At 37.5% G+C, this 72,089-nt stretch overlaps 1 pseudogene; it reads left to right on the top strand.

Annotated features, from left to right (window-relative positions):
* Positions 1–57,745: 57,745 nt before the first annotated feature.
* On the top strand, positions 57,746–67,368 carry LOC132187951 (cuscuta receptor 1-like; annotated as a pseudogene).
* Positions 67,369–72,089: the final 4,721 nt, after the last annotated feature.

Below are 72,089 nucleotides of genomic sequence, written 5' to 3'. Positions count from 1 at the left end.
CTTCACAGTTATGAATTGTACAATCCCTAATGGAAAAATTCACTGCCCCTGTAAGTCGTGTTGAAATAAGCAGCGCCACTCGCCGGGTTTTGTATTTGGCTACTTGACAGGGGGTAAAGAAATAATGACTGCATATGAGAAGCCTCTATAGTCTCCTGTTGCAGTCTCTAATTCGACTACCACGATCACAGGTGTAGGTATAGGCACAGAACAAGGTGGAAACATGCACGCAATGTTGCGTGATCTATTCGGCATGCACTGTGTCAGGAAGACAATTGTGAGCCTCAAGTGGTGGTGTAGGGGAATGTAGAAACTGTGAATGAAGAAGCCGCTGAAGGTGACGTACTAAAGTACTACAAGTTTCTTAAAAAGGTAGAGAAGTCACTTCATTATGGGACCAAACATAGCAAGCTTAGTGCTACTATACATCTGTACAACTTGAAGTGCGTTGACGAACTTAGTAACGCGATATTCTCGTCTTTCCTTGAGTTCATCAATTAGTTGCTGCCTGCGAGTGATGATGCTTTGCCAGTTAATACATATGAGGCAAAAAAGTTTCTAAGGGACATGGGACTTGGGTATGAGAAGATCCCGGCATTTCATAATGATTGTATGTTATTTTGGAAGGGCAATACGGATTTAGATTCATGTACCATTTGTGGAGTATCTAAGTGGAAGGATGAAATTCATTTAGATGAGGATGGTCAACCCATATCGTTGAGTAAGAAACGCTCGGTCAAGGTATTGCGGTGGTTTCCACTCATACTACGACTAGAGAGGCTATTTATGTCAGAGCATACTGCTCCTTATATGAGGTGGCATGTAGAAGACCGAACTAAGGATGGTGTATTGAGGCAACCGGCCGATGGTGAGGCATGGAGGGCATTCAACAATTTACATCCAGAATTTTTAGTGGACAATAGGAACGTAAGGCTTGGGCTAACCTCGGATGGATTTAATCCATTTGGGAACATGAGCACATCCCACAGCACTTGGCCTGTAATGCTTGTACCGTACAACTTGCCTACTTGGACGTGCATGAAACAAATGTCTTTTATACTATCCCTGATTATCCCAGGCCCAAAGTCACCTACAATGGATATAGATATCTACCTTCAACCCTTAATTGAGGAGTTACAGGAACTATAGAATGTAGGGGTATGCACAATTGACGTGTCCAAGAAAAATAACTTTGTGTTGCGAGCGTAGTTGATGTGGACAATTAATGACTTCCCGGCATATGCAGATTTGTCCGGGTGGCCTAACAGAGGTGAGAAGACATGTCCTTGCTGTATGCACTTGACAAGGTCCAGAAGGTTAAAACACGACAAAAAATCTTGTTATATGGGGCACAGGCGAAACTTGCTCATGGATCATTGTTGGAGGAGGAACAAAAGAACATTTGACGGCAAGCAAGAACTAGAATGTGCCCCCGATGTGCCAAGTGGAGATGAAATCCTGAGACAATTAGAAGAGATGGTATTTGGGGATGAGAATGCCGGTAGGGCAAAGACAGATACTAAGAAAAAAGACAAGAAGAGGAAGAAGAGTGAGCCTACAGAATGAGGAGAAGAGACTGATAATGTATTGTGGAAGGAGAAAAGTGTTTTCTTTAGGTTGCCGTATTGGAAATATGATTTATTGCGGCACAACCTTGATGTCATGCACATTGAGGAAAATGTGATGGACAGTGTACTTGGCACAATACTAGACATTCCAGAAAAAATGAAGGGCAACCTCCAAGCCCTCACAGACTTTCAAGAAATGGGTTTGAGACATACACTTCATCCGTACATGGGCGAAGATGGTCAAACCTATATGCCCCCAGCTTGCCACACGATGTCTAAGGACGAGAAAACACATTTTTTGAAAGTGCTTCAAAATGTAAGGGTGCCAGACGAATATGCCTCAAATATTTCCCGATGTGTACGACTTAAGGATCGTACGATATCGGGTTTGAAGAGTCATGATAGTCACGTGATTATGCAACAACTTCTCTCTATTGCATTGCGTGGATCACTGCCAGGTAACGTGGTTAGACCACTTGTTGGGATGTCTGCATTCTTTAGGGGCCTATGTTTTAATGTCATTGACACAAGAGGATATGGACCGACTAGAGGGTGACGTTTGTATCACTTTGTGCAAGATGGAACAGGTCTTCCCCCTAGTTTTTTTACCATCATGGTTCACTTGGTCGTGCATCTTGTCTGTGAATGTTGACTTGGTGGACCAGTACAGTATAGGTGGATGTATCCGGTAGAGAGGTAAAAGAACTTTACGCTTATTCATCAATTTATTTTCCCTCCATTATAAAACCGTCACTAACTATAATGAATGAATTATGTTCATATGTAGTAGCCTTTGGGGGTTCAAATCTAATGTGCGCAATAAAGTGGCTCCTAAGGGCTGCATTGCGGTGGGCTACATAGCAACTAAGTTGGTGGCGTTTGCTCGAGGTATTTAGATAACGCACCAACATTTCACAATAGGCCTCAAAGAAACCCAGATGGTTCAAAGGGGGCGAGAATACGAGTCATCCTCGACTGTATCACATTGACACAGATTCACCGATACATTATGTTTAACTTAGACAAGTTCCTTCAACTGCGGACGTAAGTCGTGTTAGTCTATGCAAGTTCAATATCACCTTACTCCCTTAGCTGTGAATTATAATGGAACTAATTTTGAATTGTAGGATGCACATGGATACACTTAGGCGATCATGCGATACGGGAGAACGATGGAGGATCAGTTGGAAACCCAACATCATGAGCTGTTCTGTAGTTGGTACCGTGACTACGTAAGACTACCATGATGTTTAACTATTACAGTCCGATTATATTTACTTCTGGTTCATAACAACTAACTTCTTTATGATCAATTGTACATAATATACTCGCAGGTCGATTGATTGGATGATCGACATAGGAAGGAAATAGGTGACAAACTGGTAATGCATTGTAGAGGGCCGAAGGGGACAGCTATCATATATAACAAATATGTGGTTAACGGGAAGCTGTTTTGCACTCTTGCATTCGATGCCGGAAAGAGGACGCAGAACAGCGGCGTGTATGTGTCGACTGTTGATGGCGAAACATACTACGTGAAGTTAGTGGAAGTAATTGAGGTGGAGTACTTAGACAGGACCAAGTACGTTCTGTTCAAGTGTGATTGGGTGGACAACACGAGGGACAGGGGGTACAAGGTAGACGAGTATGGCATGATGCTTTTCAGCTTCAAAAACCTTGTCCACCAAGCGCGGCAAATTACTGATGAGTCGTATGTGCTAACGTCACAAGTTGACCAAGTCTTTTACGTCGAAGATGAAAGGGATCCTAATTGGGCTTGCATTGTAAGGACTAAACCTAGAAATGTATACGACGTTGGTTAAGGTGAAGGTTTTGATGATGAATGTGCCAACTACCACGAGTGGGAGCCGCTTCTATTGACCAACAATAATGAAGTGGATCTGTGGGATGACATTGAATACGTCCGTCCAGACTTAAATCCAATATAATTGTATGTGGTTCAAAAAAATAAAATTATATGTGTAGTTCACATTAAGTGACTTGTTTTCTATTATTTCTTTCTACATTGATTGGTAATTGTGGTGCATATTTTATCTATTATATACATAATTAATTGGGTGCATGATGTGTTTCATAGGTTGATATGAGTACCAGGGGGAAGACTAGACGACGGAGGTCCCCACTTGCAGATCCGATGTCTACGGCGTATGGGTCGACATCGTTCGACCAGGGGTATAGATCAGTACTTCCAGAGCATGTGGAAGGGTAGACCCAACTGGGGTATCAGTCTCAACCGTCTCCATACGACACGAATGGAGAGTATCATACGCCTAGTCCGCTGCCTACGATGAGCGAGTTAGGGATATGTTCACATGGCCATGTACAGCGGGTATTTCCCCCCGAGGAGAACACGGGTTTGTACTACAGTGAGCCACAGCAACAGGAGGACAGCGAGACACAGGCACCGGAGGACATGGATGATAGGACAGGTGCCACGCATGACTTGCAGCCTGATGACCCTGCTCCACAAGTGTTGCGCAGTGACCAGGTTCGAACAATAAGTAAGTATATATGCTTCAAATACCAATATTGAATACGTACATAAGTTATGTAGTTAGTATTGAATTCCAAATAATTAACATCGGTAATTATTAATGTGTTAGGCATCGGTTGAGATGGACGCAACCATATTCAAGTGGTGACCATTAAAGCATCGAACAAGACGTGGGATGTCCCTAGCGGGCAAAGGGTCATGTGCGAGTACAATAGAGCGTGGAAACCCGTAGGATTTAGTGGGTTGAAATTTTGAAGGAGGATCGGTAACATTATAAGGAGCGAGAATTATGTTAGATTATGGGATGACTGGATGGGGGTACCGCCCCGTACGAAGGAGGATATATGGGATGCCTTGATGGTATGGTTAAACTATATGTTATATTTTAGCATGTGTATTTCATTATGTCAAACACCCTTAATGCATAAATTATACGCCTTACTTTTTTAACTTGTGCAGGCGAACTTCTATATCCGTCTGAGTACGATCTAGATGTGATAAAAATGGACGCGTTCTGAGATATGGGCGTGAAGCTGAAGAGTTGGAGACACTTAGTGAAAGATGCAATTAAAATTCAGCCGGACGATACTCTTGACACTGTGAAGGCGAGAATGGGTCAAAATTTCGTTTAGAAATACAACCCCTACGACTTGGATGTGTTGTTGGATAAATGGTGCAACCCGAAGAATCAGGTAGGTCACGAGTGTAGTTTCATTAATTGTAATTGTGCAGTTTCATTAATTCTAATTGTGTTAGGGTTGACATATTAAGAATGGTATTTGTGTAGGAGTATGTTGCCTATATGAAGGGATTGCGAGCATGAAACAACACAGCTCACCGCACCGGGTGACACATGAAGAGGTATGTGTCTCATTTACCATATCTAACCGTATGTTTATGTTTTTTTTTTTTTTTTTTCTTTATGCAGACCTTATCTTTGGGCTCTTCTACTCGAGCGCAATCTTACATCTCGACACACAAGAAGAAGGATGGTGACTATCCAAATGATGTGGTCAGGGAGAGATGTGTAAGTACTCACCTATATATCTTGTGATAAATTATTTATGATTAACCTTTTTTATACGAGACACTAACTTTTTATTTATCATACAGGAGAGAATGAAAGGATTGATACCCACTGGCCCTACATTGACGTCGAGCGTGACTAAAGGGACAGTACGGTGGCCACCGAATGACGCGTATGCTCAGGCGCACGGAAATAAGCCTGAGTACACTAGCAAGGTTCGACAGGTGGGTCCGAATGTTCTACCTGTGCGGGGCAGCATACACTTGCACTATACACCGTCCCAGGCACAGTCACAGAACCCTGGGAACCCCTCGTTCTCATAGATGACTGATAGAATCAGAGAACTTGAAGTGGAAAGGGCACAACAAAGAGCAGCGATGGATGAGATGTCCAAACAAATTGAAGAACAAAAAGCTCAGATGGCAAAAAAAAGATGCGATGATTGAGGCCCCTTTTCGCCAGCTTAATGCCATGCTCCCATTGACCTCTTGATCCACGCCCGACAGAGGTAATGCTATATTTGTGTTGATTTTCCTATTCTTCTGTTAACACGACTATAGCCGTATCGATCACTGTAACGGTTAGAATTATGTCTCCTCAAAAGTCTCAGTTAGCAACGCATTATTCTCGTGGTTCATTTTAGAACTAATGTATATTTGCATGACTATATATATACCTGTGTTTTGGATTTTTTTATTGATTATCATTGGTTCATAACTCATTTGCAGGTAATGCAGATAAGGCGTTGGGGGATGACTATGTTGACTTGGACTGAGCAAGTAGTTTTCCATTGCAATTTGTTAAGTTGTATATATATTTTGTTACTATTTGTTGATGTATATAGTTTAATCAAACTATATGTTTGTTGAGATTAGTTGGAACTTATTTGTGTTGTATATTTGTGTTTTATTGTTTATTTGTAGTAGATGGCACAGAGATAGTTTGATTGTATATTTGTTTTGTGTTGTGTTGGAACGTATTTTCGGTGTAGATATTTGTAGTAGATATACAATTATCTATATTTGTATTGGATCAAAACTATTTCGATGTAGATATTTGTATGCAATTGTATGTAGTAGATGTGTTGGAATTTCAATGTGTTTGTTTGTGTTGGAATTTCATATGTGTATATGTATTGGATTGAATATATATGTATTGGCCGGATGTATATATGTATTGGATTGGATGTTTTGGATTAACTGGATGTATTAGATATTGTATGTATTGGATTAATTGGATGTATTGGATATTGGATGTATTGGATGTTGGATGTATTGGATGTTGGATGTATTGGATATTGGATATTGGATGTATTGGATATTGGATGTACTAGATGTAAATGTAGATATTGGATTGAATTGAATGTATTGGATTGAATTGGATTAGATGGATTGGATATTGGATATAAATGTAGATATTGGATTGAATTGAATTTATTGGATTTGATGTATTGGATATTGGATTGAATTGAATTTCATATGTATTGGATCAATCAGGTTAACACATAACTCCGGGTATAAACCTAAATAATTCAGAAAATATATAAATAAAAAAAAAATTAAAAATTATTGACGTGGCAGGTTTCTGGCACATCAATAATTACTGACATGTCAAACCTTGTGACATGACAAAAATGATTTTGATGTGGTGAAACTCACCACGTCAAAAAAATTTTGATGTGGTAAAAATCACAATGTCAATAAATTTATTGACGTGGTGAAAATCACCACGTCAAAAAAATTTATTAACGTGGCATTTTCACCACGTCAATAAATTTTGCCATGATAAAACTGCAACGTCAAATTTTTTTTTTTTGACGTTCCAGTTTTTGACATGTCAGAAATTTCTGATGTTTTAAAATTGACACGCCTAAAACTTGGATTTTTTGACACTCGCATTTTTAACCATTGATACACGTCAAAAATCAATGGTAAAAAGAAAAATACTGATTTTTGTAGTGTGTCTTCATCGCTCCGCCGTCCTTAGCCCTAACATGTCAATCTCCTATAGGAGGACCGGTCACCATCTCTGACTTGTTGAATACGTGTCCCAAATCCTATAGCTCTCGGAGTGTTTCCTTTAAGGGTTATTCAACGGACGTATTTGGGGGTGATTCATCATTGTACCCATTTAAGGCATTGTCTCATGTTCCGACGTGCCACCTTTATAAGTACTCCCCTACTCTTTTGAGCCTTCTTGTTCTCTATCTTCTTGCTCTCTTGAATCCCTTCATCTTCTTGAATCCCCTTTTTGTCGCCATTGTTGATTCTATGTCATTCTCTTTTTCCTTAAAAATGTCTTCTGTTTCCCACTCGACTACTTCGGTAAACAGGGCCGACAAACCGGCCATGGCTCTGACGAGCGTGCTCACCAATCCTCTCCTCCTCCTGGTGCTAAACCTTCTCACCATGAGAGTACTTCTTCTGGAGGGGACTCTCAATATACCTTGGATTTCTCCATGAGTCTTAGGTCGAGATTGGCGTCGAATGAAGAGAGGGTGCTCTAGCATAACTATGAAATCCTGCCGTCAGTTTGCCTCCATTTCGCCGGTCTTGATTCCGGTGCTATTCCTAGCCCTAATGCCGGGGACATCTGTGTTTACGAAAGGATGTTCCTTGCGGGGCTCCGATTGCCTTTCCCGGCAGTGGTGAGGACGCTACTCTACCATCTGGGTTTGGCCCCCTTTCAAATCATGCCGGGTGGGTGGTGGTTCTTCTTTGTTTCTTACCTGTTGTGGCCCATTGTCTTCTTCGGTCATTGAATGACGGTCCCAAAATTTTTGGCCATCTACCATTCGATTCATTCTAGGGATGGTTTGGTAAATTTCATGGCCCAGACTAGGAATCATTTTATCACTTTGACTTCTACCTTTTTGAATAACAAGTAATGGAATGAACAATTCTTTTTTGTCTTATGTCAATGGGAGGTGTCATCCTCGGAAATCCTTCTTGATGACCAAAGGGTTCCCCTGGAGTGGGGCCCATGAAAAAGGAATGTAAGTAAATCCTGTCTTCTTTGTCTCTAAAAAGTTGCCATTGTTGTTTTACATATGTTGTAATTGTATATTTTCTTGGAAAAATAGGGGAAACCAGCCTCATTTTGCTTCCCTGTCAATGAAAGTGGATGGACAAGATCTTGGCCTTTTCGTAGCTCCATGAGAATGCTCCACGGATGGATTTCGCGGCCATTGTCACCGATGAGGCCCTTCGCACCTACCAAGTATCCAATTTTTCAAGGGAAAGGTGCTTCTGAATAAAAGAGGGAAACCGAAGAAACCCTCTTAGGAAGGAACCGCTCTAAGTGCCAGTGCCACTACTTCTGGTCCCTCTACTGAACCCACCATGAAGAAAACTGTGGTGAAGAAAACGAGGGCTAAAAAGATTACTTCAACTTCTGCCATCAGGGCCCCTACTGCTGGGGCTTCTGCAACCACCGCTCCTGTTTCTGTAGTTCTGATTCCAACACCAGAGATGCTCACCACTACCGAGTGTCCCCTTATGGACGTCGTTGGGGGCCGCACGAGAAAAATTTCTGTAGTCCTTCCTTCGTCAGGAAAAACCGTTCAAGTGACTTTTGGGACTTCTTCCGATTACCTATCGGATACTACTGCCCCAATTGATATCTCTGAGGTTTTTGGCTCCAAACGTGTTGTACAAATAGCTACCTAAATTAATAGACAAATAATTGTACATTTTACCTGCAAGTGTACAAAGTCAACATAGTAGTATATGATGCAAGTACAGGGTCATTTCCACGAGGACTGCTAAATTTTGCTTAAAATAAATTCCAAAAGTAAAATAAAACAAAGATTGAATAATAAAAACTAGGGCTTTGATATCTACCACTAATTATATTTAGATAATATAACAATATGCCAATGCTTTGATCATGTTATGTGTATCTAATGTTTGTCAACTTAAGGGCGTGGGTGTATGCTCCTTAAGCTATAGATTTTCCTAAGCAACGAGTTAGGTATGGGTGTATACTTTAACTCTTTTATTTCTTAAAGGATTTAGAATAGGTGTATACTAAGTTGTTCGTTAAGAAAGCATAATTCTGTGGAAATCGACAAACACATGAAGCCTAGGGCATAGGTGTATACTCCAGTTCCTCATGTTGATTAACCCAAGAACCCGGTGTGAATTTCTTTTGTTACTTTTATTAAACCCACGACTCGGTCATCCAAATTGATTTAACTAACTAGTCCATACCACATGCATATGTTGATCAGGCAAATACTTATAAGGAATTCATGAAAGTAGGTATTAATAAAGTTAAATATCACAACATGATCATCACAAAGGCGCCAATACTGAATATTAACTAAACATAACTAGGGCTTCAATCTAGCCCTACTAAATAAATTAGTTACACATGAGTTTGATGTTAAACATCTTCATAAAAAGAAAAGAAAAGAATAAACCCGAAACTTGAACTTGAAGAGCGCCAATTCTTCTCCTTGGAAATTGTGTCTCTATTCTAGAGGTTTAAGGATCTATTTATAAGCCTTAAGAATACTCTAGAAACCCTAAAAATCGTAGCGTTTGAGCCATAGTTCGCACAAAATTACAAAACCCTAGAAATTACACTATCCATATCAAGGCTGGCGGCTGACTTGCTCATCACGCATGGGTGTGCTCGATCGCAGGACTACGATCGATCCTCTTGTGCTAGGCACTCGATTGCAGGTGCCTTGCGCTTTGTGGTCTTCGCCTGTAGCACGCTCGATCGTAGGTCCCGTACGATCGATCGCACTACTAGAACCTCCAATATTCTTCAAAATCGTTCTTTACGTCCGAAACTTTTGAAATTACTTCCTTTTCTTCCAAGGACCTACAAAAACCAAGAAAACACATATTATAAAGGAAACATTTCCTTTGCCACATCATAATGGGACACTTTATCGTTATGACAAGAAGAAAAGATTTCGCAGATCTGAAATTCCCATGTCTTAACGAGACTGCAATCCCATTCTGACGGGAAGGCAAAATGCCTCTGCTTCATCACATGTTCCATCTTGATGAACCAGTTGACGAGAAACCAGGAATCGAACTTTGCTCCCGTTACATGTCCCATCCTGATGGGGTTCCTAACGAGAAACTAAGGGAGACCAATTTTGCTCTCGTCACATTTGCGTCTTGACACAGTTTCTGTTGGGAAACCAGGGAAACCAGTTGCTACTTCTGTCACATCCTTGTCCTGACGAGAAAATAGGGAGACCAATTTTTGCTCCGTTACATGTTTCATTATGACAGGAAAACAAAGAGCTCTTTCTTCATTCCCGTTATGAGCCTCGTTCTGACGGCACTACTGACGGGAAACTAAGGAACTTCTTAGAAGACCCTAAAAGCACTAGGAACACCCCCAAACAAACTCTTAAAGTCTTAAACTCATAAACATTACATGAACGGTCATTGAATTAGGCCAATCTAGAACCTAACATACATTTTGTTATGCCAACCAAAATGCTTCGGCCAAAGACTCTAAGAATAATATCCATAAAAGCTATCTCAAGAGGAAATTTCTTATCTTTTTGTTTATTAACAAAAGATTTGTATTCCCTCTTGAAGTTGGTGGTCCCACAATGTTAGATGTGATTACCCAACATATTGAGTTTTTGTTGACCGACGATAGGTCTCACTTTATGATAAGTCAAAGTAATCATCACTTTACATCTGAGTTCACAAACTTCTCAGGATTTAGAATCAAAGTCTAAATAGCCACTAAGGAGTATTGTCTTTTCTCAATATACAATATCTTTATGAAAAGACAACTCCTTGGTCTGTTTAGTGCCTTAGGTTCTCAGCACATTACACATCAATTCCAAAGTCACGGCTTCGCTTGATCAAGGTAAATCACCAAGATTCGATGTGTAACAGTCTTACTCAGAATGGAATGCCAGTTCCATTTACTAACTGTGAACTTTGTACTTTAAGAATACAAGGATTATGGACTATGACCTTGTGTGATAACTATGTTACTCACACCCCTATCCATATTCAATGTAATCCTAGGACCTTTCACATGCATAACAAATATGATAAACTTGGTAATAATTATGTAAAAGACAATTTATATACTATATGCTCAATTCATTTTAATCATGTAATATAACATCTATATTCATTACAAACATTTGAATGTCAAAATAGATATAAAATCATTGGGATTTAGGGCATAATCCCAACAGCAAGATGCAGTACAACTCCCGTGGGCTACCCCTTTTGTTGTACTTTGTCTGAGAAGAAAAGAGAGGTGAAATGGCAGCACACCTCTTACAATAAGAAAAGAGAACGGCTTTTGCAGGCCAGTTGTGTGATGGGATGCAAAGCATGGAAAATGGTTCTCTCATCGATAGAGTTGAAGTCAGAGAATGAGTTGATGGAAGAGTGGTGTGCCACGTATTGGATGATGCTGACTTCGAATGTGGACGACCACAGTGGGACCGCTACGAGGCTGATCACTGCTGGGTAGGGAAGTTGATCAAGGGGATAGTGGATTGCTTGATGGTGAGTGGAGAGTTGTTGGGCTGCTCGGTTTTGATAGGGATGTGGAGTTGGTGTTTTTGGGGTTGACAATAGACATAGAAAAAGATGAGGTCATGTTTGTAGTTGTGATGTTTGAAGAAATGCCTCCAAGAGTAAGAAAATGTTTTAGGGTAAGCTGTTTTGGTTGGGAGAGAGTTTATTATAAGGAGAAGATGGGTTAAGTGTGTTGGGTGCAAAGGAAGAAGCGGTAGTTGAGGTGTTGAACATTTTGTGTGGTTGGAGAAACGAAAGGTGAAGATGAGTTGTTTGAAAAAAGCTCTGAAAGAGCAGGAAAGGGTAAGAACAACTCTTGTAAAGCTTCCTGAAGGTATTGCCAGTGTGGGCTGTGGGCTAAGCCCACACTGGCAGTGCTGCCACCAGAAGGAGAGAAAACCAAGTTTAGGAACAAAGGCGTTAACCAATTTGCTCTAATACCATGATACAATTTGAGAAGCACTAGTTTGGTTAAGTTACCAACATCAAAGTAGTTCATTCATATATATAGCCAAGCTTAGCACAAGATAAATTACAAAAGGAAGTGGAAATGGCAAATTACAAAAGGAAAGCCACATGTAGGCTAATATACTTAAGGCAAAAGTAAAACCAATTATGGAAATTGAGAAGACTCCTATCTCCGGTTGTCATGGAAGAATACAGTTGTTGCTTGCTTAAATCTTGGAGAGAAGCAAAATATGGCTGAGCGGTTCCTTGTCATAGGAAGCATGGAGAGCTATTTGGGCGTGAATCCTAGTTGTGAGTTGGGCTATCAGTCAGCTTGAATCATAGCCTGTTAATCACCCTGAATCATGGGATTTTATCGTTATCACATGTCACAATTTTAAGGCACTTTTGAGAGAGGTTTTGAAATGCCCCAAGTTCTAGAGGTAGAGCGATTGGGAGCAATTGTAACATATTAAAAATTTATTTCTCCTACCATATGCTCACCACAGAAACATAAGATCACCATAGCACTAAAAACTCCCATTAATAAGAAGTCACAAACTCATAATGTGCTAGTATTCAATAACCTCATAAGCAAAAGTCCAAGTATCAAGTCATTGGGCCAGAGGATCAGGTCTTTATCAACAAGGAGGCCAACTGGTACCCCTCTCCTCAGTACTATGACATATAGAGCCGTTTGAAAAATTTATAGGGAGAATGGGTGAGTTCAACAACTCAGTAAGTAGCCACAACACCAAGATACTATAAAATATGCTATGCAGATTTTTATGCCATAATCTTGGTCATGCACAACAATAATTATTAAAATGATTAACAATTAAAGCAAGTTAGTTATAAAATGTGTAAGTACTTCCTTTTACTTTTCTTTCAAAATAATTGTTTTACCCTTTGATCCATAACCACAATTTTACCATGAGCGACACACGTTGGCCTGTTTGTCCCATAGAGCCTATAGGCACATCCTGTTGTCACAGGGAAGACCTACTGGGTTGAGAACTTCACTAGGTGAAGACCACCTGGCCGCTAGCACACACCTTCTCGTAACCGTCCTTAGGAGTGCTTGCCATGCTACCCTGTTCGTGACTATAGCAGTGCTTCAGGTTTAAACATTTATAAACATGAATGCACATGTAGCAGTTCATATGATTTTGTAAGCTCATCTATAATTGTATAATATACCATGAAACCTTGTGAGCTTCTTTCATTCATAATCGCATGAATGCATAACTCATAAAAATGACATAATTGTAATATGTAAAATTCTTAAACCATGATATATGATTGAATAAAAATTGGCATTAAAATATGGAAGGAAGTTCAATTTTAAATCATGTAAGTGAATGATTTATAAAATCCCCAACATTTTTTCAAAGGTTTATAATAAAATCTGTTGGGGTTTTTAGTGTTGTGTCCCTTTACCTGGCATCGCATGCCCTTATTTTGAATCCGTATCCAACATATAATTCCCTAGAATAGAGATAAAAATTCCTTAGTCATTAATTCACGTACAAGTTTCAGTCACGCATCACTTAGTTGTTAAGGATCTTAGCTCTAATCTCTATCCCACCATCGTCTATCCTTAGCGAAAACATAAATAAATCCATCATCAAATCATCATTTTTCTCCAGCCAAGCCCTTCATTAACTTACAATCAGTAAAATCCAAAACATCAAGATAGTATTAATCGTACCTAGGCATAATCACATTTTATCATAGATCAACCAACACCAATTTCCATTCTTATAACATTGTATTGATAATTTGAAATCTAACATCAAGGTCTTAGATACGTTACCTAATATGTGTTAATTATCATCTATTTACATAAATTCTTAACCGAAACATCATCAATACATTAATTCCTCAAAATCAAAAAGTCGTCTAGTAGGCATCAATCCAACTTTCGATCGTTAGAGCAAACTCAAGGCTTGTCCCAATTTTCGGCTAACAAAACAAGAACCTAAAAATTATCCTCCAATTACTGATATAGCGTGACTTAGTGGGCTACAGCGAAGAACATCAATAAGCAGTGGATAAATACTTCTAGATCTTGATTCTATAAACGATCTAAGAAATCTTCTTAACAAAAGCTAGATACTCTCTAGGTTTTGAAGGAAAAGAAAGAAGAACGCTCAACTCTAAGGTTTTTTTTTTTCAACAAAATCAATAATCAACATAAACTGATTTTCTATAGAGGCTATAAGCATATATTTATGGCCCAAAACCCTAAACCTAATAAAATATGACATAAATACCCCCCAAACCTTAAACCTAATAAAATAACGAAATAAAGACTCCCAAAATCCTAACCCTAATAAAAAAACAACATAAAGTCGGCTAGAAATTAATAAAATGCGGAAAAATAACATAAGCCTCCTGTGTGTGCTCAAGCACAGTTACAGTTGCAATCGAGCGCAGGTGGGCGCTCGATCGTGCGCTTGATCACAACATCAAGTGCAGTACCGGGGGTGTACGAATGGGATCTAATTTGCATCATCCTCCTTAGGTTGGAGAGAATTTGTCCTTGAATTTAGCTGGTTCTTTTCATAGTCCTTCGGATGCCTAGTCAACTCATTCCACTCGCCCTTCCTCAAGATCAAGACAAGGCAACACCCCAAAATAAACGTGATGCTTCTCATCATCGAAATACCTTGATGGTTGTCATGAAAGCCCCATACACCATTTGGCATACTTCAAATATGCCATTCTTCATTCGTTCCTTCTCCCTTCCACATGCCATGAAGATACTCAAGAATGGATTAGTCGTAGTTGCCCTTGTGAATAAATAATTCTCCTCAACCGCATAGAACTCACCCCAATCATTATTAGAAGAATTTAAAATACTTTCAACCCCAAGGAAATCAAAAGAATCAACCCCTTCATCATAATAATTAGGCACTTCACCAGAAAAGTCTTCATCAACCTCTGCATAATTGGCGATGTCACCCGTGGGCTCTTCCTCTTCCAATTGATCATCTTCGGGGTAGAGGCCTCCAAACATGGGAAAAAACCCATCCTCTTCGTACTCATCCTCTAGGTCGGATGCCAAAGGTCCTTCAATCGGCTCTTCCTCATTGACATCGTCATCATAGGTTGGTGGGGAATCCCAATCCACAAATCCTTGCGAAGGATCTACAACATCTTCATGTCTGAACTCTTCATCAATGAATTTGAATTCCTGAAACTCTTCATCCATAGCTTCTTTTTCCTCCTGCACAGAATATGGATTCGGTTTATGGATTTGTGGTTGGCAAGTAGGGGTCTAATTGGCCTGTTGTGGACTCTTTGCCTCACTCCATGTTTCCCTAAATACCTTTTTTTTGTAGTAATTTTCTATTTTCTTTGTCATAGCCATAGACCCTTGTCTCCAATTTTGTTACTTATGGCCCATGGTATGGGGGAAGAAAGCGACTCGTATATATTTCAATAGTTTCTCCCAACTATTGAACTTCAATTTGCCTTGCCGCATCCTAGTTTTCTTCAGTTGTTGCCACCACGCACCACTCTTCCCCGGAATGTGTGTACCACCAAAGAGAGTCGTTGTTCATCAGGCACCCCGTTGAATACAAAAACCTCTTCAATAGCCAACACCTAATCCAGAAATTCACTGGGTTCTAGATCCCCGTCGAATTCTGGAATATTGAGTTTGAATCTACTCACCCGCCGATTGGCATGAGCATGCGCAAGGTGCTGATGTCCTTGCGTTCGGCGCTCCGCAAACGGGTTTCTAGATCCGTTCCCATGTTAACCACACAAGTTGGATAATTGGGTAGTGAGGTCATCAATTTGATCTCTCATAGCCCCGAATCGATTCTCCGTGTGTTGCCAATGTTCAGTGATAGATTTGCTTCCTGCCTCCGCGAATCGCAGTCTTGGTTGGTGACAACATCCATTCGACCCACCACTCATGTGCCGCAAGCGAATTGCAGATTGCTCCTTATGTGCGGTCTCTGTGCGTACGTGCACCTCATTCATGTCTGCAAAGCGGTTGCTCCTCCCCATAAATGGAAAGTAATTGAGCTCTGATACCAACTGATGTAGCGTGACTTAGTGGACTGCAACGAAGAACATCAATAAGCAGTGGATAAAAACTTCTAGATCTTGATTCTATCAATGATCTAAGAAATCTTCTTGACAAAATCTAGATACTCTCTAGGTTTTGAATTAAAAGAAAGAAGAACGCTCAACTTTGAGGTTTCTTATTCAACAAAATCAATAATCAACATAAACTGATTTTCTATGGAGGCTATAAGCATATATTTATAGCCTAAAATACTGAACCTAATAAAATATGTCATATATACCCCCAAAACCCTAAACCTAATAAAATAACGAAATAAAGACTTCCAAAACTCTAACCCTAATAAAACAACAACATAAAGTTGGCTAGAAAATAATAAAATGTGGAAAAATAACATAAGCCTCCTATGTGCGTTGAAGCGTAGTTACAGTTGCGATTGAGCGCAGGTTGCGATCGAGCGCAGTACCAGGGGGTGTACGAACGGGATCTGATCTGCATCAATTACCCAATCACTTAACAACCCAAAAATCATTATTACCAAAGACTACAAATCAAAACTCATTCGCAATTTCGTCCAACAAACCCATGAATTAATAATATCCATCAATAGAGACACCCATGAATCAATATATTTTACCTATAAATCAACACAATCAACTAAGCTCTTCCAAAATTTCTTCAAAATTAATCACAAGGTTTGAGATTAAGAAATTACCTTGCAAAACCTTATGGGTTTCTCTATCCTTTCTCTTTCTCTTCTTCCTCTTCTTTTTTTCCTCTTCTTCCTCTTCTTTTTTTTCCTCTCTTTTCTTTCTCTTCTATGTTATGTTTCCTGCTTTCAGAAGAAGGGCAAGCCCCCTCCTTAAATAAGTCATTGTTGGGGACTAGCTTGGTCCCCAAGTAGCTATGTCCCCAAGTAGTTTATAATGCAAGGCCATGTGTCATCTTGAGCTTGATGATTGTCTAGCTTAAAAACGTGGTCATGCATTTACATTAGAACGTGGTCATAAAAATCTAAAAATAATTCTCAATGAACCTAAACCTTTTGACTACCACCTACCCAAAAATCTTGGCCTATGAACATCATTAACCCATCCAAATAATTTCCTAAATCGTAGGTACTTTAACTACTTGATAGCTTAACCTATTAATCTTGGAAAAATTATAACTCTTTCAATTTAACTTCAAATGACACGAAAGTTCGCTTAAAATTTTCCTCATTGAGAGACTCACCACATATCCAAATATCATAGCAACCCATAACTTTTTGGAACCTTAAAAGTTCCTCGAAATTCTGTGACTCTGTTTGACTGAAATTTCTATTTTGACACTTGTATCTTCTAAAAATCATAACTCCTTCTACAAGTGTCCAAAAATCATGAAACCACTTTTAAAATATTCATTTCTCATCATTATACAAGGACTTAAATAAGTTTTATTTAAGGTCACTCATTGAATTTTCGGCGTCCAAAATATTACAAGGTCTTGTAACTTTTCTTTCAATAACCCACTAAATTTCTAACTAGCAATTTCCATCATCTTTCACATTAAGTCTATTTACCTAAATCCATATAAATCTTAATAAAATTGCAAATCCTCCTTATCCTTGATATTAATATCACCTTTACTCTAAGGTATAAATTTTGGGGTATTACATCCTTCCCCCCTTATAAAAATTCCGTCTTCGAAATTTGCTACTAGCAAAACTTACTAGGAATTTTCTTCCTTAAAGTATAAAGTTATCAGAATTGTCGCCTTTAGCTATTTTGATTTTCCTAGTATTCCTTTGGCACATTCACCCATCTATATATATCATTTAACTAAGGTCAAGTGTTGTAGGTACAGAAATTGTAAAGCACAACTCCTATATAAAAAGAATGTTCATACTGATACACGTTTCAAAATCAAATAATACTATACGTAAACAAACATGCACATATCGCCTTAATTCTATATCATCAATTCCATCGATTTTACTTTTACAACAGCCTGCCTTAACAACTTTTTAGCATGTACTTCAACCCAACTAATTGTTCTCCTCAAGATCTTTCCATTGCAAGGTAATTATCACTTAAAATCCAACCAGCCACGGGTCATTCAAAATTGTTAACCTCATACTTATCTTAACATAAGGTTTGTTATAGTCAAGAAAGCAACTCACTCACCTTCAAGAGTATTAGCTACCGTATGACAAGCAGCAAACTCTAACTGACCATTTAGCTGCGGTTTACAGTACGGAACCATATAACAAAACCAAAATCAATGACCTAAATGAAGCAACCTTTCCACAAAAATTCAATGTGGCTAAATACCATGTGACCATACTTTCTTCCAAAATTCATTGTTGATTTTGGAAGTAAACAAAGTCTCTCACTTAAAAACCAAACAACAATTCTGATTACAATTGTTAATCCAGGCCACAGGTACACACACTAAAATCAACAAGGCTTTCAACATCCAGTCAATAAATCATTGACATACCTTATCTCCTTAGTCTCGCAAGGGATGATTCTAAAAAAAAAAAATTCAATCATTCCATAGTATATCCAGAAATACAGAACTGGAATAAAATAACCGATCTCGTCAATTATTCTAAGAATATACCAATCACTATTCCAAACTTAGCGCATGAGTGTTCCTCTAAGTGCCCTAAATATCTTGGTGGTGCCAACGCATAAATGTCTTATAATACTTATACCCCCAACAATGGTATTTTAATCTTGTATTCAACCGAAACTCTTGCTCTCATTAATATACTTATTCATCATCAATGAGCTAGATCCCAAAATTTGAGTATTCTGGAACTTGTCATTCTCAAATGCCATCGACTATGTTGCTATACCTCAATGAAGCACATTAGTCAAAAACTTCAACACTTTTTACGTCATTAATCATAATCCCTTAATTTTTCTTGATCCAAAAACTCTAGGTGTTTAATGTTTATTTCTCATCACAAGAATTTAGAAAGCTTTTTGACACCAATAATAACTCCGACCATATTTCCAAGGTACTATCATCATACTTCAAAACCTTCAATGCTCATTTACTATTATTAGTCTTCCAATCACAATCTTTTGACCAAGCATAAATATTCTCTAATTAATCACTATCTAGAATTTGAACTGGTCATAAAAGAAAGTTGGTGGAACCTCATGTATTTAGCCGTACCCAATTTCATTAAACACTCGAGCTAAAATTTTATTGTATATGCCATCCATTAATCTCTTTTATTAACTATCTGAAACAATAGTATTGCCATGCATATATAACTTCAACCTCAAAGTTTTTCCACATATATTACCTAAAGTTTAAGATGTCATCATGTATCTATACTTTCATCTGAGGCTCAACAAGGATCAGTAACCCATCTAATCCCATCAAATCTTATTACTCTTATACCTAAGTACAGTCGTTAACAATTCCTCATCCTCATAAATCTGAAATTGAATTCAATAGGATGCCTCTAACATTTATACCTTGCAATTGCCGTGCATATATCAATATTCCCATACAAGAAAATCAAAAACCCAACCTTCAACCATTCGGCCCCCATAAATTCCTCAACCATAAATCAAAAGAATCATCCATAACAAAAATGTCAAAAGTCGGATAACCACTTGATTACCTCTTTCAATTTCAATTATCACAGAACTACCCAAGAGGTTTGATTCCCAGATACGATAATGAGCTTCCTACCATATTGCCAGGGTGTTAATCAAATCCTTAAATTATGATCATACCTCGACCCACACTAACCAAATCGTCCGTGTAACTTTAAGAAAGACAATCTCCATATAATAATTTATGAATTTAATCTTGGGCCATCCTCTTCTCTAAAACCTAATTTGACCTTTGATAAATGATTGATCAAACCAATACTAGTTAGTCACAGCTAGTTCCATTAAACACTTAAACTAAAATTTCCATTGCTGGCCAATAGTAATTGTTGTGAAATTTTATTGTACTTGCAAGTGCACGAATTGTTTGTAGAAAAAGGGTTTGCAAGTGTGAGGTCAATCCCACAGGGAATTGTGTTTTTGAAATCTAATTTAAATCTAAAGTAATTAAACCCTAACCTAGTTCCAAATTTTGAGAGATTGTTGTTGAAATCAAATAACACTTGTATTCAATAATCAAAATTGTACAAACAAATAACAAGAGTACAATTGTTTGTCATTGACAAAGCTTCATCTTCAACCTTAGTTGAAGGTTTTAGCCTCTCATGACTAAAAACAACATTATTAATTCAATTGAAAACATAAAAAATGAATAACTTACAAAAGAAATGACCTCAAAGCTCAAGAATGACAAAAGAGTCGAAATTCTACTCTAAACGGCGCCTCCAATGTATTTTTACAAAAAGAAAAGAATGCAATATATCATAAAACCCTAGGGCTTCGGCGCTGCCAGGTTAGCCTGAGTGTGCTCGATTGCACACTAGGTGCGCTCAAGTGTACTCGGGTCTTTAGGGCTTCTGCGGTGCAACACTTAGGTTCTGTGTGTTAGGGCTGATGTGGATGTGCGCTTGAGCGTGCCTTGCATGGGCTCAAGTGCAGATGTGATCGATCGTGGCAGTATGCGCTCGATCGCTCTTCTAGAGAACTTCAACTTTTTTGCAATTTCTACCTTCAAGCTGCAATTTTCTCTCAATGACCTGCAAAACATTAAAACACCAAAACTAACCAAAAACATCAAAAAATAACAAAGCTAAGGGCCTAACAAATACAAGTTAAGGGGCCAAATACCCACCTAAATTAATAGGCAAATACTTGGTATGTTTTACTCGCAAGTGCACAAGATCAAACGATAATATAGGAGGAAAATACAAGATCATTCCCACGAGGATTGGTAAATTATGTTTAGAAGTAATTTCCTATTTAATTAATAGATAAAATTCAATTGTCATGATTGAATTTAAAATAAAGAAATAAAATAAAAGATAAACTAAAACTAAAAAGGATTAGGGTTTTGATAACCACCACTAATAAGACTAATTAAGATAATAATATGCCAATGAGCCAATGTTGTGCCAAATATTACCTAAATTAATAGAAAATATTTAGTACGTTTTACTCACAAGTGCATAGGATCAAACGATAGTATAGTGCAAAAAGTACGAGATCGATCCCACGAGGATTGTTGATTTTATTTAGAATTGATTAAAAATATCAACTTGTCACTAAATTGATATTATGAAAAAGAAATAAAAAGATATAAAGATAAGGTAAAGGTAGGGCTTTGATATCCACTACTAATTATACTTAGATAATATAACAATATGCCAATGATCCAATCATATTATGAATACCTAATGTTTACCAACCTAAGGGCATGGGTGTATACTCTAACTCTTTTCTTTCTCAAAGGATTTAGCATGGGTGTATACTAAGTTGTTCTTTAAGAAAGCAGAAATCTATGGAAATCGACAAACACACGGAACCTAGGGCATGGGTGTATATTCCCGGTTTTCCATGTTGATTAACCCAAGAATCCAGTGTGGATATCTATTGTTACTCTTATTAAACCCAGGACTTGGTCATCCAAATTGATTTAATTAACTAATCCATACCACATGCATATAATGGCCAATCACATACATATGAGGAATTCAAGAAAATAGAAATTAATCAAGTTAAGCAACACAATATGATTATCATAAAGGCGCCAATATTGAAATATTAAATAAACAAAATTAGGGCTTCGATTTAACCCTCCTTAAGAGTTAGTTATACATAATTAAAATAGAACTAAAAAGAAAAGGAAAAGAAAGAACTGAAAACCGCTCCTAGAAGTAGCCTCCAATTCCTCTCCCCAAAGTTGTGTCTACTCCAGGATGATTATTCTTAGGGTTTAGAGGTCTATTTATTGGCTTTTAGAAGTCCTTGACACACTAGTAAACCTAGAAAATTCGTAGGGTTTACTCCTATTACAAGAGGGACTTGAAAACCCTAATATGGAAGGAAAGGGAGTCTGGCCAGAGCTCATTGTTCTCCAGTGCACAAGTGTGATCGATCACAGTCTATTTGCGCTCGATTGTAGTGCGCTCGATTACAGGTCTTGTGACCTGCGATCGATTGCACTACGAGAAACTCCAACTTTTCCTAAATTCTCTCTTTGAGCCCAAATCTTCCAGATTTACTTCCTTCTCTTCCAAAAGCCTACAAAAGCATGGAAAACACATAAAAGAACTAAAATATGTAAATTAACAACACTTAAGGAATTAACACATATAAGTTTAAGGGCTAAAATATGAATATTTTGGTACTTAACAGCCAATCTTATCGGTATATTTAATGTTTGCCAACCTAAGGGCATGGGTGTATACTCCTTAAGCTATAGATTTTCCTAAGCAACGAATTAGGCATGAGTATATACTCCAATTCTTTTCTTTCTTAAAGGATTTAGCATGGGTGTATACTAAGTTGTTTTTTAAGAAAGCATGAATCTATGAAAATCGACAAACATATGGAACCTAGGGCATGGGTGTATACTCCCGATTTTTCATGTTGATTAACCCAAGAACCCGGTGTGAATTTCTTTTGTTACTCTTATTAAACCCAGGACTCGGTCATCCAAATTGATTTAATTAACTAATCCATACCACATGCATATGTTGATCAGACAAATACATATGAGGAATTCAAGAAAACAGGAATTAATCAAGTTAAATACATCAAAATATAATTGTTGCAAGTGCGCCAATATTGAAATCATAAAAAGACAAGATTAGGGCTTCAATCTAGCCCCAATTAAAATATAAACTACATAACAAAAATAAAAAGGTGGAAGAGAAGAAAAACCCAAACTCCTCTTGATCTAGCCTTCAGTTTCTTCCCAAAGTTTGTGCCTCTTTCTCCACACTTTTTCCTAGAAGCTAAGAGGTCTAATTATAGGCCTTAGGAGAGTCCTAGAAGCCCTAGTAATCCTAGGCAATTCGGAGTCCAGCCTCCTAGTCCAATTAGGATAAAGACAACCTAAGTCCAAATCGGAATAGGATTCGTCCAGATTTGCAATCTTATATTGCGGGATGCTTTTGGCATAGCGTGCATCTAAATTAGGAAAATACTATTTCACAATGATTTGTAGAATTTTGAGTTAGCTTTTCAATGCCGCTGGAATCAACTCAATAAAATATTTGAGTTGAAAGTTATGGTCAAAATACCAAGAAGTGTTAAGAATCCAAATTTGAATCCAATCCGATTTTGACTCCAATTTGAGAAATTCCGATTTAATCCTTTCATTTATTTGATTAAATTTAACCACAACATATAGGTCATCTATTATGATTGGTTAAGCTTAACCATATCTTCTAGATCTTCCCAATTTGCCCTTTAAGCTTGGAACTTTTCTGGAAACGTTTTTTTTTTTCTTCCATGACCTAAAAAACAAAGAAAATACAAAAAGGAAATAAAATTGCACAAACTAACAAAATTAAGGAATTAATAAATATAAATTAAGGGGCTAAAATATATATATTTTAGCACTTATCAGCGCAACTGCATGAAAATCGAGCGCAGGCGCGCGGGCTCGAGTCTCGAGTGCGCTCGAGCGTACTGAACGTATTAGCAGGGATTGGGTTCCTCCGAATATGCTGAAAACAACAACCAAATTTTCTCTCTTTTTTTTTTTTTTTTAGTTAGATTTGTAGGAAAAAAATAAAAAAAAATAAAATTGCAAACAAAAAAAATAAAACAAAAATCTACCTAAACTAGTAGAAAAATAAAATTAATTTAAACAAAAATCAATTTCACAAATGAAACAACTCCCCGGCAATGGCGCCAAAAACTTGTGAGTTTTAAATTGATACTCGCAAGCGCACGAGTGCATCTCCCGAGCCAGCTTCAGCAGACCAGCAACAGCTAAGTGGGAAAGTTTTCCTCTTTAATTTTTCTTAATTTATTTTGTGAATAGTTGTTTTCTATTTTTATTTTTCTTGTTTGTTTTTGTGTTTCTTATTTTTCTGAATATTTTGTTTCTTGTTAGTTAGTTTATTTTAGCATTCTTTTTGTGTTTTTGTTTGGTGTATGCTTGATCGGAGATCCTTGAACTTAGAGTTGATACTCTTAGATCCCGACATATAGGAGAAATCGGAGAGCACCTGTTGAGATGGGAGACAACATACCCCATAAGGTGGAGCAAGCTAGGGTTGAGAATGAGTAAGCAAGGGCTGAGAATGCAGAGAGAGCTAGATCCATTAGGAAATTGTTTGCACCTATTGCGACAAACTCCCCTTCGTGTATAGTTTTACCTCCCACCAATGCCATACATTTTGACTTAAAGCCTCATGTAATCCAACTCTTACTATCATCCATGGTTTAGAGATGGAGAACCCGTATAGTCATGTGAAGAAAGTCAAGGACATCTGTGCCACATTCAGATTCTAGAATTTTTCTGAGGAGCTGTCCATCTGAGCTTGTTACCTTTTTCCTTACATGACAGAGCCAAGGCATGGTTGGACTCCAATATGCTTAGGTCTATTACATCTTGGGATGCACTCTATAGAAAATTCTTGAACAAGTTTTTCCCCATGTCCAAAGTGAATGAGTATAGAAGGGAAATAAGTGCTTTCACTCAAGAGGAGGATGAGAAGTTTTATGAGAGTTGGGAGCAATTCAAGGAGTTGTTGATTAAATGCCCTCCACACGGATATGAGACATGGAGATTCATTTAGTTTTTCTACCACGGATTGACTCAATCCAACCATAGCATGATTGAGTCCATGAATGGGGGGGCATTTCTAAGTTTGACAGGGGATGAAGCGTATCGATCCTTGGATAAATTGGCCAACAACTTGTAGTAGTGGGTTTTTTTTGAGTTGTCGGGACAAATCTGCCCATATCCCCAAGAAAGGAGGCATCTATGAAGTTAAGGAACATACTGAGTTGACGATGAAGGTAGATGCTCTCACAAGGATGGTCGACGCTCTCGCAGTAGGTCAGTCCATCAATGCTGCCAACACTTTCAATGTTGATAGTTGTTCCATCTGTGCTAGTCCTATGCACTTAGCATATAACTGTGCATCTATGCCGACTTTTGCCGAGTATCCTATGGAACAAGTGAACGCTTTCAATGACTATTGGAATCAGTCAAATAGACCATACTCTAAGACCTACAATCTAGGGTGGCAGAACCCCCATAATTTTTCATGGAAGTAGAACCAACCAATGAGTCAGGGAGGAGCCCCTCATCATGCTCACAATCAATAGACTCCCGAATTTCTTCCTCCGATTCTGAATCATGGTCGCTCGGCCCATCCAGCACCGTCACCTACTTAAGAAGCTCCCACTCAAGCGCCATCATTGGTTTCACAGGCATTGGAAGACACTCTTAAGTATTTCATGAAGATAACCGGCCAATCTATCAGTGAAGTGAGGAATGCAACAAGTGGTTTTGCCGGAAGAGAACCCTGCTATGCCACAAGGGCAAGAGAGTGGCAACAAGGATAAGAGAGATGCTGGGCCATCTAAAGCCACATCTGTTGTTGAGGATACTCCTAGGTCATTTGTGCCTAAAGCAACTTACCCTGAAAGGTTGCGAGCACCTAAGAAAGGAGGGAAGTTTGAGGACATTCAGGAGGTGCTCAAGCAAGTCCAAATCAATATCCCATTTTTGGATGCCATCTAGCAAGTGCCGTCATATGCCAAGTTCTTGGACTTGATAACTGTTAAAAGGAGGACGAATGTCCCAAAGAAGTCGTTCCTGACTGAGCAAGTTAGCTCAATCTTGCAATGCAAGTTGCCCATCAAGTACAAGGACCTTGGGTGTCATACTATTTCTTGTATGATAGGAGTCTGTCGTATTAAGAGGGCACTATTGGATATTGGAGTGTGTAAATTTTTTGCCCTACTTAGTCTACTTACAATTGGGGTTACGGAAATTGAAGCCCACATTGATGACACTCCAATTGGCTAACAGGTTAGTAAAGGTTCCACGGAGAATAATTGAGGATGTCTTGATTAAGGTGGATAAATTTTATTTCCCCACGGATTTCATTGTGCCAGACACAGAGTCAGTTCAGAATGTTGGGATTCAAATACTGATGATTCTAGGGCGACCATTCTTAGCTACGGCTAACGCCCTGATAAATTGTAGGACTGGGGTGATGAAGATTTCCTTCGGAAATATGACAGTGGAGCTGAATATTTTTAATATTAGCAAGCAACAACTGGAATATGATGAAGTGAGACATGTATGCTTGATGGAGGAGATCATGGAGGAGACTGTTGAAGAATCAAGCATAGAGGACCCCCAGGAGGCATGCCTTGCTCAATTTGGAGATGATTTGGATTTAGACAAGTTACTAGAGTAGGCAAATGCGATTTTGGAGAATGCTCCTCTGGTAAGCAATGAGAAAGAGGAGGCAGCGGTACCAGAGCCCCCCAAGAAGGAACTTAAGCCTTTACCGAATACCCTGAAGTATAAGTTCCTCAGTCCAGCAGAATCTTTGCCTGTGACATAGCTTCTGACTTAGTTGTTGCTCAAGAAGAGAAGTTCTTGGATGTTTTGAGAGAGCACAAGGAAGCTATTGGCTGGACCATTGATGATATTAAGGAGATCAGCCCCTCAGTGGTAATGCTCAAGATACATTTGGAGGAGAATGCCAACCATTGAGGGAGCCACAGAGAATGCTCAACCCAGCTATGCAAGAGGTTGTAAGGGCTGAAGTGATAAAGTTATTGGATGAATTGACAGTAGTGAAGAACAAGGATGACGAGTTGGTCCCAACTTGTATTCAGTCAGGATGAAGAGTATGTAAAGACTACTGCAAGTTCAATGCCGCCACCAGGAATGATCATTTTTCACTCCCATTTATTGATCAGATGGTGGAGCGCTTGGCTGGGCATGAGTACTATTGCTTCTTGGATGGTTATTCTAGATATAACTAGGTCCCTATGGACCCCGAAGATTAGGAGAAGACGACATTTGCCTGTCCTTTTAGGATGTTCGCCTACCATCGCGTGCCCTTTGGGTTATGCAATGCACCTACTACTTTTTAGTGGTGCATGATCAGTATTTTTTCTAATATGGTAGAGCATTTCTTGGAGATTTTCATGGATTACTTCTCCGTCTTCGGTTCATCTTTTAAGGAGTGTCTGCACCGCCTCACTTTAGTCTTAGTGCGGTGCAAGGAGAAGAACTTTGTGCTTAATTAGGAGAAATGCCATTTTATGGTGAAGCAAGGCATTTTACTGAGGCACGTCATCTCTCATCATGGGATTGTGGTTGACAAAGCAAAGGTGGATCTGATCTCCAACCTTCCACCCCTACGTACGGTGAAGAAGGTTCATTCTTTTCTTGGCCTTGCAGGATTCTACAGGTGATTTATCCAGGACTTCAGCAAGATCACCAAGCCCTTTTGCAAGTTGTTGGATGCCTCATTTGTATTTAATGAGGACTGCAAGAAAGCATTTGGGGATCTAAAGAGAATTCTGACATGCACACCTATTATTTAGACACCCAATTGGGGTGTGCCATTTGAGATCATGTGTGATGCATCAGATGATATAGTCAGAGCTGTTTTGGGGTAGCGTGTTGATAGACTCCCCCATGTCATCAACTATGTGAGCAAGACTCTAAATGATTGACAACTCAATTGCTCTACCATTGAGAAGGAGTTGTTGGCAATCATTTTGCACTGAACAAATTCAGATCCTATTTGTTAGGATCTAAACTCATCATCTACTCGGATCACGCAGCATTGAAGTATCTTTTTTTCCAAAAAAGATGCTAAATCTCATCTTATCCAATGGATTTTGTTACTTCAGGAGTTCGACATAGAAATTCTGGACAAGAAGGGTTCCGAAAATGTGGTGGTGGATCATTTGTCTAGGTTGACTGTGGATTACACCGAGGACACCAGCCCCATTTCTGAGACCTTCCCTAATGAGCAATTGATGCACATTGCACCATGGCTTGCTGACATAGTGAACTATCTCGTTACTGGCCAACTACCTTCGTAGTGGTGGCGATAAGATAGGTGTAAATTTTTGTCCATGGTGAAGCATTTTTTCTGGGACGATCCTTACCTGTTCAAGTGTTTTCCCGATGAAATCATTAGGGGGTGTATACCTGAGTATGACCAATCCAATATCATCTCCTTTTGTCATGATCATGCCTGTGGAGGCCATTTCAGTGCTAAAAAGACTGCTGCAAAGATTCTGTAGTGTGGATTTTATTGGCCTACCCTTTTCCGAGGCTTACATGCATACTGTACATCTTGTGAGCGTTGCCAGAAGTTAGGGAGTATTTCAAGACAAAATATGATGCCCCCCAACCCCATTTTTGTTGTTGAGATTTTTGATGTATGGGGCATTGACTTTATGGGACCTTTCCCAAACTCCTTTGGCTACCTCTACATTCTTGTTGTTGTGGACTATGTGTCCAAATGGGTGGAGGCGGTTGCATGCAAGACCAATGACCACAAAGTTGTGGTCAAGTTTTGGAAGGACACTAACTTTGCTCGTTTTGGTAATCCTCGAGCAATCATAAGTGATATCGGTAAGCATTTATGCAACCGGGTTTTTGAACAGTTGATGAAGAAGTATTTCATCACACACAAGGTTGCCACTCCATATCACCCACAGACAAGTGGTCAGGTTGAAATTTCCAATCAAGAGATCAAGCACATTTTGGAGCGGACTGTGAACCCCAATAGAAAAGATTGGTCTCTATGATTGAATGATGCACTGTGCGCGTATCGGACAACATTCAAGACTCCGATTGAGATGTCACCCTATCAGCTTGTGTACGGAAAGGCATGTCATCTTTCAGTGGAGTTGGAGCATCAAGCATACTGGGCAATCAAGCAGCTAAACTTCAATCTTTCGAAGGCTGGCTCACAAAGCAAGCTTTAACTCAATGAATTAGAGGAGCTGAGGAATGATGCTTATGATTGTGCATGGTTATACAAGGCACAGATAAAAAAGGCTCATGACCAAAGCATTTTGAGACAATCTTTTGAGCCTGGTTAGAAAGTCCTTCTTTACAATTCATGCTTGCATCTTTTCCTAGGCAAGCTCAAATCTCGATGAACAGGCCCATTTATTAATCGGTTAGTTTTTCCTCGTGGGGCCATCAAGATTAAGGATCCAAAGAATGGTAACACCTTCAAGGTGAATGGACAGAGGCTAAAACCATTCTTGAAGTTGAGGAGTCTGGAGATTGAGATGACATTGTTGGAGGATCCTTGTTATTCGGAGTGATTGTCGTCTATTGTGGAGAGTCTGGCTGAAGACTTAAAACTTAGCGCTTGTGGGAGGCAACCCTCATTCTTTTCCTTGTCACTTGATCTTGTTTGTTTCATTTTTGTTTAGTTTTTTAGGACGAGTGTCTGCCATTCAAGTTTGGGGTAGCGTTCTCTTACGTTACACCTGACTTACGCCGCCCATCTAGTATTGTATTTCTGGACACATTGGGGTCAATGTGTCATTTTAGTTTGGGGGTGGGGTAGACAATTTTGTCTTTTTCCTTGATTATTTTTGTTGTTTCTTTTGTGTTAAAAAATAATAAAAAATAAAAATATTGTGCTATGTTGTTGAGTGAGCATAAGTTACACATTAACTGTGGTTTGCATGTCATTGGTGTGACTTTTTGAACACTACATGTCATTAGGAATCTGAGTCTTTTGACTCATTTCGTAGATTAGAGAGACTTCACATGTTTGAGTTGTTCATCACAAGCACACTAGCATAGAATCTGTGAAGTATGCGATTTGAATCAACTAGGGTGTGCCCTGCGATTTGTAGGATGAAGTGTTGATGAAACCTTGGCTTAAAAAAAAAAAAATTCATCATCAGTTTGAACTTCTCATTGAGTAACAGGACCTCATGCATCACTAAGCATTGAGTGTTCACGTAAAAAGATGAGAAATTCAATTTGGTTGATTGTATGGCTAGTTTGGCTTCATAGCCTTTTTTACTTGAGTAATTAAGCACTTAAGGATGTTTCTACATCTAGTGCCCTAAACTATCTGATTTGGGAGTCACTAGCCCAACACTCATTACATAGGTCAATTAGAAAGCATAAGGAGCCGAGCATTGCATAGCCTACACAAAAAATGAATGTTTGATTTAAGCCTTAGTTGTTTTCATCTGAGTGATTTCCTATGACTTTTGAGGTTCACCGAACTATAAGAAAAAAAAAATTGAAGCCTCATGATTGTATGTTAGTCTCACCTTGCACTTATTGGAGCTTGTGTTGTCTCAAATTTCCATCTTTGAATTGAAAGATTTGTGGTTGACTTGATGATGTGATTGTGGTGTTCATTCGGTTAAACCTGCTCATGATGTAAGAACCATGTGTTTGTGTGGATATTTATGTTTAAGAATGACATAGTGCTAAAAATGTTGGTGGGTATCATTGCTGTTAAACCCTTACGAGACTTCACTCGTCCTCTAGGGAGGCCTAGGGGTTTAAAAGGCTTGTTGCAATCGTTTCTCCCATGACAGCCGACTTATGTTTCTTGTTTTGATGTTGTTTTTCATTTTGTTTTGCTAAGGGACTAGCAAAATGTAAGTTTGGGGGTACTTGATGAGTGCCATTTGGGCCCCTTAACTTGTATTTGTTAAGTCCTTAGTTTTGTTATTTTTTGATGTTTTAGGTTAGTTTTGGTGTTTTAGTGTTTTGCAGGTCATTGAGAGAAAACTGCAGTTTAAAGGTGGAAATTGCAAAGAAGTTGAAGTCCTTTGGAATAGCGATTGAGTGCATAGTGCCATGATCGAGCGCATATGCGCTCGAGCCCATACAAGGCACACTCATGGGCACATCCACATCAGCCCCAACAAGCAGCACCTAAGTGCTGAACCGCAGAAGCCCTGAAGACCCGAGTATGCTCGAGTGCACCTAATGTGCGATAAAGTGCACTTAGGCTAACTTGGCAATGCCGAAACCCTAGGGTTTTATTATATATAGCATTCTTTTCTTTTTGTAAAAATACATTGGAGGTGACGTTTAGAATAGAATTTCGACTCTTTTGTCGTTCTTGAACTCTGAGGTCGTTTCTTTTGTAACTTATTCAATTTCTATGTTTTCAATTGAATTAATCATGTTGTTTTTAGTCATGAGAGGCTAAAACCTTCAACTAGGGTTGAAGATGAAGCTTCGTCAATGACAAACAATTGTACTCTCGTTATTTGTTCGTACAATTTTGATTATTGAATAAAAGTGTTGTTTGATTTCAATTCAATTAGTTGATTATTATCTTTTAATTGAATGTTTGGTTATTATTTGTAAAAATATTAGATATTTGATGTGTTTCATCGACGGATACATCGAATCATTCGATTGACGTTGGATATCCATTGTGATTCGTTTATTTACGGATACATTGGATGAATTGATCTCAATGGGGTATTCGTTGTGATTTGTTAAAAGATGGATTCATTGAATGTTTTAATTTATATATTTTTCTTATCAACCATTGAACAACATATAGAGCTTTACAGTTTGTCGGTTGTATGAACAAATACAGGGATATGTTGTTTGGATTTGACGAAGTGAATTCTAAAACCTTTGGATTTTTATTCATTTGATTCACAATTGTTTTTCATTTAGTTTATGTTTTTGAAGAACAAAATCACATAACTTTGGAACTAGGTTAAAATAGGATCAGTTTTAATAGAAATTAATCTCACAACACAATTCCCTGTGGATTGACCACGCACTTGAACAATCTATATTGCACACGACTCGCTTTTCTTTTTCTTTTTCCTTTTTATTTTTTTATTTCTTTTTATTTTATTTTTTGAATTGAAATCAAACAACCCTTTTATTCAATAATCAAAATTGTACGAACAAATAATGAGAGTACAATTGTTTGTCAATGACAAAGCTACATCCTCAACCTTAGTTGAAGGTTTTAGCCTCTCATGAGTAAAAACAACATGATTAATTCAATTGAAAACATAAAAAATGAATAACTTACAAAAGAAACGACCTCAGAGCTCAAGAACGACAAAAGAGTCAAAATTCTACTCAGAACGGTGCCTCCAACGTATTTTTACAAAAAGAAAAGAATGTTATATATAATAAAACCCTAGGGGTTTGGCGCTGCCAGTTCAGCCTTAGTGCCCTCGATTGCACACTAGGTGCGCTCGAGTGTACTCGGGTCTTTAGGGCTTTTGCGGCGCAGCACCTGTGTTAGGGCTGATGTGGATGTGTGCTCAAGCGTGCCTTGCATGGGCTCAAGTGCAGATGCACTCGATCGTGGCACTATGCGTTCAAGCGCTCTTCTAGAGGACTTCAACTTCTTTGCAATTTCCACCTTCAAACCGCAGTTTTCTCTCAATGGCCTGTAAAACACTAAAACACCAAAACTAACCGAAAACATCAGAAAATAACGAAGCTAAGGGCTTAACAAATACAAGTTAAGGGGACCAAATATACAACATTTAGCACTCATCAGTTGTGTGAATGAAAAATCAAAAGCATGATCAAATTAAAGTGAAAGTAATTATTGACGAAGCACTAGGGTTTCGGAATCTGCACACACAAATTCATAGCAACATAGTTCCATGATCTATAATATTTCCCAAAGTTCTCACAAATAAATATTAGGTATGTTTTACTTTTGCTTCAAAGAATTAATCAAAACATCTCATGTATCCATTCATTACCCAAATCAAAACAGAAATCCAATTTTAATTAAATCATCAACTATATCCGTAAATTGCAAGAAGATATCTAACATTCATCAAAACATCAATTATATCCAGAGAATAAATCGCAAGGGAAATCCAATTTTTAACAAAGAAAACCAGGCAATCAATTGTATTGAATTATCTCAAATCATCAAATGTATCCTTGAATCACAAAAGATATCCAAGCATCATTCAACTCAACTAATTTGAAGTAAAACAATAGGGCAATTAAAACATTAAATTGGGAAACACTATATTCATGAAACAAAATTGCTAATCATAAGTGAGGCTTCATCCTCAACCTTAGTTGAAGGTTTAGCCTCTCATGGTATCAAAAGACAAAACAAATATGAAATCAGAAACTTGAGATCCAAAAGCTAGGAAACCCTAAAACTCTCTTCTTTCTCCTCTGCAATTTTGTAATTCGTAGCCCCCGTCAACTAATCTGATGACTTCTATATTTATATGCCTAAAACTAGGGCTTACTAGTTGTATTAGAGTTTAAAACGTTGCCAGATCGGACATGTGCACTCAATTGCATACTTGGTGCGCTCGACCGGACTCGAGCACATAAGTTCCCCCTGCAACGCAGGCATGCGTGCGCCCTGGGCTTTGAATTAGGTGTGTCTACGCTCGATTGCTCCTATCCTAGGCTTGAGCACAGATGCCCTCGAGTGTATAGACTTGTGCTCGATCGTAGGTCCGGTGGCAGCTTTTCTCCAAAGTTTGCAATTTCCATATAAAGTTGTAGTTTTCCCTACAAAACACTAAAAAACGTAGAACTAACCCAAAACATCAGATTATAACATAGCTAAAGGATTAACAGATGTAAATTAAGGGATCTGAATATGCAATATTTGGCACACATCAGTAATCTTTCTTACTATTTACTTGAAACAATAACATGGATTATACCTATGCAAAAACAGCTTCCAAACAAAGCACTGCATTAAAATTATGATGTAATTTCCTCCGAGAAAATCATCCTTAAATATATTCTTCAAAACGCCGTTAAAGTTGAACCATCAATTAACTTTAGTACCTTTAGTCCATAATCAAAATCAAGGATAGCCGCTTCTATCTTAAGATTGATCGAGTCCGAAAATGAGAATTAGCAACACATACTCGTCCATGGAAAGAATGTCAATGTTGAATCCTTTAACAAATCACATCCTAAAGACTCAATAAGATGCCTCAGAATATAATACATCTTTAACTAAAGTCTAGTGTCAAAATACCACAATGTTTCAAAAATTATGACTCCCATATATCTAAATGAATTACTTATCCAACTTTACCAAACATATAAATCATAAATCCATCTTACCCTTATAGTGAAGATTATAGAATCATGCAGATTTATAAACCCAATTTTCGCAAGAAATTTCTAGTCTCATTCGAAACCTAAAATCCTTTCATTAATCATTAAACACCAACCACCAAAAATGTACATAGTCTTGATATCAAGGTATGTGTACCTCAATACTCATGATGGTCAAATAATCATCCGATCACTCCTATGACCATTATTGATATAGTTCTAATAATTTTAATCTTAACCAATCTTAGCATTCTTTTCAAAGTCCTCAATATATCATCACTACGAATTTCTCATCCCTCGAATTTAAGACACATCCTAATAAAACAATTTAAACCATATCAGTATGGAATGTATATCTCTTTGTAAGAATCATAAATCCCACTTATCACAAGATTTATTGTAATGTTAACAAGATCCACACTTTTTAAAAATTTATTCCTCAAGTTATAGAATATTCTAAATCCATTCCATAAAAACTCTTAACCTTGGTTAGGACCTCAAAATCTCCTCTTAACCATTATCTGTCAATGAAATTAATCTAAGGTATGTGACTCATGCAAGTACTTCAACTCTAGATCCTTTATACCTTAGTCCTTAAATATCAACTTAAATGCAACCCTTTTTAGATGTCGTTACTTACTTTACTTCTTGTTGCGCTACTCTAATAACATATTGAGAACCATTGATATTAAATAAGCTATCCACATAAGAAAAATTTGACTATTGGGGTTGAAACCTAGCAAAGTTCCCCTATTATTATCCTCGTTATTATGAAAACTTGAGTCTTATTCTTCTCCTTAATCAATGCCTGCAAAGCATTAGACAAATTAGTACCATTATAAAGCATCAACTTCGGTGTCGCACCAATTAACTTGATCTTGGGTGCATATTAATGTATGTCCTAATTCCCCAAAATCTCTTCTTGTCCTTACTCTTTTGATTAAAACCTAATGCTTTAGCAGTGATCATCACCTAATAGGTCATCAATCCATACTTAATATCCCAAAGTAATTGATGTCTCCCAATCAACTAACCCTCTTTGCTTTGATACCACCTATAACGCCCCAAGTTCTAGAGGTGAGTGATTGGGAGCAATTGTAACATATTCTTATTAAAAATTTATTTCTCCTACCATATGCTCACCACAAAAACATACCATCACCAGAGCACTAAGAACTCCCATTAATAAGAAATCACAAACTCGTAATGTCCTAGTAATCAATAACCTCATAAGCAAAAGTCCAAGTATCCCAGTCATTGGGCCAGAGGATCGGGTCTTTATCAACAAGGAGGCCCACCGGTACCCCTGTCCTCAGTACTATGATATATAGAGCCATCTGAAAAAATTTATAGGGAGAATGGGTGAGTTCAACAATTCAATAAGTAGCCACAACACCAAGATGCTATAAAACATGCTATGCAGATTTTTATGCCATAATCTTAGTCATGCACAACAATAATTAATAAAATGATTAACAATTAAAGCAAGTTAGTTAATAAATGAGTAAGCACTTCCTTTTACTTTTCTTTCAAAATAATTGTTTTACCCTTGACCCATAATCACAATTTTACCATGAGCGGCGCACGTTGGCCAGTTTGTCCAGTAGGGCCTATAGGCTCATCCTGTCGTCACAGGGAAGAGCTACCGGGTTGGGAACTTCCCTAGGTGAAGGCCACCGGCCGGTAGCACACACCTTCTCGTAACCGTCCTTCGGAGTGCTTGCCATGCTATCCATGCGATCCGGTACCGTCCATGACTATAGCAATGCCTCGGGGTTAAACATTTATAAACATAAATGCATATGTAACAGTTCATATGATCTTGTAAGCTCATCTATAATTGAATAATATACCATGAAACCTTGTGAGCTTCTTTCATTCATAATCGCATTCATGCATAACTCATAAAAATGAGGTAATTGTAATACGTAAAATTCTTAAACCATGACATATGATTGAATAAAACTTGGCATTAAGATATGAAAGGAAGTGCAAGTTCAAATCATGTAAGTGGGTGATTCATAAAATCCCCAACATTTTTTCAAAGGTTTATAATAAAATCTGTTGGTGTTTTTAGTGTTGTGTCCCCTTACCTAGCATCGCATGCCCTCATTTTGAATCCGTATCCAACATATAATTCCCTACAAAAGAGATAAAAAGTCCTTAGTCATTAATTCACTTACAAGCTTCAGTCACGCATCACTTAGTCGTTAAGGATCTTAGCTCTAATCTCTATCCCACCATCGTCTATCCTTAGCCAAAACATAAATCCATCATCAAATCATCATTTTTCTCCAGCCATGCCATTCTTTAACTTACAATCAGTCAAATCCAAAACATCAAGATAGAATTAATCTTACGAAGGCATGATCACATTTTCTTATAGGTCAACCAACACCAATTTCCATGCTTATAACATTGTAGTGATAATTTTAAATCTAACATGCAAGGCCTTAGATAGGTTACCTAGTGTGTGTTAATCATCATCTATTTACCTAAATTCATAACCAAAACATCATCAATATACATTAATTCCTCAAAATCAAAGAGTCGTCTAGTATGCATCAATCCAACTTTCGATCATCAAGGCAAACTCAAGGCTTGTCCCAATTTTTGGCTAACAAAACAAGAACCTAAAATTATCCTCCAATTACCCAATCACTTAACAACCCAAAAATCATTATTACCAAAGACTACAAATCAAAACCATTCGCAATTTCATTCAACAAACCCACAAATTAATAATATCCATCAATAGAGACACCCATGAATCAAAATATGTTACCTATAAATCAACACAATCAACTAAGCTCATCCAAAATTTCTTCAAAATTAATCACAAGGCTTGAGAATAGGAAATTACCTTGCAAAACCTTATGGTTTTCTCTATCCTTTCTCTTTCTCTTCTTCCTCTTCTTTTTTTCCTCTTCTTCCTCTTCTTTCTTTCTCTTCTTCCTCTTCTTGTTTTTCCTCTCTTTTCTTTCTCTTCTATGTTACGTTTCTTGCTTTCAGAAGATGGGCAAGCCCCTTACTTGACTAAGTCATTGTTGGGGACTAGCTTGGTCCCCAAGTAGTTTATAATGAAAGGCCATGTGTCACCTTGAGCTTGATGATTTGTCATGCTTTAAAAAGAACTCATGCATTTACATTAGAACGTGGTCATTAAAATCTACAATTAATCCTCAATGAACCTAAACCTTTTGACTACCACTTACCCAAAAATCATGGCCGACGGAAATCATTAAACCATCCAATTAATTTTCCAAATCGCATGTACTTTAACTACTTGATAGCTTGACCTATTAACTACAATATTTGGCTGAAAATTTTCCTCATTCAATGGTTCACGACGTATCCAAAAATCATAGCAACCCATAACTTTTTTGTAACTCGAAAGTTCCTCAAAATTTTGTGACTCTGTATGACTGAAATTTCTATTTTGACACTTGCATCTTCTAAAAATTGTAACTCCTTCTACAAGTGTCCAAAAATCATGAAAGCACTTTTAAAATCTTCCTTTCTCATCATTATAATTTATACAAGGTCTTAAAACTGTTTTATTTAAAGTCACTCATTGAATTTTCAGCATCCAAAACAATGTGACTTTTCTTTGAATAACCCCCTAAATTTCTAACTAGCAATTTCCATCGTCTTTCACATTAAGTCTATTTACCTAACTCCATATAAATCTTAATAAAATTGCAGATCCTCTTTATCCTTGATATTAAGATCACCTTTATTCTAGGATATAAATTTCTGGATATTACATCTTTCCCCCCTTATAAAAATTCCGTTGGAATTTGCTACTAGCAAAACTTACTAGGAATTTTCTTCGTTATAGTATAAAGTTATCAGTATTGTTGCCTTTAGCTATTTTGATTTTCCTTGTATTCCTTTGGCACATTCACCCATCTATATATATCATTTAACTAAGGTTAAGTGTTGTGGGTACAGAAATTATAAAGCACAACTCCTATATAAAAAGAATGTTCATACTGATACCCATTATAAAATCAAATAATACTATACGTAAATAGACATGGACATATCGCCTTATATCTATAATGTTAAGTAATAAAATATTCACATTTTTAGCCCTTAACTTACATGTTTTAATCCTTTAGTTTTAGTTAATTATGTCATTTTAGCTCTTTTTATGTGTTTTCTTTGATTTTGTAGGTCATTGGAAGAAAAACAAGTAAACTCAAAAGTTTTGGACTGAAAAGGAGCTATTTTGGATTTTGGAAGGCTCTGGTAGAGTGATCGATCACAGGGGAGCTGCAATCGAGTGCACTACAGGCGAGGATGGCACATTACAAGGCAATCACGATCGAGCACAAGCATTAGGAGGATCGATCGCAGACCTGTGATCGATCGCACACGGGCTGTGATCGAGCGCACTCGTGCGTGATGGCCAAGACAGCCGCTAGCCTTAATAAGGAAAGAGCAGTTTCTAGGGTTTTGTAGCTTAGTGCGAACTAGGGCTCAAACCCTATGATTTTTAGGGTTCTAGAGTATTCCTAAAGGCCTATATATAGACCCTTCAGCCTCTAGAATAGCACACTTTTGAAGGAGAAGAATTGGAGCTCTTCAAGTTCAAGTTTCGGGTTTATTCTTTTCCTTTCTTTTCTTTTATTTTATGAAGATGTTTAACATCGAGTTCATGTGTAACTAATTTATTTAGTAGGGCTAGATAGAAGCCCTAATTTTGTTTAGTTGATATTCAATATTGGCGCCCTTGTGATGATCTTGTTGTGATATCTAAATTGATTAATTCCTGTTTTCATGAATTCCTCATATTTGTGTGCCTGATCAACATGTGCATGTGGTATGAACTAGTTAGTTAAATCAATTTGGATGACCGATTCCTGGGTTTAACATAAGTAACCAAAGATATCCACACCGGGTTCTTGGGTTAATCAACATGGGGAACCGGAAGTATACACCCATGCCCTAGGCCTCATGTGTTTGTCGATTTCCGCAGAATATATACTTTCCTAAAGAACAACTTAGTATACACCATGCTAAATCCTTTAGGAAAGAAAAGAGTTAGAGTATACACCCATGCCTAACTCGTTGCTTAGGAAAATCTATAGCTTAAGGAGTATACACCCATGCCCTTAAGTTGACAAACATTAAATAGACATAACATGATCAAAACATTGGCATATTGATATATTAGCTAAATATAATTAGTGGTGGATATCAAAGCCCTACCTTTTTATTATCATCAAATCAAAAATCAATCTTTGTTTTGTTTTACTTTTGGAATTTAATTTTAGACAAAATTTAGCAATCCTCATGGGAATGACCCCGTACTTGCACATTATACTACTATGTTGACCTCGTGCACTTGCGGATAAAACATCCAATTATTTGCCTATTAATTTAAGTAGATAATTGAGACAACAAGTTTTTGGCGCCGTTGCCAAGGTTTGCGGCAAATTTTGTTTAGAATTATTTTCCTTTAGTTGTGTTGTTTTAAATTTAAATTTTAAATTTTGTTGTTATCAAAATCAAAAAGATTTTCCGTTTTTCTTAACTTTTCTGTTCTCTGTTGCAGGTTGCAGACTAGCATTCTGTTATTGCCATCAAACGTCAACCAAGTGTGATCGAGCGCATAGCGATTGAACGCACCAACTTGTGCTTGAGCACAGTTCCAAGGAGCTTCCGGACCAGCAGCAATGAGGCTGCTTTGACTAAAGAAGCAAAGCAATTGATGCAAGGTCGTCGATCTCAAGATTCAACCGTCATTCCACTCAATCCTGAAATTGAGCGGACAATTCGACAAAGACCTAAAGACAAAGAAGAAGAGGAAGAGATTGAGATGGAAGATTTGCAAGAGAATCTAATATGGCCAAGACCACTAGAGGCAAATCCACCACCGGTGCGGAGACCGATGAAGTAGGCATTCGTTCTAGCAAACCTCCATCAACCCTCATGCGTAGCATATCAACCGGAGATGGAAGGCAGCTATTATATTTCACCTCAAACCCTCATTGCATTGACTCACTTCAGGGGCACAACTACTGAGGATCCCAACTTGCATCTTAAAGAGTTCTTTGATCTAGGCAAGTTGCAGAACGTCCAAGGCCTCACTCCTGAGAGACTCATGTTAGTTCTCTTTTCTTTCTCTTTGAAAGATAATGCTAAACTATGGAATAATTCTTTGCCTGCAGATTCTATCCATACTTGGGAAGAATTAGCCACCAAGTTTCTGAAGAAGCTTTTCCTAGCCCAAAAGACAAGACAACTTAAAAGGGAACTTCAAATGTTCCAACAACGAGATGGAGATCTATTCTTTGAGGCATGTGATCATTTCAATTCATTTCTTCTAAAGTGCCCACATCACAATATCCCTCAAGATGATCAGGTACAAATTTTCTATGAAGGTTTAGATGATACTAACAAAGGGATGGTTGATTCAGCTTGTGGAGTAGCACTTATGGAGAAGAGTAGTGAGGAAGCAATGGAGTTTTTTGAAACGTTAAGTGAGCATTCCCAACAATTTTGCTCTAGAGGAAGGCGAGGATTAAAGAGCAAAGGCATGTATGAAGTGAACTTCAATGGGGGATCTCCAAATCAGATGGCTGCCATGGAAAAGAAGTTAGACATGATTGTCAAGGCCATGACTGCTCAGAAAATCTCACCTCTGCAATAGGACACACACATTTAGGTATGTGCTATTTGTTCCCATTTAGGTCACACCACTGAGATGTGTCCTTTATCTCCATTTGCAGAGCAAGAAGAGGTGAATTATGTGGGACAAAACAATTACCCCCACAAGAACAATCCATACTCCAACACCTACAATCCAGGATGGCGTAACCATCCCAGTTTCTCTTGGAGTAACAATCAAGGACAGCAGAAGGGTCCCCAACAAGTAAGCCAACCAACTTAAGAGTCAAAGTTGAATCGACTAGAGAATATGATACATGACCTGGTGACTTCACAATAGCAATTTATAGCTGATCAAAGGCAATTCAATACAAAGATTGATCAAGCCATCCAAAAACTGGAAGTGCAAATGGGCCAGATGGCAAAGGAGCTAAGTGAAAGGAAGCAGGGAGAATTTTTAGCCCAAACAATACCTAATCCAGGGAGTCACTAGCAGTTGAAAGTAGTCACAGTTGATAGGAATAGCAAAGTCATTGAAACTGAAGAGCCACCTCAAGCATCTCCAGATGAAGCATCAACTTCTAAGGTACACAAAATGGAGAAGGTAAATGCACCCCCCTTTCCTCAAAGGTTAGTCAAACCAAAGAAAGAAAAGCAACTTATGGATATCTTTGAGGCTTTGAGGAAAGTAAAAATCAATATTCCCTTATTAGATGCAATTAAATAGATTCCTTCTTATGCTAAATTTTTAAAGGATTGTTGTAGTAACAAAAGGAGGTTTCAGGAGCATGAGACAGTGGCTGTAACAGAAGAGGTAAGTGTAGTTTTGTTAAGAAAATTACCTCCAAAGCTAACAGATCCAGGTAGTTTTACCATTCTTTGCAGGATAGGAGACCATCTTTTTGAGCATGCATTGCTGGATCTGGGATCAGGGGTCAATTTGCTGCCTTACATGGTATATGAAAAGGTGGGTTTGGGGTGCTTCAACCAACCTCAGTCACCTTGCAATTGGCAGACAAAAGCATCAAAAGACCAAGAGTATACTTGAGGATGCGTTGGTAAAGGTAGGTACATTTATATTACCTGCTGACTTCATGGTATTAGATGTGGAAGAATCTCTTATGCCATCACCCTTGCCTATCATATTAGGAAGACCCTTTATAAGAACCGCTAATACCACAATAGGTGTGAAAAAGGGTACGGTAAGTATGAAGGTGAATGGTGAGACAATAGAGTTCAAAATATTTGATAGAATGAAATTACCTCATAATGATTTAGAGTGCTTTGATGTTTGCATGATCCAAGGTGTTAGTGAGATAGTTTTGCAAGATCCACAGGAAGATCCATTAAAGACCACCCTCACCCATAGTCTCACAAGAAAGGACATTGAGCCAGAACCTGAAGATGTTACTGATGACATCATTGAAACAATGCATCACCTTGAGGCCTCTAAAAAATATTCAAGTAAGTATACTCCTCCCTTTGAAATTCTTGAGCATACTAATACTACTCTTGTCCCTTCTATTGTCCAGGCACCAAAGCTTGAATTGAAGCAATTGCCAAAACACCTAACATATGCCTACTTAGGAGAGAACCAGACACTACTATTATAATTGCCGCAAATCTGAGCTGTGGGGAAGAAGAAAAGCTGTTGAGAGTTCATAGAGAACATAAAACTACTTTGGGATGGACCATTGCTGACATCAAAGGAATAAGTCTAGCCAAGTGCATGCATCAGATCTTCCTTGAAGATGAAGCAAAGCCAACCAGGGATGCACAGAGAAGACTCAATCCTCACATGAAGGAGGTAGTTAAGGCAGAGGTATTAAAACTACTATATGTGGGCATCATCTATCCCATCTTAGACAATAAATGGGTTAGTTCAGTCCAAGTAGTGCCAAAAAAGAGTGGGATCACAGTGGTGAAGAATGAAGATGATGAGCTGATACCTACAAGAGTAACCTCTAGGTGGAGGGTATGCATTGATTACAGAAAGTTGAACAAGGTAACAAGAAAAGACCATTTTCCATTACCCTTCATTGATCAAATGCTAGAGAGGTTAGCTGGCCATAACCACTATTGTTTCTTGGATGGGTATAGTGGCTATAATCAGATTGCAATAGCACCAAAGGATCAGGAGAAGACCACCTTCACATGTCCTTTTGGAACATTCGCCTACAGAAGGATGCCATTTGGATTATGCAATGCCCCAACCACATTCCAAAGATGCATGATGAGCATTTTTTCAGATATGGTGGGGAAAACCATTAAGGTATTTATGGATGACTTTAGTGTTTTTGGGTCTAGTTTCGATGAGTGCCTCAACCATTTGAAGAATGTTCTTAAGAGATGTGAGGAATGCAACCTAGTGCTCAATTGGGAAAAATGTCATTTCATGGTTCAACAAGGCATTGTATTGGGTCATGCTATTTCAAGCAAGGGCATTGAGGTGGATAAAGCTAAGATAGACAGCATCACAAAACTTCCCCCACCTTTGATAGTAAAGGGGGTGAGGAGCTTTCATGTGTGATAAGCGCCGAATGTTGCACATTCAAGCCCCTTAATTTACATATGTTAATTCCTTAGCATTGTTATTTGTTTGATTTTGCTTTGTTTTTGAGTTTCAGGTTTCATTTAACAAACCTTTGGAAATTGGGCTTAAAACGACAAAAAACTGAGCATTCTTAAGCTAGGATTGAGCGCAGCACTCCTCGGATCGAGTGCACATGCGCTCGAGCGTCTGCGGCCAAGGATCTAGCGCATGCTTGCGCTCGCGCGCACACTAGCTAGGCTCGAGCGCACCAGATCTTGGATCAAGCGCACACGAGCGTACAGTGCACGGCAAGAATTCCTCTCCAGCATGGGCTTGGATTTCAGTCTCCCAATTGGACTGGGAGACTGACCTCCGATTTTATCACGATTTCTAGGGTTTTAGGGTTTTCTAATTCCCTATAAATAGGGCTCTAAACATTGGAAACAGACACACAGCTTCTAGAGCAAAAATTCAGTAAAATAGTATATGGAGCTTAGGAGATTATGAGCAGCTAAACCCAATTGTGAGGTATTGATGTAGCCCTTTCCAAGCATAATGGTTTGATTGTATTTAATTTATAGTCTTTCAATTTATGCATGTTGATTGTATAACTCTGAGGATTGCTACAATTGATTTCTGTTCTTCATATTAAATGCAGTTGTTCTCTAAATTCCAATTCAATATTAGTAAAATTTTTATCTTGTCTTATAAATTATTTTACTATTATTGAACTCAAATCATTCTTATTTTCTGTTAATTAAACCCCTGCAGTCCTTGAGGTTCGACACCCTCAATATAGCCCTATCCTACGAGATTCGTTCTATTGCGAATGGTAATTTTTATAATTGATATTTTTGGTCACAAAAATACCACATCAATTTTTGGTACCGTTGCAGGGGACTGCTTAATGGTTTTATTGTCAAAATTTAAGGATTGATTTTAGCTTAATAATTTATTTTTCTGCAAATTTTAATTATGTTTTGTGTTTAATTTTTATTTTTTATTTTAGAATTTGCAAACAGGTCTGCAGCTGCCTTCTCTGTGACTGCGATCGAGCGCATCCCGCGTGCGATCGAGCGCACAGACGCACTCCAGCAGGATCCAAGGCAGCAGCGCTCGAGCCCTCCACTCCTGCGCTCACACCCATCTGCGGCAGTACGCTCGAGTGCACCCTGCAGTGCGATCGAGCGCACTTGCGGCATCCTGCATCTACAACCCTAAGTGCACACTAAGGCCGTTTGTGAGCTTGTTTGTTTTCTGTTTTAGCTTAATTTTTTTCTATTTTCTTTTAAATTTCTGTTTAGTTTATGCTAGGTCGTCGTTCTTTATCTTTTCCATTAATTTCTTGCGACCTTGAAATTGAACGCACTCTTAGACAAATTAGATCCCAAAAGAACTCTAATTTGCTAGAAGAGCGTTCCACTGAGACCATGGGGGACGGTAACCACATAGCATTGCAAGATCACTATCTTCCTACCACTTACACTACTCCCACATGTCTCCGGTTGCCGGAAATTACGGCAACCCATTATGAAATTAAGCCTAGCACTATACGAAGTTTACCTTCCTTTTTAGGGCTTAGCACTGAAAATCCTTATGAATTCCTCAATGATTTCGAATCAATCTGTGAGACCACTAAAATGAATGGATTCAATGAGGATGCCCTAAGGATGCGTCTTTTTCCTTTCTCCCTCAAGGAAAAAGCCAAACATTGGTTCCAGTCCTTAACACCCAATTCTATCACTTCTTGGGCTCAATTGCAACAAGAATTTCTTAAGAAGTACTTTCCCATAGGCATGACCAATGATACTAGGAGAGCCATTACTACATTCTCCCGGTACGGGAGAGGATTTCCATGAGACTTGGGATAGGTTGCAGACCTTGCTTAGATCATGTCCACACCACGATGTCCCAAAATGGTAGCTAGTGTAGTGTTTTTATGATGGCCTGACCGAGTCCAATAGAAAAATGGTAGATGCATCATGTGGGGGGACATTCATGTTGAAAAGTGAAAATGAAGCATGGTCTATGTTTGAAAACTTAAGTAACAATTCTCTTCAGCAGGTTTCCGCCAGACGAAGGGCACCAGCACCTAAAGCACCCAAGACGGAGAGTTTGTATGAAGCCGGCCATTCCCCAAACATGGCCAACCAAGTAGTTGAGGCTATCACCAAGAAGTTAGATCAAGTTCTGCTGACTGTTGGTTTTGCTCCTAATGCTGCTCACACACACACCGAAGCATGCTCATTCTGTTCTAGTCCTATGCATCATGTAAATAACTGCCCTGTTACTGGAAATTATACTGACATTTCTAATCAGCAGGTTAATGCAGCTTTCTCCAGACCGGGTAATGATCTGTACTCCAATACCTACAACCCCGGGTGGCGAAATCATCCAAATTTCTCATGGACGAATTCAAGTAACTCATCCTCAGGGCCACATAATCACTCTCAATCCAACAGGCAGCCCTACCAACCTCAGCCCACTTACCGGCCTCCACAGTAGCACTATCAAGCTCTCTCAGAGTCTAATTTTGAGGATCGGATTGTAAAAGCAGTGACTGAGCTGACCAGCGAGATCAAGCAGTCAATTAAATCTCAAGAGGAAATCATCAACTCACATTCCCAATCCATTGCCAAGCTAGAAGCTCAAGTCAGACAACTTGCCAACACCATCAACAGAAGAGACGAAGGAAAGCTTCCAAGTCAACCGGTGGTAAACCCTAAGGGGCACTACATGGTCGATGAGGGCACTTCATACCATCAGCAAGTTCAAGCCATCACCACCTTAAGAAGCGGCAAAATAGTTGACAATCATGCGGAGGAGAAGAAGGATGAACACAAGGAGGTTGCACAGAATTTGCAGAATGATAAAAGCAAGCAAGTAAGCAATGAGGATTCGTCATCAGCAGCATCCACCCCAGAGATCCCATATGAGCCACCGGTCCCCTTCCCAGAACGTCTCAAGGCACCTTCCCACGTTGGGAAACAAGGAGAGAAAATACAAGGAATGATGGAGATGTTCAAACAGGTAAAAATTAATCTTCCTCTTCTTGATGCCATTGCACAAGTGCCTGCCTATGCTAAGTTCCTTAAAGACTTGTGTACTCAAAAGTGGAAGACCGAAAATAACATCCCCAAGAAAGTCCTTTTGACTGAGCAAGTGAGTTCCCTGATCAAGCACAACACTCCTCCGAAATTCAAGGACCCCGGGGCGCCCACAATTTCTTGAATCATCGGAAAAAGAGAGATTGATAAGGCACTCTTAGATCTGGGAGACGGAGTGAATTTACTTCCCTATTTAGTATATCAGCAGCTGGGCCTAGGGGAGCTGAAGCCCACCACAGTGATTCTGTAATTAGCTAATCGGTCGATTAAGAAGCCTAGAGGGATTGTAGAAGATGTGATCATCCAGGTGGATAAATTTTTCTTCCCAGTGGACTTTATCGTGCTGGATACCGAGCCTGTGCCCAATCCTGAGAAGCTGGTTCCTGTCATCCTTGGGCGTCCATTCTTAGCCACAGCAAATGCATGCATCAACTGTCGAACTGGAGTCATGGAGATCTCATTTGGCAATATGAAGGTTCGGTTGAATATCTTTACTGCATTTCAGCATGCTCCTAATCAGAATGAGTGTTTCTTTTTGGACAGCATTGAAGAATATATAGAAGACTCACTACCCAGTCTCCTGACAAAGGATCCAGTGGAAGCTTGCCTGAATTATTTCGACTTTGAAGAATTCAACACCGACCAGTACATTCAAGAGGTCCATGAATTGCTAGAAACAACCGCTAGTGCAGATTTCCATCCATGGAGAGTAGTAAAGGAGCCCCTACCTGTGGCATCAAGCACTCCTCCTGTTCCATCCCTACTGTCACCACCGAAGCTTGAGTTGAAGCCCCTACCAGAAAAGCTCAAATATGCATTTCTGGGGTCCAACAACACCCTGCCGGTCATCATTGCTTCCGACTTACAAAAAGACCAAGAAGACAGTCTGCTCACAGTGTTAAAGGAGTATAAAGAGGCTATTGGTTGGACAGTGGCAAATTTGAAAGGCATCGACCCCTCCATCTGTATGCACCAGATCCATTTGGAAGAAGATGCTCGACCCTCCCGGGAAGCACAGCGCCAGTTGAATCCCAACATGAAAGGTAGGAAAGAGGTGGTCAAGTTACTTGATGCAGGCATCATCTACCCCATCTCAGATAGCAAATGGGTGAGCCCCACTCAAGTGGTTCCAAAGAAATCAGGCATCACCGTTGTTGAGAATTCTGCTGGCGAATTGGTTCCACAGCGCACAACCACGGGATGGCGTGTCTGCATTGACTAACGGAAGCTCAATTCTCATACTCGGAAGGATCACTTCCCGCTCCCATTCATTGATCAAATTTTGGAGCGTCTTGCTGGCCAGAGCTACTATTGCTTCTTTGATGGCTATTCCGGGTATAATCAGGTTGCAGTTGATCCCCAAGACCAAGAGACGACGACGTTCACATGTCCATTCGGCACCTTTGCTTACCGACGCATGCCCTTTGGCTTATGCAATGCACCTGCCATATTCCAGAGATGTATGATGTCTATCTTCTTTGATATGGTGGAAAAATTTTTGGAGGTATTTATGGATGACTTCTCTGTTTTTGGATCTTCTTTTGATAAATGTCTCCATAATCTATCACTTGTGCTTCAACGTTGCAAAGAAACTAACTTGATTTTGAGCTGGGAGAAGAGCCACTTCATGGTTCAAGAAGGTATAGTTTTGGACCATATAGTGTCCAAACGAGGCATTGAGGCATTGAGGCCGAATGTTGCACAATCAAGCCCCTTAATTTACATATGTTAATTCCTTAGCATTGTTATTTGTTTGATTTTGCTTTGTTTTTGAGTTTCAGGTTTCATTTAACAAACCTTTGGAAATTGGGCTTAAAAAGACAAAAAGCTGAGCATTTTGGAGCTGGGATCGAGTGCACATGCGCTCGAGCGTCTGCGGCCAAGGATCGTGCGCTCGTGCGCACACCAGCTAGGCTCGAGCGCACACGAGCGTACAGTGCACGGCAAGAATTCCTCTCCAGCATGGGCTTGGATTTCAGTCTCCCAATTGGACTGGGAGACTGACCTCCGATTTTATGAGGATTTCTAGGGTTTTAGGGTTTTTTAATTTCTTATAAATAGGGCTCTAAACATTGTAAACAGACACACCGCTTCTAGAGCAAAAATTCAGTAAAATAGTCTGTGGAGCTTAGGAGATCATGAGCAGCTAAACCCAATTGTGGAGTATTGATGTAGCCCTTTCCAAGCATAATGGTTTGATTGTATTTAATCTATAGTCTTTCAATTTATGCATGTTGATTGTATAACTCTGAGGATTGCTACAATTGATTTCTGTTCTTCATATTAAATGCAGTTGTTCTTTAAATTCCAATTCAATATTAGTAAAATTCTTATCTTGTCTTAGAAATTATTTTACTATTATTGAACTCAAATCATTCTTATTTTCTGTGATTATAAGAATGATGGTTATACAATGGTTCTTAATTGGCATGCAATCAATAGGGTTAGATAGGCCATGCCTAGGGAAGACGGATCGTACTACACCCTAGTTTAGTGTAATTTAGGTAGACGGTCTGTGCCAACCGAAGATGGGTTATGCTATTCCATTGATTGTATGAGATTATTTTTATATGTTTTCTTGTTGAAATTATAACATGCATAGAATGAAGTACTAGAATTAAATATGATTAACCATTGATGTGCGGATTGTAGTGAAGTCAATACCCTGCTCTCTCTCTCTCATACATTTACTTCTTTTATTTCCGTTTATTTTATGCACTTCAAATTCACACAAACAAATCATTCTCTTTTAATTAAGTTGATTTTAATCTTTTAAATTATGATAATTAAACCCCTGCAGTCCTTGAGGTTCAACACCCTCGATATAGCCCTACCCTACGGGATTCGTTCTATTACGAGTGGTAATTTTTATAATTGATATTTTTGGTCACAAAAATACCACATCAATGTGTGATGCCTGTGACTTTGCCTTGCGAGCTGTCTTGGGTCAAAGAATCAATAAGGTACCTCATGCCATTTATTATGCTTCTAGAACATTGAATGATGCCCAGCTAAATTATTCTATTAGTGAGAAAGAATTATTAGCTGTCATATTTGCTTTGGAGAAGTTCAAGTCATACCTAATTGGTTCTAAGGTTATTGTATTCACTCATCATGCTGCTTTGAGATATTTGTTTGCTAAAAAAGATGCAAAACCTAGACTGATTAGATGGGTACTACTACTACAAGAGTTTGACCTTGAGATTTGAGACAAGAAGGACAGTGAGAATGTGGTGGTAAATCACTTATCTAGATTACTCCATGAGGAGGAAGGAGATGAGCTCCCATTGAATGAAAATTTTCCAGATGAGCAGTTGTTTGCAATTCATATCCAACTCCCATGGTATGCAGATATAGTGAATTATATAACTGCCAAGGTGTTTCTTCCAGGTATGTCTAGTCAAGAAAGGAAGTGGTTAATATCTATATCTAGACAATACCATTGGGATGACCCCTATTTGTTCAAATTCGGCCCCGATCAAATCATTAGAATGTGTGTCCCAGAAGAAGAACACTTGAGTATTTTGCAGCACTGTCACCAATTTGCTTGTGGTGGACACTTTGGGGCCAAGAGAACAGCGCTTAAGGTATTACAATCTAGTTTTTATTGGCCTAATGTGTTTAAAGATGCTTTCTTGTTTTGCAGCTCTTGTGATAGATGCCAAAGGGCAGGTAACATCTCATCCAGAAACCAAATGTTGCTGCAAAATATTCAAGTGGTAGAGCTCTTCGATGTCTGGGGTATTGACTTCATGGGGCCATTTCCTAACTCATTCGGTTATTTATATATTCTTGTGGGTGTGGATTATGTGTCTAAATGTTGTCCCCTCAAGGACTAATGATCACTAAGTGGTTGTGAAGTTTTTGCAGGAAAACATCTTTGCTAGATTTGGAACACCAAGGGCAATCATTAGTGATAAGGGGAGACACTTCAACAACTATGCCTTTGCCTCTGTGATAAAGAAGTATGGCATCACTCATAAGGTTGGCACTCCATACCACCCCCAAACCAGTGGTCAAGTAGAGATTAGCAACAGAGAGATCAAAGGTATCCTTGAAAGGACAGTGAACCCCAGTAGGAAGGATTGATCACTACGCTTGAATGATGCACTATGGGCTTATAGGACTGCTTACAAGACACTTATCGGTATGTCTCCATATCGTTTGGGTTTTAAGAAAGCATGTCATCTACCAGTGGAATTGGAACACAAGACGTACTGAGCCATCAAGAAGTTTAACTTTGATATGAAGCAAGCTGGTGACAAAAGGAAGCGCCAACTAAATGAACTGGAGGAACTGAGGCGTGATGCATATGAGAATGCCAAGCTCTACAAGGACAACCAAAGCATACCATGACAAGCAACTGGTCAGGAAGGAGTTTCAAGTCAGACAGAAGGTATTGATCTATAATTCAAGATTGAAACTCTTCCATAGGAAGCTTAAGTCAAAATGGTCTGGACCTTGCGTTGTTACACAAGTATTCCCTCATGGAGCTTTGGAGGTTCACAACCCCCAGACAAATCAGTCATTCAAAGTCAAAGGATATGATAAGTGCTAAAATATGAATATTTTCAGCCCTTAACTTACATGTTTTAATCCTTTGGTCTTGGTTAATTAGGTCATTTTAATTCCTTTTTGTGTTTTTCATAACTTTGTAGGCTTTTGGAAGAAAATGAAGTAAATCTAGATGATTTGGACGCAAAAGAGAGAAGATGGAAAATTGAGAGCTCTTTGATACTACGATCGATCACAGGGTACCTGCGATCGAGCGCAGTACCCGAGAAGACAAAGCACAATCCAGGCCAGGAGCGATCAAGCGCATGACAGAAGAGGATCGATCGCAGACCTGCGATCCAGCGCACACGGTTTGCGATCAATCGCACCCGTGCGCAGGAGACATATCAAGTGGCGGCCAGATTGTCATTCTTTCCATATGAGGGTTTTCCAACTCCCAATTGTAATAGGTTTTGAAACCCTACAAAATCCCTAGGTTTACTACTTTGTCAAGGACTTCTAAAGCCTATAAATAGACCCTTAAGTCTCAAGAATAGATATACTTTGTAAGAAGAAGAAGAGGAGCTCTTCAAGTTCAAGTCTTGGGTTTATACTTTTCCTTTCTTTTCTTTTCTTTATGAAGATGTTTAACATCAATTTTATGTGTAGCTAATTTAATTAGTTGGGCTAGATTGAAGCCCTAGTTATGTTTAGTTAATATTTCAATATTGGCGCCCTTATGATGATCTTGTTGTGCTATTTAACTTGATTAATGCCTACTTACATGAATTCCCCATATGTGTGTGCCTGATCAACATATGCATGTGGTATGGACTAGTTAGTTAAATCAATTTGGATGGCCAAATCCTGGGTTTAACATAAGTAACAAAAGAATCCACACCGCGATTCTTGAGTTAATCAACATGGGGAACCGGGAGTATATGCCATGCCCTAGGCCACATGTGTTTGTCGATTTCCATAGAACATATGCTTTCCTAAGGAACAACTTAGTATACATCATGCTAAATCCCTTAGAAAAGAAAAGAGTTAGAGTATACGTCATGCCTAAACTCGTTGCTTAGGGAAATCTATAGCTTAAGGAGTATACGCCATGCCCTTAGGTTGACAAACATTAGATATGCATAACATGATCAAAGCATTCGCATATTGTTATTTTATCTAAGTATGATTAGTGGTGGATATCAAAGCCCTGCCTTTACCTTTCATTTATCTTTATTATCTTTTTATTTCTTTTTCACAATATCAAATCTGTAACAATTTGATATTTTAATTAATTCAAAACAAAATCACAATCCTCGTGGGATCGACCTCGTACCTGCTGCACTATACTATTGTTTTGATCTTGTGCACTTGCGAGTTAAAACGTACTAAATATTATCTATTAATTTAGGTAGTTTTTGGCGCCGTTGCCGGGGATTGTTTGATTTTGTTTGAAATTATTTTCCTTAGTTTGTTTCTGTTTTAAATTTTTCTGTTTTTGTAGTTTTTTCCCGCAGTTCCTGTTTTGCCTCTGGAGGTGCGATCGAGCGCACTTCATAGTACGATTGTTCGCACATCCAGAAAGCAGCACAATTACAGCACTAATTACAGATCTGATTTTTTTCTTTTGTTCATGCAAGGTCAGTCGAGTCTGCAGATTAGTAAGTTTTTATTTTTAATTCTGTTTTTATTTCCCTTTTAATTTTAACTTCTTTTATTTTTAATTTCACATATGTGGGGAGGCATTCCGATGCCCCATAGACCATGTTCTTTATGCCACGACCCTTATCACCATGTTAGAGAATGTCCTTCAATAAGACAAATTTCTAACAAAATTAATGGGCATAAGAACACATCGTTCTCTAGACCAGGGAACGACAACTATCTTGATTCCTGCAACCCAACCTGGAGCCAACAGTCAAATTTCCCGTGGCAAGTTCAAGCTCTTAGAAATCATTCATATTCCTCTCAATCGAATCCACCATTACAAGATCAGCTGGCTACCATGCAAAGGACATTAAATATGCTTGTAAACTCCATGCCTACCCGGAACATATCTCCCATTCAGCCAACCACTCAACTTCAGGCATGTGCCATATGTTCTCAATTAAATCACACTACTGAGACCTGCCCTTTGTACTCATTCGCAGATCAGGAGCAAGCCAATTATGTGGGACAGCACACTTATCCTCCCAAGAACAATCCTTACTCCAACACTTATATTTCAGGGTGGCACAACCACCTCAATTCTTCATGGAGTAAAAGTAGGAACATTCGGAACCCTCAAGGACAACAAAGCAATTTCCAACAAGCAGCCCAACCAGCTCAAGCCAGAGAAGGATGACCTGAAGGATCTTGTACGACAATTGGTGACTTCACAATAGCAATTTGTGATTGCGCAAGAACAAATCAATACAAGGCGTGATCAAGCCATTCAAAGACTGGAAGTAGAAATGGAACAATTTGCCAAGGAGCTTAGTACATTCCGCATCAATAGGCCTTACCAATACCAAGAAGAAGAATGTCAAAGGTAGTTGATAGAACACCCCAATGAACAGTACATGGAGGAAGAGTGCACCTTCTATCATGAGCATGCAATTATCACATTGAAGAGCGAAGAGGTGGCGGAAAATTAAGTGGAAGAGGAGAAGGAAGAGCAAGCCGAAGTTCCACAAGAGTCACATCAGGGAAAAGAAGAGAGCACTGAGATTTCTTCAACATTAGCTCTTATTCCTAAAACACTAAGAGGCCAAAAGAGAAGTGTGTTAGAGCTACCGCATGAGCAAATTGAGGACATCAAAATAGAGAAGCTCCCTAGGTTTTCTTCTTACTTTATTCCAGTTCATGATTCCCCACTGGATGAGCAACTGTTTGAGAAAACTCATAGTGGTCCTCCCTAATCTATAGACAATTGGAAGCACCTTGCAACAGAAAAGATTCATTCCCTTTGGTGCAAGAGATGGAAGGATTGGTGCTTCAAGTTTAAAGTGCCACAGTCTGGCTAAAGACGTTAAACTTAGCGCTCATGGGAGGCACCCCTTAGCATATCCTTTTGTTTTGTTGTTTGTTTTATTTTATATTTTTTTTGTATTTTCCTTTGTGTTTTATTTTACTTTGGTATTTTAGTGTTTCAAGTATTTTGTCATGTTTTTACATTCTGTTACTGCAATTGATCGCAACCTGCGTGCGATCAAGCGCAGGTCTCCACTTGTGGTTCAATGCATTCTGTTACTGTGATCGAGCGCACCCTGAGTACGATCGAGCGCTGTAACCGACTTTTGGCTGTTGTACATTCTGTTAGTGTGATCGAACGCACCTTGTGTGCGCTCGAGCGCACATCACCCACACATGCACAGCCTTGCGCAAGTGCGATCGAGCGCACCATGCGTGCGGTCGAGCGCACTTGGGCAGCATCCCCTAGTTATATTTTTATTTTATTTTGTTTAAATATGTTTAAGTTAATTTTTGTTTTGTTTCTTTTTACTTGTTTGTGTGTTTTCTTATTTTACAAGGATAAGTGTGCTTCAATTCAAGTTTGGGAGTGTGCAATGAGCCATGCTATTTCAAACAGTTCGTCCATCTCCCGGGTAAATTCTTTCCATGTTATAGACACATTGGGGACAATGTGTAATTTAAGTTTGGGGGTATGGGAGACACTTTACACACACTTTGTCCCAGTTTTATTTTATTTATAAAAATAAAATAAAAAAAAGGATAAAAAAAAAGTTTATGCATGTTCATGTTTGCTCTAAAATTTTAAGTTGATCTAGAAAGAATTGTGGCTTGAATTCATCAATGAGCTTAAAATTTTAAACACATGATCTGATAATTGAATTTTTCAGTTTGGTTACTTGCTTAGGACAGTTAAGAATTCACATGTTTGTTCTAATCTTACACAAGCACATTAGCACATAATTTGTGTGGTATGACATGAAGTCTGATGTGTGTGTTTCTATGTCATATATATATATATGCCAAATTATCCATCTAATAAATCATCTATATATATAAAAGAAAAAAAGAAAAGAAAAGAAGAAAAATATGATCATTGATAAGCTTTTCACTGAGTAACTAGGCCTCTTGCCTCAAAGCATTGAGTATTCACGTGTCAAAGGGAAAAATTTTGATTTGATTGATGTCAAGGTTACTTTGGTTTTGTAGCCTTTTTGACTCGAGTTAGTAGGTCCTTAGGGGTGTCTCTACACCTAATGCCCTAAAACTACCTGGTTTGGGAGTCATTGACTTAACACTCGCTACAAGGGTCAATTAGAAAGCTTAAGGGAACCAAACATTGAACAACTTGACAAAAAAAAAAAAAGAGAGAAAAAAAAAAAATATATATATATATATGCCATGGTTGTTTATTCTAATAGGGATTCTAGTGAATTTTGAGATATGGAGACATTGCATATTGGAAAGATTTGGAAGCCTCATAATTTTGTGCTAATTCACTGTACACTCTTTTCAAGCTTGTGATGATTCAACATGCCCTTTGTAAGTAATTGTACTTTGAGATTCCAATTCATTGCGTAGATGGAGTTCATCTTTTTAAGCTAGTTAATTAATGAAAATCATGATCTTGAAGTGATGCTCTAATTTTTGAAATAACATGAACTGTGCTTGATGTTTGTGGATAACATTTCTGGAAAACCCTCACGAGACTTCACTCGTCCACTAGGGAATTCCTAGGGGTTTAAAAGGCTTGTTGCATACGCTAAATGCAATCGTACATCCCTCGAAAAATGGATTTATATTTTGTTTTCTGTTTTTCCATTCTTGTTTTTAGCTTTGTATTACTAAGGGACTAGCAATATATAAGTCTGGGTGTGATAAGTGCTAAAATATTCATATTTTCAGTCCTTAACTTGTATGTTTTAATCCTTTGGTTTTGGTTAATTAGGTCATTTTAATTCATTTTTTGTGTTTTTTCATACTTTTGTAGGCTTTTAGAAGAAAATGAAGTAAATCTAGATGATTTGGGCTCAAAAGAGAGAAGATGGAAAATTGGGAGCTCTCTGACACTGCGATCGATCATAGGGTACCTGCGATCGAGCACAGTACTCGAGAAGACAAAGCACAATCCAGGCCAGGAGCGATCGAGTGCATGACAGAAGAGGATCGATCGTAGACCTACGATCGAGCGCACACGGGTTGCGATCAATTGCACCCGTGCGCAGGAGACATATCAAGTGACGGCCAGATTGTCATTCTTTCCATATTAGGGTTTTCCAACTCCCAATTGTAATAGGTTTTGAAACCCTACTAAATCCCTAGGTTTTAACCCAATTACTTAAATCACAATTTTCTATATTCTGTCTAATATTGATAGATGGGTACTTGAGTGCTACTCGATTAGTCGGTACCGATAGCTAATCAAAACAAAATGATTGTGTCTTAGAAACAAAAATAACCGAGGCAAGGGCGAGAGGTTACTTCTTGGCGCCTTGAACTCCAAGAAGGACCCTCATTTCCTTCTCCCTCTCTTTTCCCTTCACTCACTCACTCACTCACTCTCTCTCTCTCTTTTTGTGGGGCATCTCTATACAACCAAATGGTCGCTAGGGTTCTGTAATGAGCATTGAATAAGCCCCCCTGGCGCTTCTGCAACTTTTGGACTTATCTAAATTGCATGCAGCCTGAGCTTGCCACCAGTGCTTTTGTGGTTCGATCGATAGGATTTTTCAATTTATCCCATATGGCTTTGTGCCCCGTCGTTCTATCACTTAATTTATGTCGATAGATCGAAGTAATACCTCAAAATACTAAATAATGGCTCGTTTGATTTGTGAAATGCATATTCCATTAGGAAAGTGAATAGTTATTACCCATAATAAAAGAGAATGGAATTGAATAAGTATTCATATTCCTTAGTTTGGTAACAACACACATACCCTAATTGGAATTGAATCAAAATTACTAAAAACCCCATGCTATTTATTATTTATTTTTCAACTCATATTAAAAAGGATTAAAAAAAAAAAAAGGAAAAAAGAAAAATAAAGTCGGTGGGGGTGGTTGGCCATCCATTGAAATGGCCGAGGGAGGCCGCAGCCACCCCTAAACCAAATATGGGCTGGTCAGCCACACACTTTATTTTTCATTTATTTATTTATTTTTTTTAAAAAAGGTGTAAAATAAAATATGAGTGTTTTTGGAAAACCTATTCAATTCCTTTAGGAATAACTATTCCTCTCATTTTTAGAGGAATAGCTATTACTGTTTGTATGTGATTAGTCATTTCCACGGAAATAACTATTCTCAAGAATAGAACCTTACCAAACAAGAGAATGACTATTCCATTTTAGGAGTCTATTCCGCAAACCAAATAGGGCCTAAGAGTTTGTTTGATATTGCGTTTGAGAAATACAGCTTTTAAGTCAAAAAAAACATTTTTTTTTTGCAAAAACTTCATTTTTAAGCTTTTGCCAAAAGTATGTGTACTTTTTTTTTCAAACAAACTTTACTTTTAAGTCCCTCAAACACAATTCCAAACCAGCCCCAAGTATATATGCCTTATGTAAATTAAAATAAAGAATGATATTAACATTGGATTTAAGTTGTAAATTTTGGGTTTTCTGCGTGGATAGCAAACGAACTTTACATGGGGAAAGTGTTAACATGTAAAAAATGAAGATTATAAATATTAATTTGAGGATAAAAAAAAAAACTAAAGAAATCATTTTCTGAGAAACAAACAGATTCAGATACCACCTGAAAGCAGTTTCCCATTTAGATCGTAACGACTACTTTCGACAAAATTTTCACACAAGAGAAGAATTTTTTGGACATACAAGTTTTGCTGTGGACCCATTAATTGTGTATTCGGAAGCAAACTTATATATATATATATATATATATATATATATGAGGCCTCTCCCGTCAGTGTGCAAAGGAGAAAAGCTGGTATAGCTAGAAATGAAACAACATTTCTCAATGCATCAGTGGCCTTTTGTGAAAGCCTTGCTGTGGGGTTTACTAGTGTTTGTTCAAATTCATGATCACACAGGCTGCTTCGAGGAAGAGCGGATTAGTCTGCTGAAATTGAAGGCGTTTCTGGAATCCAATATTTATGAACACCGCGGCCTTCTTCGGTCGTGGATTGACGACCCCAAGAGTGAGTGTTGCGGTTGGGAGAGGGTCACGTGCAACTCCACCACCACTCACGTGATCGATCTTTCCCTCTACAACATAAAGCAAGATCCTTATTTCTATGAAGTTCATTATGAAGCAGATGAATATGCAGATAAGAAGCGTTGGTTGCTAAACGTGTCCCTGTTGCTGCCTTTCAAGGAGCTCAGAAGTCTTAATCTGTCTGGCAATGCAATTCGAGGTTGCCTACCAAATGAAGGTAACCACAAGAGCGGGAGCTAGGCGTGGTCCCCAACCGAAAGAATTGCCGTCTAGGCTCTGGTATAAATAGTTTCATTTCATGCATTGTTTTAATTAATAATTCCTCAATCAACCAGTAACTTTTTCTTTTTTTTCCTTTTTGTAGGATTTGGAAAGCTCTCAAGCTTAAGGAATCTGGGAATTTTAGACCTTGGTTACAACTGCTTTGATAATAATAGCATTCTAAAATCTTTGGGTGCAGTGACATCTCTTGAGACTTTGAATCTTGCTCATAATAAGTTGCATGGATACTTTCCTGCTCAAGGCAGTTTCTTCTATCCTATATCTTATGAGAGCATCTACAATTTGATACCGTTGGTTATACTTAGTTCTTACTAATTTTCATTTCTCTCTAATTTGGAATGCAGAGTTATTTGCATTGAGAAACTTGAACAAGCTAGATATAAGCTGGAATAACTATAATGGTTCCCTGCCACTACAAGGTAAGAAGCATCAATCTTAAGGTTCAAGAGGATGAAAACCAATTTGAAAATAGATCACTCTAAAGATTTTTATCAAGTTACTTTTGAATTTTTGTATTGAAGCATATGATGAAATTCTTTTTTGGGTCTTCCAATAATTTTCTTCCAGGATTTGAAAGCCTTTCAGTACTTCGAAAGTTGGAGATATTGAACCTTGGTTATAATTCCTTTGATTATAGCATTATACCATCTCTAAGTAGATTTGCATCACTTAAGAGATTGAGTCTTGCAAGAAATTCTTTTGAACATTGGAGTACAGCTACAGGTAATCTACTATATAAAGCTCGCCTCCTTCCTTTTATATTTATGATTATCATTTCAAATCTATCTTTAATAGTACTTAATTTGTGATTATGTTCACTTCTTTATTATCTCTTACTAGTGGACTTATATCCCCTAAGGCAATGAATCTTTATTAGAAATAAAACACTTTCAACTGAATGACTAACTCCCTTGATTAGGTTAGGAGCTCTGCTTTGTAATTGTATTAATTACAACCTGATCATGAGAAATCCTTATAAAAGGAAGAAGGCTAGCTTGTCTTAATTGCAACTTGTCATCTGGCTTGTTCTTGTCTTCTAGAGTTATTCGTGATGATTCCTTCTCTTCTAATGTCTCTATTCCAATACACCCCCTCAAACCCAATGGTAGGTCACGGACGTTGAGGTTTGAACAAAGAGAGGTAAATTTTGATGAAAGCAATGGCTTTGTGAGATTGTCTACAAGTTGGTCCTTACTTGATAAAAATCGAACATCAAGATCTTAAGACGCCACTTTGTCTCGAACGTAATGAAAATCTATTTCAATATACTTTGTTCGAGCGTGAAATACAGGGTTACTTGTAAGGTGAGTTGATTCAATGTTGACATAGAAGAGAATAGGTGGTTTTGAAGCTTGTAGATCAAGTTATTTTTTGAGGGACTGTACCCAAATGATCTAAGTGGTTGTATTTGCAAACGCCTGATACGTAGCCTCTGTGCTTGATCTAGAAATTGTTGATTGCTTGCTGGAGCTTCAAGATATGAGATTAGGACCAAGAAAAATATAGTAATCACTTCTGGACCGACGGTCATTAGAACTTCTAACCAATTCAACCCGCATCAGAGTAGGCTGTGAGAGTAGGCTGTGAGCTGTATAGACGAAGACTTTCTAAAGAATAAACCATGAGAGATCTTATGTTTAAGATACCGTAGTATCTGCTTGACATCACTCTAGAGAAGCATTGAGCAAAAAAATTTCAACCTTGGAACCATAGAACCTCAATGCAGTAAGTCGTGAGCTCACGCAAGAATAGCAAGCTTTTGGAGCTAACATATGAAAAACAATTTCTCCAAATTACGCTCCATAAAAGTCTCTAGAGAATCTTCTTTCTTGAACACAAGAATTAAAATTGTCATCCAACATGCGAAAACAACATCCAAACTATTATTAGGAGAATTTGATACAAAATTCTCAATCCCAAATAAATCAACATAAATGATTTTCTTATGACTCAACTGAGATCCTTCGTTCTATGGACTTTCACCAAACACATGATAGTCATTGTTTTCTTTAATAAATTTTACTATATCAACCACAAAACTTTCCTCCTCCAATAACTCTTCTTCGTTAGGATAAATGTTATAGATTGGTGTAGAGGCTCAATCTACTGAAGAATCTTTCTTAACAAATTCATCTTCCTCCTCCACATGAGATGAATTTGTAGATGGCCTTTAAGCTTGCTAGCAATAGTCAAGGCAGCGAGAGTGTCAAAAAATTCAGGAAGCTCAACTCTAAAACCTAAGTCTCCATGCCGTTCATCTCAGTAACATTGATCCTAAACTAGAACAGGATTGTTATACGAGTTCTCGAAATTAGATTCTGAATTGCGATCGTTAATATCGCGATATATCTCCAAGTTTCACGCCACTAAACACTGAGTTAACTCTGGAACTTACGTCTACAAGTCTTCAATTATCACGTCTTGTACATTGCGTTCATGGTAGGTGACATTCGGAACCTATCCACACCGACCAATACCACCCGCCATGAAAACTAATGAAAAAAAAAAAAAAAAATCACTCCACAAAGACATTAAGCTCTGAAACCAATTGATGCGAGGCAAAATTAGGATTATTCTAACAATGTATGATAGCAGCAGAAATAAATAATTGAAGACTATACAGGGAAGTGAGGAAGAAAGAAAATAACGATTATGGAAGAGAAAGGCCCTAGTCACCCCAAACAGGCAAACATAGATTAAATTCGAAAGACTGAAATTTTATTGATACTCTAAAACTAAATTGAAAAATAAGACTAAATGCCATTATAATAATTGACCATATAGGGTTGTGTTGTCAATCGCTGATAATAATCTGCCATATAAGGATTCCTTTCTTGGAGGTGGCTGGTTGAAGGCAAATTTGCATTATCCATGCCTTTTGTTGGAGCGTTTTGAGTCTAAGAATTTGCTATCTAGCAATTTTCTTGATGGCTAAGATATGAAGGGACTTCTTGTACAACAATGAGGTTCTTGCAAAACAAAAAAAAAGGTCAACGGATTTCTGATTGGTGTCGAAGACTCTCTAATGGTTAAGTTAATATCTTTATTTTTGGGTAAGAAAGACAATGAAAGTTCGCATCTAGTTATCCATAAGTCAGTGTGTTGAGAGAGGTGTGCAAGAAATGAGAGGGAGAGATGGTCGTCAGAGAGAGAGAGAGAGAGAGGCGTGCGTGTGAGAGGAAGAGGAAAAATATAGAGAGCCCTTCTCCTCGTTCTTTCCTTCTTTTATCCAAAGATGCAAAAAATGTGGACACATGTCATTAGGTGAGTAGGTAATGGCATATGGTAAATAAGTGTAAACAAATGGGGACCACTAGGGGAGATTTTCTCCCCAACACCTTTGATTGAGACTTGAGAGGCAAATAACTTTTTAAGTTCATTAGAACTTAATTTTTTTATTTTTTTTTATTTTTTTTGAATTGAATGACTGACTCCATTGATACATATAATGATACAAATGATCATCGTGTCTTGTGTTTATCTTCTAGAGGTTGTTGCGATGTTGCCTTCTCTTCCAAAAGTCTTGGTGGCGATAGTAAGCCAAAGATATATTATGCATTTCAATTTGTCACGGAATACTTATGATTATGAAGTGATAACAAGTTTGAATTGTGCATATCTAGTTAGTAAGTTATAAATTTTTATTTTTCTTCTAAATACTATGAATTGCATATTTGTTTTTTTCACTTTTTTTTTTAATAAATTTACTACAGGGTTTGAAAACTTGTCAAAAATGGAGAACCTGGAGACGCTACATGCATCTTAGTTACAACAATTTCAATCGAAGCATCATAGAATCTTTAAGTGCAATCAAATCCATTAAGAATCTAAATCTTGCTTCGAATCAGATAGAAGGATCATTTCCTGCCCAAGGTATATATGTTGATCTTTTGTGTAACTTTATAGAAACTACAAGTAGTTCCAATCATGTTTGAAATTTGTATGCTATGTTTAATGCAAAATTATCGGCTTTCGAAAACTTGGCGAAGTTGGATTTAAGTTATAATGAACTCAATGGCTCCCTAACAATCCAAGGTAATGTGTGCATGTGAGAGAGACAGACTTGAGTTTGAAATTTCGAATTACTTCATGACTACTTTACACCTATTTTTTAAATTATTTACTCATTTACAAAAAATAAGAATCTTCATAAAAAGAAACTATTCTTAGACCCTTGATTTTCCGTTTTTCACTTTTGTCTCCTAATTTCAAAAATTTTATCCTCCCATAGTAAGGAAAAGCCCTCTAAAAATTTGCATTTAGTTTCAATAAAATAAAAATAACAGAAAACTTCAAAATTAGTTAAGGAGGAACAGTTTTGTGAGAAATCAAATTGAAGAAGTCCAAATGTTTTGGAGCATGATCCCTTAAATATATAATTTAAGCTCCCAACAGTAGATAATGGTTATTAGGCATAAATGCAGTAACTCTTATATTTTTAAAGGTAAAATATTATTTATCTTTTTTAACAGATATTTAATTATTATTTATCATCAATATAATATTTCACCGTTTTATTCAATGGACATTAGTCATTAGTTTCCTTAGTACGACCAGTTTATAGTATTTTCATTGTAAAGCAGGTTAATGTTTAATATAAAACATGGTGATAAGATGATCTAATTTCCAAGGTTTTTAATATATTTAGAAATGGCAGTTGAGATGTTTTTTCTCAAACCCAAAAATATTTTATGCTAATGTGATCAACACACGTGTTTATTATAGCCAGTAAGTTACAGCTCAAATTGTACTTCTTTTGGTATATTATCAAATTGTACTTGAACCAAGTTATTGAGTGCATTGTATATAACTTACAAATAAAAATAAAATTTCTTTTCCGTGAAAGAAAATTTAATTTTCTTGATGGATAACCATGAGCTTAATAATCCTATTCTTATTTGATTACGGGAAAATTTGTCTGGAAAAGTCATCAGACAATCCCTTTTTTTTTTTTTAATTCTTTTTTTTTTTTCAATTAAGCTAAACAAAGGACTGCATATACAGCTAAGTCTGAATTACTTCTCTCTACAATGAATTATTTGGATTTTTTTAGGTGCTTTTCTACCACTACTGATGTTAGTGTTTGTCAATCCTATAGCAGATTAGAATACTCTAAAGTTTTGAAGATAATTCATGGCGAATTCTTAATATCCTAATTATTATTTTTAAACTAAATAGTTTCAAATTTTGTCTCATAAATTTATAAAATTCTTAATTGTAACTTCAGTATGGTAAATGTTAATATATATACCAAATCTAGGCTATTTAATTGTTTTTTTTTTAAAAAAAAAAAAAAAAATTATACTAGGTCTTCCATAATTCGTTTTATAATTCTGATCTGACAAATGTTGTCCTCATCTTGTGAGATAATGGACTTAATGGACAACTACCAAGCCCGAGTAAAAAGAATCCATCATCTCATTTCAAAGACTGATATATATTTCAATTAAAAGATAATGTCTATTTAATATTAGTTGGTATGCCATTCTGAAAATTTTGTTGTTGACACTATCTCTCTTCACTCGTTGCAGGTTTGTCTAATTTTAGTAGGTTTGAGATTTTGGATCTGAGTGGAAATTCTTTCACTGGAAGTATTTCTCCATCTATCGGGGCACTATCTACTCTGAAGGTTATATCATTTGCTCACAATCACCTCAATGGCAATTTACCTCAAGGTAAGAATATATAAAATCAAGTACTTATAATTTTTTTGTCTTAATTATAAGGGGAAAGTCTATATACCCTTCTCAAACTACCACACAATTGACAATATCCCCCTTAAACTTTTAATTGTGACAATTTCTCCCCCAAACTATCAAAAATTGTCAATGTTCATACCAATAACGAAACTACTCTTAGTAAAATAAAACAAAATGCTAAAACTTGTGAAAAACCCTAAACCCTAAAAATTAAAAAAAAAAAAAAATTAAAAAGGGTGAAAGCAATTTAATATTTTTTTAAAAAAAATCCATTAATATAAGAAAAATTAATTTTTTTTGTTGTTTGTTATGAAAATATTTTTACTATAACTTTTAAAATAAAATTTCTGATTTTAAAAAAAAGTCAGCTGTTATTTTTCGTTTAAAGGAAAATAAAGAATTTCTAATTTCTTTTTAAATAAGGATATGAAAATCAGGTTGTTTGTTTTTTTTTTTTTTTTAAACAAAAATCACGGCTTTAAAGGGTACTCATTTAAAAAATAATAATTTTTTTTTTTAAAAAAAAAAATCTTTCTTTTTAAATTAAAATTTTTTGTTTTGTTTTAAAAAAAAATTAAAAATTTATTTATTTTATTTAGTTTTTTGAATTTATAGGGGTATTTTTGTCTTATTGAGAAATACATATGGACATTTTTATCTTTTTGATAGTCTTAGGGGGGACATTGACAATATTTTTGTAATTTGGAGGGAACATTGTCACAATTGAAAGTTTTGGAGGTACATTGTCAATTTGGTGGTAGTTTGATGAGGGTATATGGAGTTTACCCTAATTATAATTAATGATTTACAATTGATTAAGAATGTGAGAATTTCAACTTAATATCGGTCGATATGCCATCTTAAAGATTTTGTTGACACTATCTCTCTTTACTTGTGGTAGGTTTGTATAATTTCAATAGGTTGGAGATTTTAGATTTGAGTAGAAATTCTTTCACCGGAAGTATTTCTCCAAATATTGGGGCACTATCTGCTTTGAAGGCTATATCATTAGCTCACAACTAGCTCAATAGCATTTTACCTAAAGGTAAGAATTGACTATAAAATCCAGTGTTTACAATTTGTTAGTTGTACTTGATTGTAATTAATGAACTAGAATTTATTAAGAATAGATATGATAAAAGGGGAAGAAGCATGGTTTATTTTTTCCTTTTAAATCCCCTATATAAAAACTGATTTGTCTTGCTTTTGACAGAGTTGTGCACACTGAAGAAGCTTGAAGAGTTAGATCTTACTGATAATTTATTTGAAGGGATCCTTCCATCATGCCTAAACAATATGACGTCGCTTAGATTGTTAGATATATCTCAAAACCAATTCACTGGAAACATCTCTTCATATCTAATGGCCAGTCCAACATAACTTGGGTACATTGATCTTAGTTATAATCTTTTTGAGGGCCTATTGTCATTCAGCTTGTTTGCTAATCACTCTAACCTTGAGGCGATTATATTGGCGGGTGAAAACAACAAGCTTGGGATAGAAACCGAAAGTTACGTGAGTCGAAACCTCTCGTTTCAATTAAAGGTCCTTGTACTCCGTAAATGTAATTTGAATAAGCTCACCAGAAATATTCCCAAGTTTCTCTTTGACCAGCACAATTTGGAAACAATTGATCTATCTCACAATAATTCGAAAGGAAGCTTCCCCATTTGGTTGCTTGAAAACAATATAGGACTTCAAGAGCTAAATCTTCGGAATAATTCTTTCAAGGGTCAATTTCGTTTGCCACCAGATCGCTACAAGAGTATTTTGTCTATGGATGTCTCTAGCAATTACTTGGAAGGGCAACTCCAAGAAAATATTGGAAAGATAACTCCATACTTAGAATATCTAAATCTTTCCAAAAATCATTTTGAAGGTTATCTTCCGTCCTCAGTTGGTGACATGAGTTATTTGCAGATATTGGACTTGTCCTTTAATAATTTCTCGGGAGAGTTACTGAAGGAATTGGTTTCCAACTGCACCTCCTTGTTTGTTTTGAAGTTATGCAATAATCACTTTAGCGGTGAGTTTTTCTCAAAGCACTTGAAGATAAATTTAATATTTCTGAAATTAAACAACAATCAGTTCACAGGCACTCTACCAGCTATACCCTTGGGATGGACTACACTATGGTATTTGGATATTAGCAACAACATGTCAGGAACAATTCTTGGATGAATGGGAAACATGACAATTTTGTCGACTCTTGTTGTGAGTAACAATTCTTTTGAAGGTGAGATTCCTTGCGGAATAGACTCATTTCAATTAGTAGACGTTTCTCATAACTCACTTTCAGGATCGTTACCTTCGTGCTTGAATCTACAGCTAGTTAAGCACCTACGTTTGCAAGGAAACAAACTTACAGGACCAATACCAAAAGCTATTTTCAATTCATCTTCTCTTCTAACGTTCGACCTTAGAGATAACAACTTTTTTGGTAGCATCCCTGAAGAAATTGGTTCACTTTCTAACTTAAAAATACTTTTGTTGAGGGGCAACCATTTCAATGGTATAATTCCAAATAAGTTGTGTTGGTTAAATAATATAGGCATAATGGATCTTTCGAATAACTCTCTTTCTGGGACAATACCGCACTGCTTTCACAACATATCATTTGGCAAGATAGTTGGTGTTGTCTACAAAGAATATCCTTATGGGAATTGGTTAAAAGGAGTAGGTTCCACATTCCAAGGGCTCCTAGAATGGAATAGTGAAAGATATAACGCGGAGATAGAATATCATCAACAATTTGAGGTTGAGTTTGTAACAAAATACAGGTATAACTCCTACAGTGGTGATATCTTGAATTACATGTCTGGATTGGATTTGTCATGCAACAAGCTAACAGGTAGAACCCCACCAGAAATAGGAGAGCTATCTTCAATTCGTCCATTGAACTTGTCTTACAATCTCTTGGCAGGTTCCATTTCACAAACATTCTCAAATTTGGCCCAGCTGGAGAGTTTAGACCTTTCTCACAACAATTTGAGTGGAGAAATTCCTTCAATATTGATTGATCTAAACTTTCTCGCAGTGTTCACTGTAGCTTACAACAACTTATCGGGTAAGGTTCCAGACATGAAAGCACAATTTGGAACATTTGAGAAAAGTAGTTACGAAGGAAATCCATTGCTTTGCGGAAAACCACTAGAGAATAGTTGCATCGGAGCAGACAAGTCACATCCATCACCAACAAAATATTCGAATAGAAGTGAAGGGAAATGGTATGACGTAGATCCTCAATTTTTCTCTACAAGCTTTTCTGCATCTTATATTATTTTCTTCTTAGGCGTAGCTACTCTTCTTTATATTTGTCCTCATTGGCAACAACGGTGCTATAATTTAATTGAGGATTTTATGTATGGATGCTATTATACTGTTTTTGATAGCTTAAAAAGATTGTCAAACCGTCTATATCCTTAGGTATATTCGGTTTCCATGGACATCTTTGGTGGTAATGATGATAGCTGGCTATACATTTGATTAATAATAATGGTTATTGTGCTTTAATATGAGACAATGTGTTCCGTTGCACTTGCTTTCTTCCGTATTGTATTTCTTGTTATTTGATGATGGATATTGTTCTTGTAGCTAGAAATATTATTAATAGTATGAATAAACTTAATTTCTCCATACATGTGATTTGTCAATACATTTCAATACGAAAATAATTCATTATATTTGTAATTAAAACTTGTTACTCTACAAAAACTTCAATCTGTCTCATCCTTTGCATTGTTGCTATTCCCTTTAAACTCGCTCTACATTAGTCTCCAACCCAAATTTGAAGCAAGTAGCTATTGTTATTCCCTCAATACTTTTTGTGCCACCTTTTCTCATTTCCCGTTTGACTTTCTGTATTGTATAGTGTTAGGAACAGCCATGCCACTACACCAATCCAATATGAACTGATTGAGATTCCTAAATACCTACATATCCCAATCAGTGAAACCATGCAGATACATGGATGCAATGATAATTTGGTGTTTTACAGTATAAATCAACGTTATTATAATTTTATGGGAAAAATGCAATTTACCTAATGTTTCATTCCATTTGCAATTCGGACTCAAATGTTTAAAAATTGACAATGTATCCCAACAAAGTATAAAAAATTTGCAATATGATCTATCCGTTAACCATTTAAGTCTAATTTAACTGAAAATTTCACACGTGCGGCACACGTGCATTTCTTTTTATCTCTGATTTCCAAAATTGCCCCGTATTTTTTTTATGAAATTCTAAAAATGTTCCTAATTAAAAAAGCCAATATATATATAAAAATCTTTGGTGGTGGTCGTAGCCACCCCCTTTGGCCATCCAGCCACCCCCATCTAGTGGGATTGGGGGTGGCGAGCCAACCCCATAGCCCATGGGGTGGGTTGGCCACCCCCAAAAGGCTAAATGGGGGTGACCGAAACCACCTCCAAACCCATTGGGGCTAGAGCCACCCCCAAATGGCCGGATTGGGGTGTCGATCCACCCCCACGGCCCATGAGGTGGTTCAGCCACCCCCAAGCGACCAAATGGGGGTGGCCAAAACCACCTCCAAAATGGCCAAAGGGAGTGGCTATAGCTGCCCTCAGTTTTATTTTTTATTTTTTCTGCTATTTTTTATTAGGTTTTTAAAAATACAAGGGCAATTAAGTCTTTTCAATAATTTTCATTAGAGAAAACGAAATTATTGACAGATGGGTCGCATTGCAAATTTTTGATACTTTATTGAGGTACATTGCCAATTTTTAAATATTAGAGTCCGAATTGCAAATGGGCTGAAACATTAGGAGGGTCAAATGCATTTTCCCCTAATTTTATTCTCTTCAATACATCCTGGTCTCATCATTCACAAAAATCTAGCCAAGATTAAACATTTTGACCATTCCGAAATTTGAGACAAAAGAACAGGGGAAAACAAAACAGGGATAATGGGACAGGATTGACACGAGTATATCAAAGAGAAAGATCAAACAAGTCAAAAGTTCTTGCAACGACTTGGCACCAAGATTCCACCTTCTTCCTTAACTCCTTTAATGTTGAACGAAAAATGGCAGCACTTATATATAACTTTTTCTTCACAAACAAAAAAAACCTTGTCTCCTGTGTTAAAGGATAACCTTTAGCACCGCAGCACACTCCATTTTGTGTGTTTGGCAAAGGGCTTGAAAAAGGAAGTAGGCCGGAATTGTAGCAGATTTGATTGATGTGAGAGAAAAAAGTAAGAATGTTTTGTATAAAAAAGTGAAAAAATTTGTTTTGTAGTGATTTTTTTATTTGAATAGTAATAAAAAGTGATTGATATGATGTAAAAAGTAAGAATGTTGGGGTTGATTTTGAGATGAATTTTTTGGGTCTTTGTGTCCGGTCCGGCCCACTCCTTTGCCAAACACACCCAACAAGTCGGCAATCCCATGATTTAAGGTCCATGTTTTGTGCGACAACCATTACAGCCTGATGTCTTCTCATTTCCTTGTTTGCTTTACTTTGGGTCCGTATGATAAACAATTTTGGCATGATTTTCGCACAACACTATTCATCCCACTTTTTCATTTTTCCAACATTTTCTTACATTTTACATCACATCAATAATTTTTTAATACTATTCAAGTAAAAAATTGCTAAAAAACAAAATTTTTTCATTTTTCCATATCAAATATTCTTATTTTTTCACTTTTTAAAAAAAAACATTCTTACTTTTTTTTCACATCAATCAATTTTTACTACAATATTGAACCGAAACCGAAACGAAATCATTTACCAAACGAACCCTTAGTTTCTCTCTGTATCATGTTGTGAGTTTAAAATGATACTCGCAAGCGCATGAGTCGTTTACAATATAGTGTATGCAAGTGCGAGGTCGAATCCACAGGGAATGACGTCAAGAAAATCAATTTCTATTTAGACAAATCCTATTTTAACCTAGTTCCAAATTTAGTGTAATTTTGTCATACAAAAAATATAAAGTAAATGAAAATGAATTAAAAGACTAAAGTTCTCACAATCCACCGCACCAAATCAAAACCTTACACTCCCGTATTTTGTTCATACAATCTACAAACAATAAAGCTCAAATGTATATTAAAACATCCAATGAATCCAAACAATTGATAAATCACAACGAATACCCAATTGAAATCAAATCATCCAGGGTTTGTTTGGTAATGAGGATGGGGATGGGGATGGGCTAAACACTGTTTATCACAATTTCCCAAAAAAATCAACATCAAAACATTCTAACTTTTTCACTTTTAATATCAAATCATTCACTTTTTATTATTATTCAAATATCTTTCCAAAAAAAATATATATATATATATATTTATATTATTCAAATAAAAAAATTACTACAAAACAAAACTTTTTCATTTTTCCATACCACTTTTTCATTTTTTTTATACCAAACATTCTTACTTTTTTTCACATCAATCTACATCAACTACAGTGTTTAGGCCATCCCATTTGCCAAACACCCCCCCAATGTATCCGTTTGATAAATGAATCACAATGGATATCCGATTTCAATTGAATGATTCGATGTATCCGTCAGATGAAACACGTCAAATATCCAATTTTTTGCAAAGTTAATGATCAAACAATCAATTAAAAGCATTTAATCTTATGACTTGAAATGAAACATTGAATATATTAAAATCAAAACTGTACGACCAAAAATCTAGAATGTAACAATATATCAATGACGAGGCTTCTTCTTCAACCTTAGTTGAAGGCTTTAGCCTCTCATGCCTAAAAACAACATTCTAAATTCAATAAAAAAACATCTAAAAGCGTAAACTTACAAAGAGAAATGTTCCAAGAGCTCAACGGCGCCTCCCAACATGTTTTACAACAAAAAAATATGCTATAAATACTAAAAAAAACATAGGGTTTTGGCCTTGCCAGGTCAGCCTGAGTGCGCTCGATCGCACACTAGGTGCATTTGAGCATACTCGGGACTTCTTCAGTGCTTCTGCGGCGTAGCGCATGGGCATTGCTTGCTTGGGTGAGTGCAGGACTTCGCTCGAACATGGTCACACAGATGCGCTCAAGTGTAGTACTGTGCGCTCGGTCCAACTTCTAGAATTTCACTTGTTTTCATTTCATCGCAATTTTCACCTTAAAACCGTAGTTTTCTCTTAACAACCTGCATAACGCTAAGACACCAAAAACTAACAAAAACATTAGAACACAGCTAAAGGTTTAGCAAATACAAATTAAGGGGCCCAAAAATGCAATATGCATATTTGGCACTCAACAACTACCCCTAAACTTATATTTTGCTAGTCCCTTAGCAAAACGAAATGAAAAACAAACTCAAAGCATGAAACATAAGTCCGGTGTCGTGGTATTGACGATTGCATTTAGCATATGCAACAACCCTAGAGGATGAGTGAAGTCTCGTGAGGGTTTAACAGCAATGATCCCCACAAACATTTTCGCATTATGTTATTGACAAACATGAACTTCCACCAAACACATGGTTTATACATCATAAGCAGGTTGAAAAAACTCAATACCACAATCACAATCACTCATAGATGGAAATTTGAGACAACACATGCTCCAATAAGTGCAAAGTGAGATTAACATAAAGTCATGAGGTTTCAATTTTTCTCAAAGTTTGGTGTACCTCAAAATTCATAGGAATTCTCTCAGATAAAAACAACAAAGGTTTTAGTTAAGATATGCAATTTTTTTTTTTTTTTTTTGTAGGCTGTGCAATGTTCAGCTCCCTTAACCTTTCTTATTGACCTATGTAATGAGTCTTGAACCAGTGACTCCCAAACCATATGGGTTTAGGGCACTAGATGTAAAAACATCCCTAAGAGCTTAATGACTCAAGTCAACAAGGCTACAAAGCCAAACTAGCCATACAATCAACCAATCTTGAATTTAACATCTTTTTACGCGAACATTCAATGTTTAATGAGGCAAGAGGTCCAATTACTCAATGATAAACTCAAAGTGATGATGATGATTTTTTATTTATTTTTTAAATCAAGCCAAGTTTATTCATCCACAATTCATCCTAAAAATCTCAAGATACACCCTAATCAATTCAAATCTCATACCTCACAGACCCTATGCTAATGTGCTTGTGATGACCAACTTAAACATTTGAAGTCCCTCTAATCCAAAAATGAGTCAAA

Source organism: Corylus avellana, chromosome ca7, assembly GCF_901000735.1.
Source record: "Corylus avellana chromosome ca7, CavTom2PMs-1.0".
Lineage (NCBI taxonomy): Eukaryota > Viridiplantae > Streptophyta > Magnoliopsida > Fagales > Betulaceae > Corylus > Corylus avellana.
Note: the sequence above shows the minus strand (reverse complement) of the source record. Positions and strands in the feature narration are given on the sequence as shown.